At 43.7% G+C, this 72,089-nt stretch overlaps 2 protein-coding genes across 2 annotated transcripts; both read right to left on the bottom strand.

Moving 5' to 3' along the window:
- Positions 1 to 27,648: 27,648 nt before the first annotated feature.
- Positions 27,649 to 29,140, bottom strand: ACKR1 (atypical chemokine receptor 1 (Duffy blood group)). Its single transcript, XM_007947779.2, is given in 4 exon segments — positions 27,649 to 28,182; positions 28,184 to 28,233; positions 28,236 to 28,641; positions 29,120 to 29,140. Coding segments are annotated over 4 exon segments (1,011 nt in total).
- A 3,978-nt stretch (positions 29,141 to 33,118) lies between these two features.
- On the bottom strand, positions 33,119 to 66,658 carry CADM3 (cell adhesion molecule 3). The gene is made up of 10 exons (XM_007947684.2): positions 66,571 to 66,658; positions 45,219 to 45,320; positions 43,035 to 43,175; positions 42,374 to 42,526; positions 41,557 to 41,694; positions 41,054 to 41,224; positions 37,892 to 37,982; positions 37,271 to 37,440; positions 34,266 to 34,391; positions 33,119 to 33,237 (listed from the first exon to the last, which is right to left on the bottom strand). Exons 1-10 carry the CDS (start codon positions 66,656 to 66,658, stop codon positions 33,119 to 33,121), a joined length of 1,299 nt encoding a protein of 432 aa, XP_007945875.1.
- Positions 66,659 to 72,089: the final 5,431 nt, after the last annotated feature.

Raw genomic sequence — 72,089 nt, 5'->3', positions numbered from 1 at the left:
GGAGAGTGGAAAAGGGGGAATATTATTTAGGAAGCATTAAGTTTCTGTTTATGGCAATGGATATTGGTGATGGTTGTGCAACATGATTGATATAATTGGTGTCATTGAACTGTACATAAAAAATGTTAAAATGACAAATGGTGCATTATATATATTTTTACTTCAATAAAAAATTACTAAAAATTAATATAAAATGTTTTATTTTGTTTCCGATGTCTTGGATCTAATTGTCTCTTAGTTACCTCTCTCTTCGTGGTTTCATGATTCTATAAACCTAACATTTCTCAAAGTGATCATTGATTTTTCCAAGTATATGCAGAATCAGTTCAATAATTTAATAATTCTCAGGCTTTGTCTCAGAATTCTTAATGTTTTTTTAAGATTCTCCTTAGTATCCTCAGCACCAAGTACAGCCCCTGGAATGTGGCAAGTTCTCTAGGACATGAGTCTGTGGAAAAATATTGGGGAATTCCATGGGCCACTGCCTACATCCTGCTCCATAAGATAACTTCAGCATATCAAAGTAACTACCGTGTTTTCCTTGAGTCTTCTTTTTTTCTAAAGCAAACTTCCTTAGTCCTAGCAGTTCTTCCTGATAAATATATACAGATGAGGAGGGTTTAGGCTATCACAGTCTAATGAGGATGAGGATCCAGTTCTTTGGGAGGTTTAGTTACTTTGATGTTCATTTACAGGTTGGGAGCTCTGGTGGTGTAGTGCCTAAGACATTTGAACTGCTAACCAGCTGGCTGATGGTTCAAACCCACCAGCCACTCCTCAGAAGGAAGGTTGGGCAATCTACTTCAGTAGAGATATTGGTTTGGAAACCCAAGGAGGGGTCACTATGAGTCGAATCTGACTCTACAGCAGTGAGTTTGTTTTTTTTTTTTTTGGTTTTACAGGATAGCTAAGAGGGGAAAGAGGCAGGAAGCAAGATCAGACATGTTCTAGCACAGGAACCAATCATGAGTTTATGAAGGCCCTTATCATAATGTGTGACAATTATTCATTTGTTTATCTGTGCCATTAGACTGTGAACCCCAAAAGAGCAGAGACTCAATTGTTTCTTTTTTTGAATCTCCAGAACAAAGCACATAACATAAGCACAAAGTCTCTATAGTCATATGACTTGAGTTCAAACCCAGTCTCAGTTGCATACAGGGTCTACGACCTTGGCAAGCCATGTAATTTCCATAACTCTTGCTTTCTTTGTCTTTAAATGGGGATAAAGTTATTTCTATTTCATAAAGTCATTGTGAATATTAAATTTGATAATCCATGCAAAGTGTCTAGCATTATGATGGATATTAAGTGCTCAAAAATGCTTGTTGTTGTTGCTAAAGAGGTCTTTAATGCATATTTTTAAGTGATTTGATTATGTGGATCCAGATCCTCACTAATCCTGACTCTAACCACTCCATATATACATGCCAGTTTGATAATGTTCCCAGAATTTAACAAATGTTTCAGATGGGATGTGACCAATAAAATGCCATGAAGACTGGCTATCTCTCTTTTGCATAGTTATCTTTTTCATCTAACCAGGCAGTTGACTCATACTGCTCTTGCCAGACCCCTAAAGCTTTCTCAAACATGTTCCTCTTATCAACTTGTCCAGGGAAATCTAAAGATAACAATCATGGAATCACCACATTGAAATCGAGCAGTTAGAGTGATAGCTTTTGCTTCAAAATGAGGTGTGGACTTGAGGGCAAGATAGAACACTGTCTCTTCAGTGACCTGGGGAAGCAAGGAAAATAACTCTAGAATTATTGTTGGGTCAGGGGAGAACAAAAGTTAAAACGGAGAAGCAGGATGGAGATGATAATAAAGGCTTACTTTATGTGTTGGTAAATGCCAAGCCAAAGTAATAAAATTGTACTTATATTTGTTCACCCAGATATAGTTTGTATCCTGAGAGTGTTGCATATTGCTATAAAGTTTCTTTGTACTCCGAAACAGCTGTGGGGGAGGGGTAAAGCTGGAGAAGTAAATGGGAAAGGATGTGGGTCCTGGGGTGTGATCTTTGGAGGAGTTATTCCCCTTGCCCTTTGTGGGGTGGCAGTGGAAATTTACTCAGAAGCAATAATGGTTGCAGAGCCTGCTGTTTGGGGGCTGCTCTGAGTGCCTGCTTTATCACATGTTCAAGGAAGATCATGTGCTTTCACCAGCCCAGATGGACATCACCTGTTTCTGTGCCAACATCCTGAGCTTGTGGGCACTGAGGGTTATGTTCTGACTAAATGGTAGCTGTGGGCCTGAGCCCTGTCATTGAACTAAAAGCATTTCTCTATGCCCTTGATTCTGTTCTCTGAGGAGACAGGGGTCCATAGTTCAGGTGCTCATGGGCAGAAACCAAAATCAGTGTCTTCCAACTCTAAGGCACACATGGGACTGAGCCGTAATAGCTTCTAGTTCAGAAAAGGACTCAGTCTTGTTTTGGACAAACCTTTCTCATTGCCTGGTACCTTGAAAATGCATAATAAATATTTGATTATTAAAGAGCTGCTTCATTGCTGAGTTAACTAACTAAAGAGTTGCTCTGATCCTAGATTTTGGCTTGTGTAAAAAAGATTTGTTGCTGTTGTTGCTAGTTGCCCTCGAGTCAGCTCCGATTCATGGCTAGAGTTAATTCTCACCCACCAAAAGATAAGGCTACCCTTTCCTCAAACTCAAAATCTCCTTGAGAATATAATGTAATATATCTATATCCTGAAGCTCGATGCCGTCCAGTCTTGTCTCCAGGTTGCATTTAAAGACACTATTAAAACAGAAAGCAGTTAATGTCAGTCTGATCTTTATGTGATTCACAAAGAATATTTAAGGAGATCCTATTCAGAACCCACATTTCTGGCAGAGATCAAGCATTTCATAAGCAACAGTTTTGCTTATGTTGTTATTATTACTTTTTGTCCATTATTGTTTTATTTTACTACCCCCTCTCCAAGTCCCCCTCTCTATAGGGGATCCTTCCAGGGACCTTAAATTCCTTTTGTAAATGCTCCTGCTGAAGCACACATCTTATCTGAATCACACAGAAAGCCATTATCAACCAGGGACAGAGCTTAAATTAGTTTATCAGATTGGCTTCAGTCACTTAAAAGAGACCAAAGTAACAGAACATTGGAACTCAGTAAACAGAAGTTTCCTGGCCCCAAAAGTGAAGAATACTCAAAGGGGGCATGGTAAGAGGCTCAAATTTCCAAGTCTAACAGGGATCAATGCCTCTAACGCCCATACAGAAAAACAACAATCCACCTACAGTGGGTAAAGTTTCATCTTACACACTTGGAGGAAGTAGCCAGTTTTAAACGCTGTGAATGCAAAATAAGATAAATTATAAGACTTTCTATGTCATAAGGCAATTGATGTAACACAAATAGATTCATGATGGTCTACTTTAAACTATCTCCTCCAAGAAGCATTATACATGGTATGTGTCTCTAGCATTAACATAGAGAAGCCATTCAATTATTGGAAAATCTACCTTGAAAAGAAAAGCTAAATTCATCGACCATTGGAAACTTGGCAATGTTAACTTTGAAGAACATCCTACTCATTTAGTCCTGAACTCTACAATGCCCCAAATCTATCTACTAAATCTACTTTGCCAACTGTGTGACCTTAGTCAAGTCACTTAAACTTCTGGGGCTCTCTTCAGCTATAAAATTAAAAGTCTGGGCTATATGATTACTAATTGTCATTCAAGTTCTAAGAATTTGGGTAAATTGTATCTCTTGTAATGTTGTGTTCTCTTCTGAGCAGAACAGCTTACCAAGACACTAGTGTTAAGATGATTGTTCCCAACACTTAACATAATTTTCATCTTGTCCCGCTCAACTCTATTGCTGTCTCTTTTTTTTTTTTCTTGACTTTGCACTGAATGGTATACTTCACTAAAATAATATTATCATTACCATTGAATAAATATTACAACTTACAATAATTCGGTCATGATACAATGAGCAATAGCACACAATGATTAAAATTACTGGACTCTGGAGCCCAGTTGCCTATATTTGATACCTTCTCCACTACTACCTAGCCCCATGACTTTGGGCAAATTCCTGGTGCCTCAGTATCATCAACTATATAAATGGGATATAAGAATACTGACTTCATAGGCTTACTGAGAAAATTAAATGAATTAATACATTAAAGTGCTTCAGACAGTTGCATAGTCCATTGAATGTACTCTGTGGTCATTAACAACATTAATTATTATCATCCTCTCTATTGATCTTCACAAGGCTGAAAAGCCATTTCCAGTGGGCCTCCAGATCCAACTAGGGGATAAGGCAAGTTAGGCTGATTATCAAAGGACATCCAGTTCAGAAGGTCAAATGTTGAGAGTAAACCCCAGGCTTTCTAATTTCAAATCTAGTGATCTTTCCATACACTGAGCTTGCCTTGTGAAACCAAGGGCTGGAGTTTAACCATAGGCTCGATTTGATGAGCAACACTCCAGCAGAACTCTGCCCCAGGTCAGAGCACATTGCTGAACCCAGTCGTTCTTCTCCAAGTCCTCCTTTTAAGGGCCTGCAAACATAGTTACAGAATTCTCTGATGAGGCACAAACCAGTATAGTTTCCCAAGGACAGCTGCCTTTTCTCTCCATTCTCTAGAAGTAATTACTCTCTTCTTTTAACAGCCATGGTGCTTTATCTGTGTCTCTCCCACAGCATCACTCCCTTCCGAGCACACATTATAGCTTCCTGCACACGTATCTTATCTGCTGTGCTACACTGTTCACTCCTGTGGTAAACAGTTGATATCTTCTTGTTCATTCTGATTTTGTACTCTACAAGTATTTGTTGACTGAATGAATGCATGCATGCATACTTGAAGTATTTGGGATCAGAATCAAGCCCCTGCAGAGAAATACAACTCAGTTTACCTCAAGCGAATTTTGAGTGGCTAAAATGTACGTGGTCCTTTGCCAGATATTATAGGTAATCCAAAAATATGTCATGGTCTCTTAAAATTTTTGAATAGGCCAGGCTTGTATCCATGAAGAAATTATACCTGAGGAGGATAAAAGGATATAATATAAGAGAGTACTGGCAGTCCTCAATTTAGAGGATTTAGAATGCTGCTCTGAAAATCATTTTAATTGAGTTGCTTGAAATTGGAAGCACATTTGCCTATAGACTCATAAGTAAATTATGATCTTTTTCCAATATTGGTCCAAAATAAAAGACTGCAGTATTTTGCCAGAAAATTCAAAGATGGAAAGGAATTTAGAATTTATCTGTTCAAACCCTCCCATTTTGTAGAAGACACAGACAGTACAACATTCCCAGGATCACACAGATTATTAAATAGTCTCTGAACCTCTTGACTTTGTACTAAATGCTCATGTTAGTAACACTCAGTACTGACGACAGAAAAAGCAATCATGATGACAGTGAACTGTATTTATATAAATATTTGTCAAACACCCATTGTGTGACAGATACTGTGCAAATGCCTTTTCACCCAAGCTACAAACCCAGGTGTTACCCTTGCCTGCTCTATTTCTTTCCTCTGCCTCCCTTCCCATCATGAGTTGCTGATTTTAGTACCTAGATACTCCTCAGCTTCAACCTCTTCTCTCCCTCCCTACTACCACTTTCCTAAGTTGAAGTCACGCTCATCTCTTACCCAGCTCATCACCGCAGCTTCCTAGTTTTCTTCCTCAGACTCTGCCTCTACAACCTCTAAAGCGATTTACCTAAAACATCTAACAAAAACAAACCTGATCATCTCATTCCTGGGCTAAAGCCTTTCAATGAGTTCACATTGCCTACTGGATCAAAACCATGTCCCTAGCTTGTTTTATTTAAAAAAAAAAAAAAAAGTTTAAAAGAAATGAATGCTATTGAGTCAATTCTTTTGATTAGTAGTCAAGCACTTGGCCATTTGTACCATACAGGAACTCACAGTTCTCAAACGCTTCCTGTGATCTGACTCCTCCCCACATTTCCTGCCCTGCTTCCCATTTTGGTTATTACAATAGCCTGCTTGCTCTTCTTCATTCAGATCAAGATGGCTTGCTTCCTTGTACTGGCTCCAGATTACCCAAGCTGCCTCCCTTCTCCCCTTACTGACTAGTTCCTATTCATCAGTAGCCATTCCTTCCCTCCCCATCTCCTGAATGTAGGTTCTTGACCCCCTTACTCACTGAAAGTTGATAGAAGAAAATTCAAAATGAGGTTTTTAAGGCTTTGGAGTGTCTAGGAATATTTCCTAAGTGAGTCATGCTAAAGAATCCACCACTTTGGTAGACCCATTGTATTGACTTAGCGAATTGCTTGCTGATGAGGTCTCTGAGGTGGAGACCAAACTGCATGCAGTGACTTTGAGTTCCCAGAGAATATGAATAGGATGGTCAGAGTTCCATGTGGGTACTGGCCAATTGCCCTTTGGGAGAACTGTCCCCAGCATGCCTTCTAGGATGATGCATTAGTGTAGACACTGCTTGTGGTCACTCCCTTGCTGCCTTCTGCAGCAGCCTGTTGTCTTTCTCCATAACTGTTGCTTTACCTGGCCCAGTGTCCTGCCTGATTCTGTTAATGGCTTGCTCAGGGACTTGGGATCCTGACACTTTTTTTCTTTCCTGCTTTCCTCAGATCTTCCCACTTCTTCTCTCAGACTTTCCCCATCAAGGGCTGATTCCACCCTCCTTTCATAATAGTGTGTTGGCTATTGGGATCTAGATATTTGGTCAAAGTCCTATTAACAGAGATGACCACAGCTACCTGAGCATTTCCCCTTTTCTTTTCTTTTCAACCCAGAAAATGATCTTTTTTTTTTTTTTTTTTTCCAGCAAGGGAAAGAAATGGTTCATTTTGTGCCACAATCATATCTCTGTAATAAAAAAGAAACTGGATAACATTTATTCACAGCAGGGTATTTGCTAAGCTTTAAGACTTAATTCAGCATCACCACTGACCAGAAGCCTCTCTGAGAAGCAACATTTCCCCATCCCCTCCAGTGGGCTGAGTGCCTTTCCTTTGTGCCCTGTGATAGGCAAAGCATTATCTCCATCACTTCACTCACCACACTGTGTTGCAATGATCTGTTTCTTTCCTATCTACTATGAGTTTTTTGAAGGTGCTGGTTGTGTCATAATAATCTTTGTATTCTTTATCCCAACAACAATGTCTGACCTATAGTAGATGCTCAAAAATGTTTGTTTCTGTTTTACTGACTTTCACCAACTTCCTTTAATATCTGGAGTAAATCAGAGAATTGACCCCTGCCTTCAAGGAACTTACAGCCGATTTAACCTACATTATCGCTACTGCTGACAGTAATCCCTTTCTGACACCAGGGTTAGATGAGACACCATGAATTACTGTGCAGCTGTAAGACACTTAGAAATATATGTAACAAACTAACAATGAACAGGTTAGATCAACTGAGTGATCAGCTAGAGATGTGATGATTCAGCATCAGTCAGAAGCCTAAGCTAAGAAGTCTACCAGGAGCCCAGGTATTTTACTTTCTTCCCAGGATTCCAGATGAAGGATACACTTTATAGAGATATAGCAGATACATGGACTCACAAAACACAGGGTCAGATACTAAAGAGGTCTTTAATAGATGCTTTTTCCAAGACATCTCCATATCAAGGAATATTTCTGAAATCTAGAAACAGTTGACTGAAAAAAAAATCCAGCAGTTTTAGGCATTTGAGAAGAGCGTTTGGAGTAGGGGAGACTTTCGGGAACTTTCATTCTTACTGAAGAGATGTGGTGGACACATGTATGATTGGTACATAGATATCTCATTAATCTCTTTTCTCTGAATTGCAAAAATTGGCAGAGAGGCGAGATCTAGTGGTGATGAGGGACTTCAACTAGCAGGACATCTGCTGGAAGTCTCATGCAGAACATCTGACTAATTCTTGCCTTGCCTTGCTGACAACTTCATCTCTCAGTAGGTAGAAAAAGCAATGAGGGGAAACTGCTACTCAGGACTTAATTGTGATCAGTAAGGAAGATGTGGATTTGTTGTTGTTGTTGTTATGTGCCGTCGAGTCGGATCCGACTCATAGCGACCCCTCCTTGGGTTTCTGAGGCAGTATCACTACGGAAGTAGGATTGCCCAACCTTCCTTCCGAGGAGTGGCTGGAAGATGTGGATAGTGATAGGAAATTGAGAAGAAAGTGACTACGGCATTTATGAAACCATAATAATACACGATAAGGTGGACCCCTTTCATGGTCAATATAAGACCATCTCCATTTCCTTTGGGCAATGGTTAGTGTATGAATATATTAGTTAATATATTCAGACCAGTGTACATCAGACACTAGAAGAGAAGATTCCTACAAGTTCAGAGCACAGGATTATGTTCTTGTGAACCATGATGCAAAATAGTAATGGGGCTCCACTCCCTAATGGGATGGGCACTTCTAAGAAATGTAATTCAAATAAAATAATCATAAATTACCCTGATGAAAAAAAGGAAAAGGCAGCTAACAAAACCCATGGGGCCGCCTAAAGACCTCTTTGATGAGCTTAGATTGTATAAAGACTTGTTCAAAAGATATCAGGAGGAGAGAGAAAAATTTAGAACAAATTCAAAGGTTCACATGTTCCTAGAAGGACAGTAATATGAATGTCCAATATGTAGTGAGTATTTACTGTATGCCCAGTGCTATGTTATGAAGTGGGCATAATATTTATCTTACTTTTACAGATGAAGAATCTACAAAACAAAGTGGTTAAGGTCTGTCCCAGGGTCAAACAGTAAGTAGCAGAGTTGAGATTTGAATCCAAACAAGCTGCCTCTAAAGTTGACACTCTTAAACTCCATGCTGTACTTCTATATACGTCACTGAATGTCTTAGGACATTATGAGCAGGATAAAGAGCAGAATGCATAGGTCTTTGACAAAATAATAATCTCAAATGGCTTTTAAAGGGATATCTCATGTAAGAGAAAGAAGAAAATAATGCGTTTAATGCAGATGGTAAAATGGTAACAGATATCAAAGAAAAAGAAAGCTCTATCAAAAGCTTATTTTGTTGCTATTTTCTCCAAAGAGAAGATTTTTAAGTTGGGAAAGTAGATAACATTGCTGAGGTTAGGAAGTCAAAATAGATAAGAGAAAAGCTTTTAGTTGCTCTAAAATATTAGCTTTATACTGGGTTTTGGAGGATGTAGCTGGCCAGAAAGGAGACAAGACCCATCTTCTGCAATTGCAGTGGCAAAGCAATGTTCAGGTGGGGAAGCATGATAGTCATAGAGCCCAAGATCCTAGAGACCACGTAGTCCAACTGTTAGTTCCATTTTACTCCATATAATTGACTAGATCTAAAGACTGTGTCCAGTTCTAGGCATCATATGTTATGGGGAATATTGATGAACCACTCTAAATCCAGAGGAGAAAGACCTGAGGGTAAAGAGTAGATGTTGCATTGTACAGAGATCTTATGACAGAAATGAAGCTGTCCTATAACAGTATATCATAATAGAGGCAGCATTTGCATGGTATGTCACCATTTACACAGCACTTTCACACTCATTATCTTCCTCGATCCTTTCAACGCTCTTCAGTGTTAGAGGCTCTTAGTCTAGTTCACAGAAGTTTAGAGGACCAACTCGCATGCTAACACAAGTGGAATTTATTTTAAACCAAAGACTATTTCCACTATACCAGGCTCCCTCATGGTTTCTGTCTTAAAATTTTGAAAGGAACTTGTGTGGAGTAGAGCTTCAATTTGTTCTGTTATCTCTTCCTGGGATCTAAGGGAAAAGACATTTCTGAGCAATAACAACCACCAAAAAGACGACATGTTGTAGGTTACTCTGTTGGTTGCCACCTAGAGCAGTGGTTTTCAGAATCTCAACTTTCATAAACAAAACAACAACAACAATAATAACAAGTGGGGGACTGACATACGGTTATTAATCCTATCTTATGCCTTTTATCAACTCATTAGAAAAGGAAATTTAACAGTCCAATCATATTTGTTTTGTTAACTTATTAAAAAAAGGGGGAACTTAACATCAATAGAGAATAATCTACCACTACATTGCCTTTTTGCTTTTTTTTTAATTTTACCACAGACTGGTGAAAACTTTCTCACAAACTGGCACTGATCCACAGATCATTGTCTGGAAAATATTGGATTAGAGGGTTTTTAAGGTTCTTTCTAATTCTAAAAGTTTTCCAACTGTAAATCACATAATTGGTACTTAATTATGCCTTTCTTATATTTTAGCTAATGTCTTGAAAGCTTACTCAGTGCTAAGCATTGTGTTAAACTCTTTAGATTTCCGTTTAATCCTCCAAATTGTTGTTGTTAGCTGCCATCATGTTGCTTCTGACTCCTGGTGACCCTGCGAGTTACAGAATAGAATGGCTCCATAGGGTTTTCTTGGCTATCATCTTAATGAAGCAGATTGCCAGGCCTTTTCTTCTGTAGTACTGCTGGGTAGGCTAGTGGTAGAGAGCAAACAGTTTGTGCCAGCTAGAGATCTAATCTCAAAAATAGCCCACGTATGCAATGTTGAGGCTGAGACTTAGAGAAATTTTGTGACTTATCCCAGGTCCCACAGCTGGTAACTGAACTTGACTCTCTTACTTCAGTGCTTTTACTTTCACTAATAAAATATGTTGAAGATTTTTACAGACTGAGTTCCTAGATGGCAGGACCTGTCCATCTTCAATTTCTGAATTCCACAATAGCAGTTAGCATAGTATCTCTACTATATTCAACACAATTAGCAAGGATTCATTGCATTCCTACTAGGTTTGAAACTGTACCAAGCTCAGGGCTTACTGAGATATGCAGAAGACATTTGTTGATTAGCTGATCAGCAAATTCATATAAGAAAATGTTGAATCTTTAAGATTGGTAACACAATACTCTCGTTTAACATATATGTTACCTGAGTATTCAACTCACCAGAACCATCAGCCAAGAGAGTCTTTTCTTTGAATTAATGATCCAAAGAAGAAAAACGTTAGTGTCCCATTGCTTCTGAGACCCTCCTCAGTGCCAGGGAGCACAGTGAGAACTGTGTCTGTCCTTTGTTCCCTGTATTCTCCAGGCACCCAGCCATCCTGCTGACTGTCTAACAGTCTGAAAGACCAAATAGGCTCCCCTCTGGGTATTTTTGAGCTTCTGCACCATTAAAAAGCTGTTGGGAAGAGCCACTGTGAGCCAAATAGTAGGAAATGCTGGGGTTCTTTGAGAAAAGGTGAGAGGAGCTGGAGAAATGCAGTCATAAAGAAAAGATTCTAAAGGGACTGGGAGCCTAGTGTTTCACTTCACAGCTTATATTCATATAATGTTCATCATCTGCCCACTGTCCTGGATGCCAGAGGGGTTTTTTTGTATGGCACTGCCACCTTAACACTGAAGGTATAGAACTTGCCGAGAACTTCCAGTCCACGTGGTGTTGTCTCAACATGGGCACAGCAGATGTGACTGAGCAGCTGCCACTGGAGTGTTTTGAGGATTGGGGGCTGGAGGTGCCCTTGCTGCTCGCTCTCCTTGCCCCCTGGCAGAGCAGGGTGTTACTGTACTTCTGTAAGAGTTGTCCTTCCCTCAACACTCACACATTCGTCCATCCAGTACCAAGCTCAGGGGCTGTGGGTGGATGAGAAGAAAAGTGAGAAGAGCGAAATCTATCCCTGACAACCTGAAGGTGACAATAATCACATTTAACTTGAAAATTGCCTGAGAATGAACTACATATCTTTGTGTAGATTTGCAAGACAGATGCAAATACAAGTAAATGTGTTTGACCTTCTTAGCTATTTTCTCCATCTTGAGTGGCCCCTTGGGGTGAGTGAGGCCAGAGGAAAGCTCTAAGTGATGGGTTCTATAGTTCTCGCTTGAGGCTGAAGCCTCTGCTGGAGAAACATGCCCTATGTTCTCCTGTCATAATTCTCCTATAGCTGGAGGCTTGGGAGGGGGAGAGCACCTGCGTAGATTTATGATTAAACAACAACAACAAAAAAATCTGGTCCAACTGATTCTGACTAATAGTGACCCCATGTGTTATTTGTAGAACTTCTCCACAGAGTTTTCTTGGCTATAATCTTTACCGAAGCAGATTGCCAGGCCTTTGTTCCATGTGCTGCTGGAGTTAGGTGTCAAAATGCAAACCATTTCACCATCCAGAGACATAGATTCATGAGTAAAGATATATAGTGCTTTGATTCAGTTTGATCTGGTCAAACTGAAGATAGGCTGAGGACTTTCTTATCCCTGTCCCCTTCCTCATTGCCCAGCCCCTTTAGTTCCAGTCTAGGCCAGATCATGATGTGACAGTGTGACAGCATTACTGTACCACTCTGGACATAGCAGTGAGTGGGAATCTGTCACATCTCTAAGTCTCAGCTTCGTCATATGTAAAATGAGAAGGCTGGACCTGATTCTTTTTGAAATCCTTCTCAGAAGGTTGTATCTGAATATGTGGAATCTATCATGGAAAATATAGCAACAGAGCTGTGTGGCTTTTACTCACCACCAGCTAGGCATAAGTAAAGGGACGAGGGGTCAGGATTTTGAAGCCATTTTAGAACAAAAACCTGAGTTCAAATCCTAGATTTTCTGACTCCTAACATTTTACTCTTGAACAAGTTTTATAAGTTTTCTGAACTGCCTTTTCCCTTTCTGTCAAAAGAGTACATTAAAGCCTGGAAATGTTTTTGTGCTTAGCTTCTGTCCTCAGTGCCTGCATTAATATACACACAAGTGTTTAAAGTATATACTATGTGGTCAGCACTAGGCTAGATTTTAGAAATCAAAACATTAGGAAGCCATAGATTCTGCCCTCAAGAAGCCTTCTCTAAGGCACAATACCAAAGGAAAAAGATTAAATAGCATAGGCTGTTAAGTCTTATGTCCAAGATGTTTGAGGAACACAGAGTTTGGGCACAAACTCACTAACCTAGCCTACGGGGAGAATGGTTGCAGATCAAGGGACACCTTGTAAGTGAGTCTTACAAGGCCAACAGACATTGTCCAGTCAAAAGGGAGGCACTAAGAGCTTTCCAAGCTAAAGGAGCAACCTGTGCAAAAGCACAGAGGCCTGCGAGAAGGTGGCTTTCTTTTGAGGAGTTATTTGCTATTCATTGTGTCTGGAACTTAAAGTCATGCCGTGATTGGTGAGGCTGGAGAGGCAGGCCTGGGACAGGTAGGGGGGACGTTGGGTGCCATGCTAAGACTAGCTTTACCCTAGGGTGGTGGAAAGCCAATGATGCTCCCAGGAGAGATGTGTTTGATTGGTATGATTTATATATCACTCTGGCTACAGGTGGAGTTGTTTTTTGATGGGCAGGGCTGAGGCCCATCAGAAGCCAGCAGGAGGCTGGAAATGCTAGTTGCCTTCCTCCACTTGCCACAGAAGAGCTGGATCTGTGTGATTCATCTGACACTTACAGACCTGCTCCTGGGCACAAAAGGGAAGCGGGTAAAGTCTGGCTTTGTGCCCCCACATTTATTCTCCCTTGCATTTTGCTCCTTGCTCTTCTTCAGCTGCTCAGTTTTCTCCTGCTGCCCTCAACCCTCTTTGTGACAACATTTCTACTCACTTAGTATGTAGATGAGGATGGTGATACATACATACATACGTATATAGTTGCCTTTGAGCTGACTCTGACTCATGGCCATTCGCATTCCCAGTGTCCAAGCCTTGTCAGTGTTGGGTGGCATAAATGTTTGCTGGCTTTCTCATACACTGGCCTGTTCAGGAGAGCAGGAGTCAACCTTAACTGTGATCTGAGAAGGGGAGAGTGGAGGACAACATCATAGCCTCATCCTCACTGCACACATACACACACACAAACGCATACTCCACTGACTCTTGAAACACTGATAAAAGATCACTCTGTCATTAGTAAACATTGTCCTTAGCCTGTAGAAATTCATTTACAAGAAGTGATTCATTAAACAACGAACATGATGCATAAGTTGGGCTAGCAAGAGTGAGGGAGACCCTTGGTGAGAAGGATTGACACAATAGCTGCAATGATGGACTTAAAGGTGCTGGCACCCTTTTGGGAGTAAAACCAAACCAAACTCACTGCTGTTGAGTCGGAGGGGTTCTGAGGCAGTATCACTACAGAAGTAGATTGCCCAACCTTCCTTCTGAGGAGTGGCTGGTGGGTGGGACTTTGCAAATAAGGTGTCTGGAACCCTAATGAGGGGATTAGTTAGTTTTGCCATCTTGCTAGGCTTAAAATGAGCCAACCCAGGGGTGGAGAGCAGGGACTTCATGACCACCAAGAAAAAAGAGCCAGGAGTACAAGATGCCCTTTGGAAGCTAGATTCCTTTGCTGGGAGCCTCTGTGACCCAGGAGACAGAGGGAGAGCTGTAACAACTTGCTGAGATGACAAGAGCCAGTGAGAAGCAGCGGCAGAAAAACAGCAACAGCAGAGGCAGCAGAATCAAAGATGGCACCTGACATCACATGAGCTTCTGGACCCACAGAGCAAGAAAGCTGAGTGTGCTCGGGCAGGAGGCTTACTGTCTGACTGGAGTGCCTCTAGGCTCTTGGTGAACATAGGTTTGTCAACCCATAGAACAAGAGCTGAGAGACTTTGGGCCAAGGCTTACTAGTGGAGTGGGATGACTCTGAGCACTTATTGGCACAGCTAACAGAACTTTTTAACACTTGCCCAAGTAGGGCAAAGGCCAAGAGGCCATGGAGCTGAGAGGCTGATGGCCAAAGAGAAGTGTGCCTACAGGCACTGCTGAGAAGAGGGTGTCCTAATCTAATAACTATATTCTGAGTCATTTCTGATCCTGAACCTGTTACTTCCCTAATAAACCCCATTATTATAAATATTGTCTGTGAGTTCCATGTAGCCATTACAATGAATTATTGAACTCAGCAGAGAAGTACAGAGTACTGTGGGAGGGACAGGTGGTGTCAGAATTGGTAAAACGTTGGAGGCTGGAGACATGGCTGACTTCTGCCTTATAGGAATCAGCCTTGGGCTGTTATATTGATTCTTCTCCCCACTTGTGAAGTCAGAGGAGGTCAGATGCCTCTGCCACACCATTTTTTCATCCCCACTACTCCATCCACCCACAATAAAGAGCCTCCAAAGACTTTAGAGTCCAGGAAGCAGATATGGTGGGAGAAGATGTGCGAGAAGAGCTGGAATCTGGTTATTGTGGGTCTATGGAGCAAGTCTAGTATGCTGAATGGCATTGTGGAGGTACCAGTGCTTTTTGGCAATCCAAGAGCACTTGATGCTCTGCTGTAAATAGTACCATAATGCAAAAAATGCTTGCCAAATGCCTGACAGTCTCCATCACCACCACTACCTTCTATCCAACCATGTGTGCTTCTCTTTCTCTGTGTGTGTGTGTGTGTGTTATTGTGATGGATATGTATCTAACAAAACAATTTCTATTTCAACATTCTTGATTCCATTTAGTAGCATTCATTGTATTCATCATACTGTGTAACTATCACTATCATCTGTTTCCAACTTTTTCCATCATCTTTAACAGAAGCTCAGTGACTCTTTAATGAAATGCTTTGTAAGAGCTTTCTATTAAACATTGGTTCCTGGCAGATTTTGTTAGCCATGTGATCATAGGGACTAAGGGGAGTCACAGGGACAGGGGGAGGGGTAACTCCCAGCAGTCCAGCCCTGAGTACTGCTGCCTTTCTATGAACTATGCTTAGGTGGAATGGCCCCAGAGGGAAATGGACATTTCCAGTTACCTGTGGTGCAAACTCTTCTTTAGTACTAATTGCAGACTATTCCCTCACAGCTGTAACTTGTTACATAGCTTCCACATCTGTCAACTCATTTAATCTTTACATCAGGTCTGTGAGTTAGGCAGGGCAGGTATCATTACTTGCGTTTTTTCAAGTAAAGAAAGGAAAGCTCAGAAAGCCAGTAAGTGACACAGAACCAAGTCTGTGCCAAGAATGCCAAGAGCCATCCCAATTCACCTCGATGCTCGATTCTGCCTCCAATCTGATACATGCATTTTCCTGGAGAATGGAAATGGCCCTTGGGATTCCAAACTGATGGCCTTGTATCTTTGGAAGCTGTCTGCATTGATTTGTGAAAGTTGTATCTCCCTCAACCATTCTCTAAATTTAGATTATCCAAAACATGGCAGTGAAGGGCAGGGAAGATTTGGTAAGTAGTTCCTGAGTTTTGCAACCTCTATTTCTTAATATTAATTGTAGAGAATATCTTTCTATATTATGCATTTAGCCTTCTTAGCCCCCCACCCCTTACCCCTCCCCACCCCAGACCTCAAGGCCTTTCATCGTTTTTTAGAATTTTATTAGCAAATAAGTGTGTCTGAACCTGGGTCTGGAAGAGAAGTGAGAGCGGAAGTGACAGTTTCTGACCACTAGAGGGACCCCAGGCACCAGCAATTTTTCCACAGCAATCGGTGCCGGAATGGTATCCATCTGTTGGAAGAATTCAGGTCAGGTGCATACCTGGCTTTGTTGTTGTTGTTATTATTTGCCGTCGGGTCTGCCCCGACTCATAGCGACCCCTCTTTGGGTTTCCGAGGCAGTATCACTACGGAAGTAGGATTGCCCAACCTTCCTTCCGATGCATACCTGGCTAGGAATCCCTTTATTGTTCTGCAAACCAGGACCTAAAAAGACTAAAGCATTCATGCTCCATTCCAGAGAAATCTAATTCCAGGATCCAAGCAAAGAGACTGAAATCCTCACAAATAGGACCCAGATACCAGAGTCAAAGAGCATACATTTTAGTCTAGGGCTCTCAGTTGACATATTATCATAGGGCTTTCAGAGTCTCCTAGTTGCAAATATTATGACTCAGAAATCTGGGATTGGATCAAATACTATTAAAAGTCTTGTCCCCAGTGATTCTGATGCATGGCCTCTTTGGGAGAAAGCCACTAGATTGATTTCAACTCTCTCTCAATGCAGGAATCCTCCTACCACATTTGATCATTTGTTACTGTCCAGCCTCAGCTTGAAACCTTTCTGGAACTGTACATTTATTCATCATCTCCTCTTATTCTCTTTATGGCACTTTTTCTTTTCTCTCATAACTGTATTTATAATTACATACTTATCTGTGCCCTTCACATTAGTCCCTAAACTCCTGAAAGTCCAAGCCAACCCACATTCAATATGTTCACCAACATAAAGCAAAATTGTAGAGGACATAACCCTGTGAAACCTGTTGCCATTGAGTCGATTGTGACCCATAGCAAGCCTGTAGGACAGAATAGAACTGCCCCACAGGGTTTCCAAGTCTGTAAATCTTCATGGAAGCAGACTGCCTCATCTTTTCCCAGTGGAGCAACTGGTGAGTTTGACAGCATTGGAACCTTTGCCTTTTAGGTTAGCAACTGAGTGCTTAAGCACGGCGGTGCAGTAGTAGGGCAGTTGCCAGGCACCTCATTGGATCTGGTTCCTTGATTTGGAGGTTCAAGGTCGTGGTTTCATGGCACATCTCAAGGTAATTGGCCTAATAATGTGTTTAGTGCTTCTCTTTTTCTTCCTCCTAGTTCATTGTGTAGTCTTCAAATCTTGTGAGCAGTCATGCTAGGCGCAACAGTTGGTCTCTATTCATCTGGATTGGATCAAAGACTATTAAAAGTCTTGTCCCCAGAGATTCTGATGCACCGGCCCTTTGTGAGAAGGCCACTAGACTGATTTCAACTCTCACTCAATGCAGGAAGAAGGAGAATAAGGAATAGGAGGAAGAAATGGAATGCGTGCCCAATTACCTCCCTTTGCCAGAAGACCTGAACTGGATGGTTCCTGGCTACAATTACTGAACATTTTGATCAAAGAGTCTACAGAATAACCTTTTATCAAAAAGGGGAACCTGTAGAACAGACTTTAACATTCTTACGGAATCCAGATTTCTGGAGCCATGAAGGCTGGAGGAACCACTGAAACTATTGTTCTGAGATAATCTTTAAACCTTAAACCAAATATATCCCCTGAAGTTTCCTTAAAACCAAACAGTAGCTCAGCTTCACTAGTAAAGAATGTCTGCCTTGAATATGGTGCTCTTTTAAGATCTATCTATATGGGATCCAATTGACAGAAACAATTAGAGAGATTAGATAAGAAACTTAGAAGGCAGTGAATTTATGTTAATGGGGAAAAACGGGCTGAAAAAGGAGGCTGAGAATGGTTGCACAACATGAGGAATGTCACTGAATTATACATGTAGAAGTGGTTGAATTGCTGTATGTTCTCAACAACAACAAAAAAGAAATAAATTATAAAAAAGAAAAAAGAAGTTACAATCAAGTTGACTTCAACTCGTGGCAAACTCATATGTGGAACAGAACTATATGCCATAAGGTTTTTCATGGCTGATTTTTCAAAAGTAGATTCCCAGACCTTTTTTCTAGGGGTGAACTCAGACCTCCAAGCTTTTGGTTAGCAGCTGAGTGGTTTAACTGTTTATACCCCCTGGGAGAGCTATATCACCCTGGGTGTGTATGTGCGTGTGTATCACTGGGTGTGTGTCAGTGTGTGTGTGTATCCTTGTGTGTGTGTATGAATATATATATATTCATATATTTTAATTTAAAAGACTTCCACAGCCCACTCTTCTTGCACAGCTCCACTTTTGGAACATTAAACCAAACACAGTCTCCCTGTTATTTCTTCCCATCCAGTGTTCCTTGTTCCAAAGCTACACAGATGTGGAATGCTTCTTTCACAGAACTGCTCCTCAGTTATTTAAAGATAGCTATTTGTTTTTCTAAAAGGAGCTCTGGTGGCACAGTGGTTAAAGCATTTGCCTGCTAAGCAAAAAGTCAAAGTTTGAACCCACCAGTTGCTCCATGGGAGAAAGATGAGGCAGTCTGTTTCTGTGAAGATTTACAGTCTTGGAAATCCTGTGGGGTAGGTCTATTTTATCCTATAGAATCTCTGTGAGTTGGAATTGACTCAATGGTAATGAGTTTTTTTCTTTTTTGCTTATATATATATATATATGTTCTCTATGGTCTCTGGTGGCACAATGGTTAATCGCTCCACTGCTAACTGAAAAGTAGTTCAAACCCACTGGCTGCTCCATGAGAAAAAGACCTCATGATGTGCTCCCATAAATATTACAGCCTAGGAAACCCTATGGAGCAGTTTTACTCTGTCACATAAGGTCGATATAGGTTGCAATAGACTCTATGGCTCAAAGCAACAAACTGTGTTTTCTAAGGAGACCTGTTGGCACAAATGGTTAAGCCTACCACTGCTAACTGAAAGATTGACACTTAGAATCCACCCAATTGTACTGCAGGAGAAAGCTGATGATCTGTTTCAGTATAGATGAGCCTAGGAAACCCTATAAAGTAGTTCTACTCATTACAGGTAACTATAGTCAAAAATGGACTTGACAGCCCCTAACAGCAAAAGCAACATATTTTCTACACTTTTCCCGTGTAGCCTCCCCCCTCCCCCCACAGCTCCTTCAGCCCCTCCTCATAGATTTAGCATGGCCACTGCATTGCCATCATTTTGGCCAGAGCTGTAATTTGTTAGTGGCCCTTTCAGCATGGTAGCTGGAGGTAAGCCCTATTTTCCGAATTGGTCTGTCCAGGGCAGGGGAGGGTGGCGTGATGCCCTCCCTTCTCCTGGACGCTGTGTCCTTTAATGCAGCTTGAGTCTGCATTAGCTTTTTGGCCGCCACACACACTATTGAATCATCTTTAGCTTGTGGCCAAGTGAAACCTCTAAGTCCTTTTTTTTTTTCACAAGAACTTCTGTTGAGCCAGGTCTCTTCCATCCTGTTTTATGAAATTGATTTTTGGAAGTGCAGGTTTTGCATTCATCTATATTCAATTTTACTTAATTTCTGCAATTTTTGCTCTCCCGGTGACCTTCCTCCCCTTGTTCCTTTCACACTCCTTCAAGTTTCTATGGATCTCTCTCGGTCAATCAAGCACAAATGTAAAACAGGTGGTCCTATTTGGAGAGAAGATGCCTGATAGTTTTGGGAGCTTCCAGGCGTATTGGAGAGACAGATCACTTCTTCCTCACCTCTTTCTCAGGTCACAGGCAGAAAAGAGCCAGTTAATTTGTGAAAAAGCTCTCTTTTCCAAACCTCCACACCCATTCCCTCTCCTCTGAGTGAAATTGGCCTTCAATGTGTTGACTTCCCAGATCCACCACACCCACCTTGGAAGGGTGTGGAAGGACAAATTCCCTTCACTCTTTTACCTTCCCTATACATCTATATTTAAAGAATATTCCTGACATGATGGTTGGGCAATCTCCTTCCGTAATCATGCTGCCTCGGAAACCCAAGGAGGGGTCGCTATGAGTCAGATCCGACTCAGGGCCAGTGAGTTTGGGTTTTTGGTTTCTTTCTGACATGACAGTGAGGGAGGACCTCCCACTGCCTAGGGACTTTGTGATTGTCCCAGGGTCTTTGGCTGTGAACTCAAGAAGTGAACTGAGAAGTCCAGGTGACTGAGTACTTTGTGAAATTTTTGTGTGTCCTGGGAGCAAGAGGAGCTCTGGTGGCATAGTGCATAAGGCATTTGACTGCTAACCAGAAGGCTGGTGGTTCAAACCCACCAGCCCCTCCTTGGAAGGATGAATAAGCAAATGAGTTGGAACCAACTCAAGGCAGTGAGTTTGTTTTTTAGTTTTTTGGGGTGTGTGTGTGAAAGTATTCAAAGTTGTCTGAGACATCCTAAAGAAAGGGGATGAAGAGACCAAGTAGGTCTAGGGAGACACTGATACCTAGAATTGTGTCTGATTTTGCCATCTGTCAGTAGTTCTCACAGTGTCTTGAACTTAGTAGGTGATCAATAAATGCTTTAAATGAAATGAATCATACATTCCTAAGGGCCTTAAAAGGAGCCCTGATGGCACAGTGGTCAAGGGCTCAGCTTCTAATAAAACGTTTCTCTTGCTCCAAGGGAGAAAGGTGAGGCAGTCTGCTTTTGGAACTATGGGGCAGTTCTACTCTGTCCCACAGAGTCACTATGAGTCAAAATCAATTCAACAATAATAGGTAAGCAAGTGCCTTAAAGGAATCCATGAAGGGTACAAAGGATTATTGTGTTCTACCCAGAGGCACCTTAGAGGAAAGGTCTGGAGATCTATTTCTGGAAAATAAGCCAACAGCCCTATAGAGTACAGTTCTAATCTAACACCCCTGTGGTTACCACAGACAGGGTGGATTGGACAGCAAGCTGGCTTAAGTACCTTACAGGGTTAATTGGTTCAAATACCCAGAACTGCAAAAAGATAAATTGCCACAAGGGGGTGGCAGAAGCCAGAAGGTGAAAGAGAAAGAGCTAGAATGCAGAAGCAGGGAAGGAGCAAAGGATCAGGACCTTTAAAGGCGCTCTGATGCCCTACTGCCTAAGGCATTTGACCGCTAAGCAAAAGGTTGGTGATTCAAACCCACTAGCCACTCCACAGAAGGAAGACTGAGCAATCTACCTTCGGTAAAGATTTACCACCTCAGAAACACAAAGGGGTCACTATGAATTGGAATCAACTCTGATGGCAGTGAGTTTGGTTTTGTGTTTTAAAGAGGAGGTGAGAACACTGAAAATGAATAAAGAAGGAATCGACATGAGATGACTTTTAGATGCCTGAGTGTGATGAAATCTGAGGAGGTGGCCAGACTCCAAATTTGATTCTGAGCCAATGGAAGACTTTGTTTCCTAGAACTGGGGGTGGAGGGGTGAAGGGGTGGAGGGTGTTAATATCCTCCAACTTACTTTTCCTCAAGTAAAACTGGAAAAAAAAAAAAAAAAATGACAGCCCTTTCCAGCTTTCCCCTGCTGTCCAAAACCCAGCAGTATCCCAAAGGGAGAAAAGCAAAAATCCTTGTTCCTCCAACTCAGGAACTGTGGCAAAGTCCCCCAGCTCCAGTCAGCTGTAAATTGACACAAAAAACAGATTCACAGGCCAAAATCTTGTACTAACAGTAATCCAGTCTCCTCAGCCTCCAAATGATTGAATCACATGGAAGGATACCATGGGAGGGTTTAGGAAGAGGACAAAGCCCAGAGGTCAGTGTTCTGGCAGTTTCTCTGCACTAATTATTTGCTTACTTATTCCTCTTCCCCAGTAGACCGTGAACCCTGCAGGATGGGGAGCCACACTGTATTCATAAATTAATTAACTGACTTGTGCATTTAACAAATGTTTACTGAGCTCTGACTATGTGTCATTCACAGAATAGAAACATTTCTTGCATTCTTGGAGCTTATTTTCTGGTGCTAGAAAGAGGGAGTGGACAAACAAAAAGCTGGCAAACCAGTCAATGAACAGACAAGCCAATTTCAGTTGTGTGATAAGCACTACAATGGAGGCATCCCAGGTGAATTGGTAGAGAGTAAATGGTGCATAGGGTGACTAAGGGGCTGCATCCCACTAGAAGATCAATCTTTGGGGAGGTGATATTTGCATATTAAGACCAGAAAGATGAAATTAGATCAGTCACATAAAGAACACAGGAAAGAGCGTTCCAGTGCAGAGGCCCTGGAGTGGGATAAAGAATTATCTTTATTGAAGAACAGAAAAGTTGCCATTGAAGCTATAGCTTAGTGAGCAAGAGAGAGACAGAGCCTGGCCTGACCAAGTAAGTCCAATTAGTCAGTGTGAATGCCTTTGGATTCAGCTCTAAGTTCAACCAGGAGGAACAAAATGCCAAATTTGGGATGTAATATTATGTTGTCCTGAAGAAACACTACATAACTTGTATCACATTTTCCAAGAGGCCTATGAGCCCTCCAAAAGCTGATAGTACCTACTTAGAGGAAGAAGACAAACTCCACATCCTTTTGAAAGATACAGTTTGGAGCTACATACAGTGTATTCTTCCAGGACATGGAGAACTACCCAAGAAAAAGGTATGAGCAATTCTTCATGGAGGCCTGAAGGTGAAACTTGGGGCTTGATTTGGGAACTCTTGAGGGGTAAGCAGTCTTCTGGTTAGTAGTCAAATGCCTTAGGCACTTAAGCCACCAGTCTTCTGGTTAGCAGTCAAATGCCTTAGGCACCTAAGCCACCAGAGCTCCTTTAATGGTCCCTGGGTAGTGCAAATAGTTTGTGCTCAACTACTAACCTAAAGATTGGTTGTTTGAGCCCACCTAACATCTCTACAGGAGCTCTGGTAGCATAGTGGCTAAGGCACTTGACTGCTAACCAGAAGGCTGATGGGTTTGAACCACCAGCCACTCCTCGGAAGGAAGGTTGGGCAATCCTACTTCCGTAGTGATACTGCCTCGGAAACCCAAGGAGGGGTCGCTATGAGTCAGGGCTGACTCGACGGCACATAACAACAACAACAACAACATCTCTACAGAAGAAAATCCTGACAATCTGTTTCTGTAAAGATTACAGCCACCAATACAGTTCTACTCTGTAATCGCAGGTCACCATGAAATGGAATCAATGTGACAGCAGCAGTGGGTTTGATTTTGGTTTTAGGTAACTTGACAGAGACTGCAGTGTCTGAAAACATGGTTGTTGTTGTTGTTGTTGTTATGTACCATTGAGTCAGACCCGACTCATAGCGACCCCTCCTTGGGTTTCCAAGGCAGTATCACTACGGAAGTAGATTGCCCAACCTTCCTTCCAAGTGGCTGGTGAGTTTGAACCACCAGCCTTCTGATTAGCAGTCAAGTGCCTTAGGCACTATGCTACCAGAGCCCTGAAACATGGTAGGAACATATAAAGGAAAGCAGAGAGAATTGGGGAAGTTGGGGTTCTTATGTTGGAAAACAGGTTTGCTAATAACTAGACAATGAATTAGTGGTATTTGAAAATTGCAAGGACCATGTTTGGGAGCTCTGGTGGTACAGTGACTAAGGCATTTGGCTGCTATCCAGAAGGCTGGCAGTTCAAACCCACCAGCCACTCCTCGGAAGGAAGATTGGGCAACCTACTTCTGTAGTGATACTGCCTCAGAAACCCAAGGAGGGGTTGCTGAGTTGGATCTGACTCCAAGACAGTGAGTTTGGTTTGGTTTTTTGTATATCCTTTCATTTTTATAACTATTTTTAAAGTTTTGTAAATCCAACTATGACATAAATATACCTGATATATCCCACTAAAGGAATATTTGTGAATTCCTTGACACCAATTTTCCAGAGGCCTATCTCCTGGAGTTTCCCTCTTCTGTTCACTAGATAGTTACAAAAACGATGAAAGCTAGCATGCGTTTTTGCTGAACTGATTTCTCAACCCTCCCACTTCTCTGCACCTTTCCTGCCCAAATCACCTAGAAGATGTCTAGAAATGATTTGGAGGGACTTGGACTTGTTAATTAACCTAAACATTCACATTCGTCTGCAAGGTGCATTATTGTTAATTAAAACTGCGATTCTCCTTGTGCCCAGACGGCGGGCTGCTGTTGTCAGAATAATTAGATAGCATACGATGGTTTTCATGCAAATCCCTAGCAATTAGAGTTGGCAATGAATTGGGTTTGAAATCCCAGTGAAGTTCTCAATCAGAATTCCTCTGAGGGCGGCTGCAGGAGGAAAGTGATGATGAGGTTAGGAAAAGGGAGACAAGAGGTAGATTAAAGGGTGTGGAGACCAGGCATTTGTTTTCTAAATCCTCTGGGAGGGGCCCCAGCCTAAAGTAAATGGACTATAGGCTTCAATCTAATATTCAAATCTCCCTCCAAAAATAAGTTTCTTTCCTTAAAGATGCAATGCAAATTGACCTTCCCCAGGGCTTCCTGTGCTCCCAAGAGCTTGCTTTCATGGCTCTCGTCTTTCTGAGAGGATTTTTTTCTTTAGCCAGGAGTCCCAATAGCTCATACACCGCTAAAGTCCCTGCCAACCTTAAGATTAAATTCTTAAAGGTTGTAAGGAAACAGGATTTGTATTCCTGAGAGATTGCAGAAAAGACACCAGATTCAGACCAATTTTGGAGTGCTTGGCGTGCAGTGGGTTCAATGGACAAGGGTGAGTGTACCCTGAGGAAGCCTTAAAGAAATGACTGAGGTCAGGGCTAGAAGAAAGGACAATTTATCCAAGTGCAGCACAGATAATGACAGGGAAAGGCAGGCCCTTGAAGGGATGGGGCAAAGTCTGTGGGGGTGGAAATAAGAAGGAGATAACTGGAGGGAGGTTGTCTTCAACCCAACCCAGACTTCTTATCAGCTGTTGGCTTCTGCCCCTTTGTGAGGGAGGTGGTAGCTGTGGAGCTATTACCCAGGAGGGTGGGTTCTCTAAACCCGACTCAGTGGAGAGGGATTTCTATCTGGAAGCACAGGGCAAGGAGTAGATAAGATGACCCCAGTGGCCTTAAATTAAGCCTTGCTTTCATCAGGTTGACGCTGGAAGATTCTGGAAGGAGAAAACAAACCCTCCTCCTTTCAGCTAGGTCAGCTTCTGAGTCCGTACTTTGTAAGGGAGGAGGGCAGCATCTGGTAGGATTGAGTGACCAGAGCCTGAAGGGGGAGTTTTAAGAAGAGGCTGAAGACGGCATAAAAGAAAATACTGAGACTCATTCAGCAACTGTGATCGCAGACTTTAGCATAATTTAAGATTGTAAATTATGCCCTTTTTAAAATTTCCTCTTCTTTCGTTTGCGTTTCAGACAGTCTCCCGAGTCTCAATCTCTAGTTCCGTCTTTCAATTTATGGCGCACCAATCAGCAGCTAACCTGGTTGTTGCTAAGAAACAGGAGGTGGGGGTTTTAGAGGTTTAGTCACAGCACTCACCCAGGAAAATTCTCAGAACCTTTCGCACCCTCCCGCCTAGGATGCCCAAACTCACCTCTGCTTCTGTCCTATTTATCACCAAGGCCAAAGAGTTGAGTGAGACATTTTAGGGGAGAAGCCAGGCATGCCACATCTTTGAAAAATAGACCTCGTCTGGATTCAGGCAGATGATTTGAGGCAGCGTCTCAAGTTTCCCTAGCCTTTAACTGGTTAACATGTGTGTGTGTGTGTGTGTGTGTGTGTGTGTGTGAGAGAGAGAGAGAGAGGGGCATCATGGAGAAAGGTCAGTTTTTTGGTGACAACAGAAGTTGCTCTGTATGCAAAGGGACTTCCTCGTTGCCCTTAACAATCATCACCTAACTTCGCATACATCCACCAAAACCAAACCAAACTCACTGCCATTGAGTCGATTAGACTCATAGTGACCCCTTCTTGGGTTGCTGAGGCTGTTCACTATGGAAGTAAGATTGCCCAGTCTCCAGTCTGAGGAGTGGCTGGTGGATTTGAACATACAGCCATCTGCTTAGCAGTCAAATGCCTTAGGCACTACACCACCAGACCTCCCGACCTCAGCTGCATAGAGGTTGGAAAAAAAAGCATCCAAGGTCATGATTAAGCAGCCAGAGAATCAAGGTGGGATTGGACAAAGGGATGCACAGGATACAGGGGTATATCTTGCAAAGTAGAAGGAAGGATTAGTTCATTTTTCATTCTACATTGGTTCGTTTCAAGAGCTGGAGTTGAAAGAGAAATTTGAGTGATTCCAAGCAGAAAATGAATCAGAGCAGTCCTCCTCCCCCTGTAAGTTTCTCCACCTTTCTCAACTTTTTAATCGCTTCTTCCTTCTACACATCCTACACAGAAAAGACTAGGCAAAGACATCAGGGTAAATAGAACTCATTTGGGTAAGGAGTGAGTCATAAATCTCAATTTCTTATCCTGAGAACAGGGATGGGAGCAGAATTAATTGGAGGGCAGGGTCTGGGAGAGGTCAAGGAACAGACACAGGTATGTGCGGAACAGACACAGGTATGTGCAGTTCAGACACTGACAGAAATGCAAGGACACATGAAGACAGTGTTATTACATGTTCACATATAACATGAATATAGGTTCTAACAGATCAAGATAGACAAATGTGCATGTGCATGCACACACTCTCTCTCTCTCTCACACACACACACACACTCACCCATGGTTATCAGAGCAAAGGAAAGGAATTAACCTTGGGGAGATGAGTCCCAGAAAGTGGCCATTAGTATTATCTTGGTATGCTGTTGTTATTATGTGCCATCAAGTTAGACCTGATTCATAGCGACCCTTCCTTGCATTTTCCGAGGTGGTGTCACTACGGAAGTAGATTGCTCAGTCTTCTTTCCAAGGAGTGGCTGGTGAGTTTCAACTACCAGCCTTCTAGTCAGCAGTCAAATGCCTTAGGCACTACGCTACCAGAGCTCCTATTACCTTGGTATACTCCCTGCCAAAGAAGGTGTCCAGGATGCTTCTATGCAACTTCCCCGCTACCACTGTGATCTCTACACAACAGATGTCAGGGAGGTAAGAGGCAGAGAGGGGAGCTGTACAGACCCACCAAGGGATAGGCAACAGTACTCTGACCTTCATCTTCTTTTCTCTCTTCTCTCTCCAGTTTCTATCCCCATTACACTTGCTCTCTGTAGTTTCTCTTCTTTCTTTACCTGCTAAGTCATTTCCTCTAATTTCTTAGGTTTAGTTGTTACCTCGATGCTCTGGTCCCTCTCACATTCCCCCTTGAGATGGCTGTAACCTCACACCTCAAGAGAACATCTGTGTGTCCTGAAAGCGTTTGTACATCACCCTCTTTCTCCCCCAGCCAGCTAGTGAAACAGACACTGACAGGAAATCTTGTGTAAAATGTGTCCCTTTCCTCATTTTCTTTCCTATCCTCTTCATTCCCAGACAAAATAAAAAGCCATCAGTTTCAAAAAAGCAGCGTACACTTTAATTCAGGTTGACAGGTGGAACAAGAGCTAAGATTTGCCTCCAAGGGTGTCCGTATGAGAAGACCATCTTGTAGGGAGGGATGTGGAGGGCAAGGAAGTATGGGTGGTCTGGTGACAGAACAAAGCCAGGAACAGGGGCATAGCCACACAATGCAAGATGGCCAGGGCTTCTGCCAGATGCAGCAGCAAGTCCAGGACATGCTGAGCTAAACATGTTGATAGGAGCAAGACTCTGGACCTCACCAAGGAGTCCAATCCCAGAACCAACCCATGAGGCCACCAGAAAATGAACCACACCCACAGGATATCAACCCAGGATCCTGGCCCTACACCCAAGGCCCTTTTCAGCCCCCAGGCTCCCACCAAACCCAGTGGCAACAAGAAGAAGATGGCAAAACAGGCTGCAGCATGCATGTAGTACAAAGTCCCCAACCCCTTGCTGGATTTCAGGGTGCAGAATCCTTGGACAGCATCACTGGCCAAGGTGATTGGCAGTACCAACAGGGTAGCCACTCCCCAAACTCCCACAGTGAGCCCCAGAGTGAGGCCTCGGACCTGATATGCACTCAGCTTGGGGCCCAGGCAGGCCCGGCACCCTATCAACAGAGCCTGCGCAAAGGCTGAGACATACCAGACCCAGTGGCCTATGCAACACAGGATGCTGCTATGGGAGCTGCCAATCCCTGGTGCCAGGATGGGTACCACCACACTGAAAAGGGCACTGCCCACAGCCAACTGTACCAAGATAGGTCGGCCAGGACAGAGCTCCCAGTGGAAGAGGGGTTTGAGAAGGGCAAGGAGGACAGCTCCATTAGTTAGGATCCCCAGGACGCTGGTCATGATGAAGAAAGGCAGTGAGGAGTTGTTGAGCAGACTATAGGAGAGGCAAGGGGCGGCTTCTTCCAGGCTGCTGTCATTGTAGTCAAATAGTTCATAATCAGAGTAATTCCAGCCATTCAAAGAGTAGCCTTCCAAGTCCAAGGTACTTGAGTTCTTTTCTTTGGAGAGGAAGGGATCCACCTAAAGGACATACCCAGAAGGGAAATGAGAGTATCCAGGTACCCTGCTTACCCCACTGAAGGATCTCTTGGGATTGCAGAGGAAGGCAGGAGGAGAGGATAGAGGGGAAGCTGGGGTTGGGAGAATAGGGAGCTGGGGAAGTTTGCCACAGTCAAGATGGTGAAAGAATACAAAGCAGGGAAACTTAGGACCAAGAAAACAAAGAGCCATGGAAAAGCCAGGGCAGGGATGGTAGATAGGGCTGATAGAGGAAGGCCAGCAGGGAAGGATAATGTGGGGACTGGGTGGGCATGAATGGAAAGAGCAATGAGGAAAATAATGGAGGACATAGGAGACTGGGGGAAGAAGGAAGAAGGAAAGGGATTCTTACAAGTGAGAGATGAGAGAAAACGGAAAATGTACAAAGACCTGAAGGATAAGCAGGCAGGCAACAGGGAGCAAAGAGGTAAGGCTTTGTTGGGTTATCCCCCACACTCACCGCATACAAGCAGTTCCCCATGGCACTGCTGGGCTCCAGGCAGGCAAAGAGAAGGGCTGGGGAGTACTCTCAGTGACTGTGGTTCCAAGATAAGTGCCAAGGACTAATGAGGACCATCAGGTTATGGGCAGGGCCAAAGGGTGGGTGGGGGGCATTCAGGAAGCCTTTACCCCACACCCACTGCCTGGCTAAGCCTCATTCCTACACAGGGCACTGGCCCCAGGCTTCCTGTTTTGAGATTAGATTCTATTGGTTGGAACCTGCACTCAGGAAAGGAAAAAGGTGGGAATCAGAAAGTGGGTATTTTCCCCGAAGGTGGAGATAGGCGAGAGAGCTGGAAGAGGAGGTTGAAAAGCCAGGGGGCTTTCCAGCAAGAAGGGATCCTTCAAGCAAAAGGAAGGAAGAGGGAGTCAGGGGTGAAGTGTGAGACAGAGATAACAGAGGTGCTGGGAAGCTGGAGTGAAAGGGCAGGTCGATGACTCTCACTTCTCCTCCATCCTCTTGAACTTGATCCAAGGGAAGGCAGAAGGTTCAAAAGCTATATGTTTTGGGGAGGTATCAGTGGGCACTTGTGGTTGGATCCTTGTTATGCTGACAATCCGAGGGGTATATGTGGAGTGTAAGCTCTCTGTGTGTATTAGTTTGGTAATAAAAATATGTGTGTGTGTGTGTGTGTGTGTGTGTTTGCAGCTATGTGGTTATCTCCTTGTGTATCACTGTGCACATATCTGTGTTTGGGGTGGGTATCTGGGTGTGTGTATGGCTATCTCTGTGTCTAGGTGGTTCAATGTGAGAGGAGGGAGGGCTGGGGGTGGCTGTCAGGCTGAGTAATGAAGTTACTTCAGGGAGCAATTGGGCATTTGCCTAGCCACCTATGGGCGCAGTGAACGCATCTTTCCTACCAAACAGAACACATGGTCTGACAACTTAAAGTAGACTCAGGGGGAGCATGGGACAGCATATTTTAAAATGAGACTGTTGCCCATGGGGTAATCTCTAGTCATATTTCTGTTGGGGGACATAAAGTCTCTGGAAACTGTTCCTTTGGCCTGGCATCTTAGTGAAATGTAAAATTTCTTAAGGGGGTGGGGGACAGAGCTTTATTTCTCTCTGGCTGGCAGAGAGGAAAGGCATCTACCCTGCAGATGGACTCATCCAAGCCAATGCTTCTTCTCTTAGTAAGCCCCTTCCCACCCACACTGCTTCCTCACAATTCCATTGACTCTCTCTGCATTTTACTTTCCCAACTGGGGAGACTTAGCCTGGAAATAAAGAGAGGTGAGGAATGGGTGTTCAAGTCCAAATGGTGAGGAAGAGAGGGGCTATACAGGGGAGACTGGTTCAATTAATAAAACACCCCAAGAAAGCATAGAGTGTTTTAACCCCAATTCTGCCAAAGAGCTTCAATCGCATGCTAGGGTGGTGGGGTAGGGAGTGACAAGGGAGCTTGGAAGCACAGTGCCTCAGACCAAGGTGCAAAAAGTTACTTTAGAGATAGGTTTTTCCCTTTTCCCCAGGACATTAACTCAAGTTCCAGGTTCTACATGACAGGGATTAGAAAGTGAGACTGGAGGAGACTGACAGAGCTTTACAGAATGGTTGTCACTTCCATCTCAACCTTCTTCAGCCTTGCCTGGTAGAAGACTGGGGGGGCATCCAAGTGCCCTGGTCCCAATCACTCTCTGGGAAGCAAGGGCTCAGCAAAATGGGGTAGGGGGAGAAGAGGTTGAATATTTATCTCCCTCGGGAGTTATACTGTTTCCCTTATAGAGACACCCTTGGGTAGGTGGCATGACAAAGGATGTCACTCCTTGAGATACCAGGTTCAAGGGATACCAGAGGAATAGCCCTTATACACACATGTCCCAGCAATAGTGAGATCACAAAAAGGAGGCAGCCAGACGACACGGATAATCCAGATATATTGAGGGTGGCCCTCTGAGATTAGCACAGGAGAGTTAGAAAGATTATAAAGATACACGATCCCCTCCCTGCTCCCGTCCCCCCCCCCCCCCCCCAAACAAACACACCACACAGCACAACGGCCCCTCACTCCCGCCCCCCATACAAATATGGCTTCTGTGTAATATGGACAGAGTGGTTCAGCTCGAAGAGGAAAAGTCATTTTCCCAAAAGCGGTTGCTGGGAGATAGGGAGCCTGACAGGCCTGGGTCCCAGGCTCCCTTGTTGCTGTTAGAGGAGGGGGCCCTGGCTTGGGTAAGGGGTTGCCTGTGGTGCCCAGGGCCCTAACCAGTGGCTGGAAGATTCACAGCGATATTACCTGAACTGAGGGGTGGGCAGACCTGCTGTATTGCAGCTGCCCCTATTTGCACGCCCATTGTCAGACCAGGGAGGACATGCTGGAGGAGGGTGAGAGCAGTGCCAAGGGGCATCCTGGGTCTGAGGGGGGCCTTCTGGCTGGGACAGGGAGGGGGAGCAACCTCATCTCCATGGCAACCAGCTCTGGGCCAGGGAAGGAAGACAGAAAATCAAAAGCAGGGGTAGGGGTGGGAAGGAGACAGGGGTTTTCACTCCTAGGTCTCAACTCAGTGGGTACAGAGGAAGGGAAATTCCAGCGTCAGTGCCAAGGAGAGGCCTGGGGGGTGCATAGCAAAGGCTGTGGCACTGACTCTGTGGCTGGGATATGGGAAAATGAGGGAGTGTTTTGGAGAGAGATGGGATAGACAAGTGAGCAAAAACACATCCTGGGACTCCTTTCTCCCAGACAGATGGGCATTGAGAGTGGCAAGGAATATACCAGGATAGAGTAGCATCCCAGGTGAGGTACCTGACTAGGAATCTTCCACTCTGAAAGCCCCTCTTCACCTGTTCCCACAGCCCCAGCCACCTGCCCAGGACCTGGATCCTTGTCCCTCCTCCTCAATCTCTGCCATATACACACATGCACACACACTTTCACACACTCATAGAGTTCACATTATTTCCTTCATTTGGGCAGAAAACAGCTCAGTGCAGTGAAGCTCCTTTTAGCATTTTTTTGTTGTATCTGCCTGGCTGCTGAAGGAGGAAGTGCTAAAGGTTGTAGTGGATAGGAAGGGGCACAGGAAAGCACAGAGAGGGAGGAGGAGTTGCTGAGCAATGCCATGAGAGGAGTCGTTGCCGTGCAACAGTCCAGGGCCCAGGGAAGAGTGAGGGGCCCTGGGCAGGGAAGCAAATGCAGCCCAGGCCCCAGAGCAGCGCCTCTCCCACAGTTGCTATAGAAGGAGTGGCAGCCCTGCTCTGCTCTCCCCCACGAGCAGTTCCTGGGAAAAAGGCCAGTCACCCGTTCATTTTGGGGCAGAGAGTAAGCAGGTCAGTCTCTGCTGTCCTGCTATCCCTCCTTGTAGGGACCTGCGTTCTCTCCATGCCCAAGTTCTGGGTCCCTGCATGGCTACAGACCACATCTCTATTCATCTTCCCCTTTGTGGCATAAGAGGAGTGTCAGGTGGTCCCTGCCTTCCTGTCCATAGCTCACAGTGTGTGGCTAGCAAAAGAAAAGCCATCTCTGGCTCCTGCTCACAACTCCCCAGCTCCTGGGGAAGTCTGGGGAAGCATCCCCCTTACAGAGGATGGAGGGCTGGTGAAAGCCCCCCCACACACACCAAACCAGCCCCACTCCTTCCCCTTTCCTTACCCCTCCACCTTCATTCTCCTCCTAACCCTCAAATTTTTGCTTTCCTCACCCCAGGACCCCAGCCCCTCAAGCCTGGAGACAGATTTGATTTGGGATTGTTACAAAAATAATAATAACCCAAACGCAGAGAAGCCACGGAAAGGGCTGGGGGCAACCCTCCCCTCCCCCCCCCCGCCCCCCCCCCTCCCCATTCCAAACCTAGTACAAAACCGCACCCAAAGCAGACATTCTGTACAGAGGGGTGGGTGGGCTGGGGAGCAAGCGGGAGGGGCGGCCCTGGGGTCGCTCTGTACAAGTCCAGGTTGGTGACGGCCCCAGCAGTCCCCAAGGGGCCCCTGGGGGGCACAGGAAGTGGGCAGGTGCCCCTAGATGAAATATTCCTTCTTGTCATCCCCTCCCGATTGCCCGCCTTCTGCGTTGATGATGGCCGTGTCTGCATCCGGGGCGTCGTCAGAGCCTTTTGCTTCATGTGTCAGGTAGGTTCCTGGATAGAGACAGAGGCTCCTCTTCTCAGGAGCAGCTTCCAAACCTTTGAAGCCCACCCTGCCCATTTTCCTGCTCTCCTTCAGCCCGCACATGCTCCTACATCTTGTCTCTTGCCTGAAGCTTTTTTCCTCCCCACCTTGCCTAATTTGCATTTTGCTTCTCAGGCTTCATCTGACCACACCCCCATGAATTAATGAATCTTGCCCTTAATTAGAATCTCCTCTATAATACAGGCAAAAATAAAAAGAGCATGTGTGTATGTGAGTGTGTAAATGTATTTGGGCAAGTGTTTAAGTGTGTAACTATGTAAGTGTGTCTGTGTAAGAATGTGTGTGTGTGTGTGAGTGTAAGACTGTGTTGTAAGTATATGTGTAAGTTGGTGAGAGCATGTGTGAGTGTAATTGTGTGTGTGTGTGCCAGTGCATATGTGTGAGTGTGTGTGAGGTGAAGAGGAAACTGCTATGTTAGTCTCATAAGCAATGTAGTGAGATCTGGCTAGCCCATGCAGTCAGGCTGCTGGCCAGAAGTAATAACGGGGAAGTCTGAGAGGAAGGAATGTGAGGAGAGGGTACATAGGATACAGACAGGCCAGCAAAAAGACAGGAAAGCGAAGAGATGAATGTGGGAACAGGGGTGAGATCAGAAGATAAGAAAAGGAGGCTAAAGTGATAGAACAGAAGAAAGTGTAGGGAGAAATGGGATGGACAGTTGCAGGGAGCTTTTTCTGCTTACAGCAGGAGACCCTGGAGGCAGAGTGGTGTGGAACAGCAGCTGACTGAGTCAGAAGGTTGATTGCACTTGGATGATCATCAAGTGATTAGGCTTTACTGCAGGGCAGTTGGTTCTCAGTTGTCACAGGGTTAGCAGGGATGGGATCAACTGCATTCTTCCCTCTTTCTAAAACACTCCAAGGAGTTGACCGAAGTCTCCAAAGTCCCTTACTGTACCCTCCTCCTTCCTGCTTGTCTCTTATTGACCTTCCTATCAGCTCCCACGCTCTACTAATTATCTGTTTATGCCTCTGACCTTTGTGCCTGATCAAGTAGTGACCGAGGAAGATGAGCAGGATGAGCAGCAGGAAGACAATGAAAGCCACAATCCCGCCGATGATGGCATGGTAGGTGCTGGAGGATGAGGGCACAGGACTGGGGTCTGCAGAGAGAGGGATGCACACAGTCAGACCAGCATTTGTGACCTGGCCATGGGGAGAGTCAAACACAGCAGAGAAGGTAGACAAACATAAGGGAGATGGAATGGCACCACTCAGCAAAGAGATATGCCTTCTGTTATACACTAATTTCTTAAACAGTGCCTGGAACATAGTAAATGTTAAAAATGTTGATGTATTCCTGGACAAATAAATAAATCTACTCATACCAACTCTCTAAATTGAGTTCTTAGCACCAAAGTTTGACTTTGGTCAACCATCAGTTTAAGCCTATCATGTTTTTCCTTCCTTTTTTTCTTCTTCTTATACTTCTGGATTATCAGAGTATTCCTTCTCTAACAAACCACAAAAACCAAACTAACTCCCATCGAGTCAATTCAACTCATAGTGACCTCTCCTTTGGTTTCCGAGGCAGTAACACTATGGAAGTAGATCTTTCTTCCAAGGAGTGGCTGGTGGGTTTGAACCTCCAGCTTTCTGGTTAGCAGTCAAAAGCCTTAGACAGTAGCCACCAGAGCCCCAGTCATTTCCCTTTAGTCACTTGTCTCTTTGTTATTCTCAACATTCTCTCTAGGGGGTGCTTCTCAGTCTTTTCACCCACTGCCCTGGGATCAAGTAGGGAAGCAGCAGTGAAAAACTGAAGGGGCCAAGAATTAAGCTTTAAGACCTTACAAAAGAAAATACACTATGGCCTCCTGGATAAAGCACAATGTTCTTTCTTGAATGGGGAGCTCAGAGCTCCAGCAAAAACCCAGTCGATTAGCTTGTCTTAACAAGGAGGACTGAGGCTCCATCTTCACTCCCATACCATTAAAAGGTTCATGGGAAGAACAAAGACTGAACTGTTTCCTCCCATGATGCAGATGTCTCAGCCATCAGATACAGAGAATTGGTTCTCCACAGAGACCATGGTCCCATAGCACGGACTGAACAGGTGTGGCAAGGATAGCACCACCAGCTACATTCAGAATCCCAAATATCTGAAGACGTAGTGCATAGGCCCAGGACATAGTTCTGACGCATCCAAAATTATATTAGCCATAGATATAGTCCTCCCACCCATGGGAGAGCTACTGTTTCTCTGTAGACTCATCTTGAGTCTTGATGCCTCATTGACTCCTTATATATTTTGTCTGTCCTACCTTATGTTTCCTCAGGCTTCACTGGGCCAGCTTTTTAGTTCTTTGCCTGTCTATTATGCTTTATGTGAAAGGAAAACACTTATTGTCTAGTTCTTTATGTCTTACTTGGACTGGAGGGAGAGGATGAGGCTGGGGGGTTCTATGACGAGGCAGTGGGTGTGATGGTGTAACTTAGAGGAAAGAGAGTGAGTTTACTCATGATCTCTCTTCCAGGGAGTATGTGAGACAATCCATGTTAAAACATAATCCTGGATAATTATTCAAGAGGCTATGGAAATGGAAATTCTTTAGGAAGATATAGGTTTCCTTTGCCAAAAAGACCTCTGGGGTTATCAATTATAGGTTTTCTCTAGGTAGAACCACAATTCATTTAATTCTGACTGCTAACCAGAAGGCTGGCATTTCAAACCCACCAGCCACTCCTCAGAAGGAAGATTAGGCAATCTACTTCTGTAGTGATACCACCTCAGAAACCCAAGGAGGGGTCTCTATGAGTCAGATCGGACTCAACAGCAGTGAGTTCCATTCAAGGCGACTACTTAGGATATTCCTGGAAGAAGATGCAGCAACTCATTCCACCACCAGGCGTCAGTACAGGAAGCAGATGAAGTCAAACAAGACTCACTGGGCTTTTTTAACCATAAGGCAGAGGAGCCCTCAGCAAGATACCAGCCACAAGGGCAAAAGAACTTTGAGGAGCTGTGGAAATTTCTCTCACAGCAAATCGTTGTCAGAGTTGGTCTGGAGCAATTCAGGAGCAGAAACCAGACTCCAATGCACTGTCCTTGTACCTGGGATCCCACAGGAGCCTTGTTCCTTGTGCTGAGGCAGGCCACACATACTGAGGTTGACCCTCAGAGTTGCAATTACCCATCCTGGTACTCTGTTCCCAAGATCTTCAGGCCTCTTAACTTTGGAAGGCCTGGATGCTATCTCCCCTACAGTATCAATATGTGTTCAGGTAAGGGAATTTCTGATGTACCCTTAGCAATGTGGTTCCCTTACTCTGAGAAGCGGCTTCTAAGACTTTCTGGCAGAATCACACTGCTAATGGGATTTTAAAAACAAAACACAAAAAATAATTGTTTGCTAATTCTCCAAAAAGGAGGCTCTGTGTGAACCTGTCAGTTCCCCTAACGCTGGATTTCGTGGTCTCACTGTGGAAAGAATTTTAGAGCAGGAGCATCATCTGGTCCCTCTAGAAGATACTGCATCTGAGAAAAGAGACTGACTATTTCTTAGCATAGTATAAGCTTATCTTTATTTTCTGCCTGGACCCATTATAGTGTGTCCAAGGTCTGCAGAGAAGGAAATGACAACAGTAGCACACATCCCAAACACTGTCACAGGAGAAGCAACTCTAAGAACAGCTACCTGAATAGGAAAATGCATCTTCACATTCACTTGAGATGCTCTGAGGCCTCTAAACACAGCATTATTATTCTTGCTGTCAGGTAAGTGCAGGAGTTGGGGGATGGTGCTACTTGGGTCACCATCTGAACAAAAGCAGATAGGTGTCCACCCTTCTATTGATTTTTCCTTATTACACATTCCAGAGACCTAGAGCCTAATTGCTCACTGGTGGGCTGCTTCAGATTTTCCTTTACTCCACTCACAGTCATGGTATGGATACTATTAGGAGGTGGACAGGAGAAAGTGTAAGATGGACAGAGAAAGTGAGAAGGGCAGATGCTGGAGGAGGAGAACTGGGAAGGACTCACCGTTAACATTGAGAGTGTAGTAGGCCTTGTGGCTGCCCATGTTGCTGGTAGCTGTGCAGCCGTAGGTACCACTGTCACTCTTATTGAGGAAAGGGAAGATCAAAGCTCTCTCCTGCGTCATCTTCAAGGGGGGCACACTGCCCTCCTTTTCCCATAGGTACTGCTTGGGTCTGTTAAGGCAGAGAAATCAGATATGTTCAGGAAAGAGTAGGTCGGGGAGCTAAAGGAAGAAAAAAAAAAAAAAATAACTGGGAGCAAGGGAAGTCAAGGAATTCTTGATGAGGGCTCAAGAAATTACATGTGTCTCAAGTGTCATAGAGACACTGAGCCACTCAAAGGCAGGAGAAATTGATCTCTTGGTGGTCATTTTGGGGAAGGTGGAGATCCCTAACTTGTATTTTGTAACTTGACTCTTATGGGAATCTCAGGTGCTAAACCAGGGAAGGTTCCCGCCCCACTTCTGTGGCCTTTACAAGAGAAACAATCAGATAGCGAGCATTGTTAGACAGGGTCAGAGAAAGTGGGATGCTTAGACAACATAGAGAAGACAGGAAGATCTAAGTGTAGATAATAATCTGAGAGCATGAGGTGCATCAGAGGCCAGGAAACAGATCTTCTTACACAGGATTGCCATGACCCTCACAGTGGAGCAACAGCTTCTGGCCCTCACGAGGATGTGGAGGGTCTGGCCTAATCATCGCCGTTGGTGTGTCTGTGGAAAAGGAAATGGTGTCAATGCAAAACTTCCCACACGATTTAGGAGGTCACTTGCTCTGGTGTATATTTTGAAATCACCCAAACCAAAACCAAACTCACTGCCATTGAGTCAATTCTGACTCATACTGACCCCCATTGAGTTTTCAAGGTCGTAAATCTTTACAGAAGTAGATTGCCCCATATTCCTTTCACAGAGAAGTTGGTGCATTTGAACCACCAACACTCTGGTTAGCAGTCAAATGCACTAGGCACACTATACCTTCCCAAATGACTCAGAAGCCCAAGAGGCTGTGAATAAAAGAGCCCCTCCCATAACCACTAGTGAGCAAAGATGGCTATTGCTATAAAATGTGTGAGGAACTTCTTGTGTTGCAATTTTGCGGTGATCAGATTCTAGGAGATCTTTCCTGAGTGGGTACCTGAGGGATGTTTTAACAAATATATGAGAAGAGGCAGAAATGGCTCATCTATGCCTAGCACATAACTAGTTGTTGTTGAGTCAATTCTGACTCATGACAACCCCTTGTGTGTCAGAATAGAATTGAGCTCCACAAGGTTTTCAAAGGCTGATTTTTCAGAAGTAGATCCCCAGAGCTTTCTTCTGAGGCAACTCGGTGTGGAATTCAGCCTCCAAACTTTGGGTTTGCAGCCATGCATGTTAATCACTTGCATTACCCAGGGACTCTTCCCAACACATGGATGGTACTTAATACTCATTTTTTGACAAAACAAATAAACCTGAACTTGATCACTTATTGAGCTCAGAACCTCTCAGTCCTCTGTATTTGGCAAAGGAGCTTAGAACTGGAAGCAACCCTTGAACACAAAATATCATTTTTAATGGTCAGTTTAAAAGTGAAGTGAGAGCTTTGAAAGAGTAAAAGATAGGGGTCATATTTTGGCTGCACAAAGCCACTGACACAATATAGATGGGCTCTGTGAAGGAACAATGGCATCTGCTACTCACGCCAAAGGGCTGCTTAGGAGCTAGGTCCAGATGGCCGCTTAGAACAATACAACCAGATGCTGGTTTAGAACAACAGATAAAGAGGCCAAGCTTCCCCTAAGGATAGAGCCAACCTTAACAACCAGTTTAATGAACGTGTTTCAGTCAAATCAAACAGGACAAAGAGAAACAGGTCAGGTGAAAGAATGGGTATTTTGGGGCCCTATGGCCACAGAAACCTCTAGCACCGTGCCTGAATGTAGCATTTATCGACTGTCTTCTGATCACAGTTGGACCAAAAGGAGTCTTTGGAGAGTAATTTCCAGATGGTCTAGTACCTAACAGAAAAGTCTTCAGGGCACAGACAGGGAAAGGCCTTCCCTATCTCTGGCCAGGGACCATGGCCAATGGAAGGGGCCCAAGACAAGGGACTCACACCCAGAACCAAAAGTTAGAGAAACACCACACACAATATAGAACTTTGAAGTTCAAAAAGTTCTTTCTTCTATATTGTCATTTATCTTCACACTATCTTACTGAAGTAAGCAGGAGCCACCAAGAGGTTAAATGTTTTGGTCAAAGTAGCACAGCTAGTAAGTGGTGACTCAGTAGTTAGAATCCAGGTCTTCTGGTTCCTGATTGAGAGTTAACTGAATGGAGAGTGATACCATCCCAAACCTACCTCACGTTAAGGCTTGAGTAGTGGGTTTAGCAACTGATTAAAATGGCATTAAAGTTAGGAAAAGAAATCAGACATGGATCTCCTATAAAAAAAGAGATTCAAGATTCTGTTACTTTAGAAAAATGCCCATGCCTTTAGCTATGTTGGAACAAGAAATGTGTGATTTTACAACTCTTTATCTTCTGCTTTTATTTTGTGTTCTTTGTTCCTTGGATTCCTCTACCCAGATAAGCTCTTTCTTTGAACAATTTCATATTTCTTCAGATGAGGGCAGACGTTTCTTGTCCATACTCAAGGCAGTCTCCATAGAGGGAAGAGGATCCTTGGAAGGTTAGGAGTAGTGACCGTAGTATGGCCATTTCAGGTCAGAATCCTAGAACAATTATGGAGATGGGGAAGATAGGGAAGTACTTAGCTGGGAAAGTTCTGGGAATAATGATGCTAGAAAGACTATGTACTTTTATCATTCATATTTTCCTGAATCACAGAATGCTAATCCAGGAAAGAGATTTAATGACCCTCATGTTTATTGTCTCATTTAGGAAATAAGGAATCAAGCTTTGTGGTAAAAATTAATTTTCTTAATATCACACAGCTAGTACGTGTTGGACTGCAAACTAGAAGCTATAACTTTTAACTCCTGATTTGTTATACTTACTACTATAATTTGCATTCTAGCTGCACAACACTGGCCTACTCAAACCCCTTCACGAGCCAGTCATTTCCAACTCATGGCCTCATCCTGGGGTTGATAATCTTGGTCCATGGGCCAAAGAGTGCTGGCTACATGGTTTTGTAAATAAAGTATTATTGGAACACAGCCATGCTCATTTATTTACACATTGTCTATGGCTGTTTTTGCATAACAAGATCAGAGTTGAGTAGTTGAGACAGAAATCATATGCCCTTGAAAACCTAAAATATTTTCTATTTGGTCCTTTACAAAAGAAATGTTTGCCAATCCTTTGGGGATATTTTCCTGCATCACAGAATGCTAGGGCAGGAAGAAGACTTCCTCATGTTTATTTTCTCATTTAGCAAATAACAAATCAAGCTCTGTGGTATAAATTAATTTTCTTAATATCACATAGCTAGTATGTGGCTAGCTCAAGTTGTTTGCAATCAGCTTGTAACTGAAAGGTTCATGGTTCATAATCTACCCAGAGTTTCTGCAAAGAAGATGTCTGGTGATTTGCTTCTATAAAGATTGCAGCCAAGAAACCCCTATGGAGAAGTTCTACCCTGTCATAGATGGGGTTGCCATAAGTCAAGGGCTGATTCTACAGCAGGTAACAAGTGGTGCCTAGTCCTGTCACCTCTTCACTCCTTTTTTTTTTTACCTATTACATGTTGCCTCACGTATAGTCACCTGAACTTTCCTTATCCTCATTTCCCATCTCAGACCTGATCCCTTTTCAAAGCCAAGCCCATAACATACATAAAACTTCGATGCGTTGAGAGGTGGATCTATCAGCTCCCTGTAGAGATTCATGGTTCACAGAACACACAATGTTCGCCCCATCATCCTCCCGGGTAACCTGGAAGGTCACTGAGCTGCTAACAGTGAAGGTTTTACCATTGGGATCTTCCTGTGCTCGAGTTGGTTCTCCTAGAGTTCAGAAACAGACACACAGACTTACACACGTAGATACAGACTAAGCCCTAAGAAGATACATATATAATGTTAGTCCCACTGTAGATAAACTGATGTTAAGTCTCAACTTAGACAAACTTAGAAAGTTGAGAAATGAATATGTACACCAAGAGAGAATGTAGGCCCTAGCACACATACCCATATACACATACCAATTTCACAAAATATGTCATTCCTCCTTTCTCCTTGTACACCTTGTCTTACATGCCTGCATATAGATACATACTTTTTCTCTGTTCCCTTCATTTCCCATCTCTTCCTGTCATCCCAAGCCAGGAGGTACTCACCATGGAGTTCTTGGTCACCCTTCTTCCAGCTGAGCTTGGCTGCAGGTTTGCTTCCAGAAGACTGACAGTGTAGGGTAGTTTGATCTTTTTCCCGTAATGGTGATTTGTAGCCAGAGATTATGGGCTTCTGTGGGATTCCTGTCATAGATAGGGGATGGCCAGGATAGGAAGAAGAGGCACATAGCATGACATCTCAACTCTTTCTACCGAGATGGCCTGTTTGGAGGTGAGGATACTTAGGTCCTATTTTTGTTTTGGTTGGGTAGGAGAAATCACCTTTCTATCTCCTCCCTGAAGGCCAGGTGGGAAGACTTGGGGAAGGTACACTGCTAGTGGGGAAATATACTATACCTGAGACATGTGACAATGCCCAACACCAAACAGCACAACTGGGTAGTCACAGAACTAGTGTGAGACTCAGGGAAGCAAAAAATGAAACCGAAATATAAGGTGAAGATGAGAGAATGTAAGCAAGTGGATATTAGAATTTCTCATTGCATGCACACCTCATTTTTCCTTCATGACAGTCTTGGGAGGTATGTAGAACAGACATGACCACCCTTCTTTCATAAGTTACAAGATTCAAGCCCTAAGAGAATAAGAGATTTGACCCAGATCAAATAGTAAGTGGAGAAGGAAGAGTTAGAACCCAGCATCCTCTGCATTTTATCCCATTGCAAGGGAAATTAAATACAAGGCTGAATTTATGCAACATGCTTGGATATTTGCCTGGCTCAGTGTGCTTCAGAGGTTAGCCTTGAGAGAGGAAGTATGTAAGGAAGCATGCTGTGGAGACACTGCCATTTGGGAGTCTCACCGAGCACAGTGACGAGGGACTTGGCAGTTCGCACAGGCATGGTGAAGATTGAGCAGGTATACTCTCCCTCATCTGCCAAAGCCACATTGCTGATGCTGATGGTGAGTTCATAGGGAGTAGAGCGAACCAGCTGAATCCGATTATCTCGGAGGGCTGAGGAAAAGTGGGAGAATTAAAAAACTCAGCTTTTATGAGCGCCTTTCATGTTTATCATCCATTTCTAGGACTGCTTCTTTGGGAAAGAGGGTATGGTGTGGTGGATGGGGGTTAGAGGGTGCAAACAAAGTTCTCCTGAGCTGGAACAGTCTTTAGGTTATTCAGTAACTTCCCTTGGCCACACATCACAGTAGCCTAAGAGACATTCAGAAAACTAGGATAGCTTTTCTGAATGTAGGCTTCTTTGTAAGATACCTGGGTAAACACTGACCTCAACTTGGCATGTTAGGGTTCCTTTGGAGTGAAATCACTCTGAGACATTATACAACTATGCATAGCCTGGGTCAAAACTGCAATCTGGTTTCTCTGGACCCAGATGAGGAGCCCAAGGTTTATACACCACTATTTCCAAGCCTCTGGGCTACAAGGACTGCTCCCTCAGGCTATGCAGTTCTCTTCCCCAGCCCATGGCTCCCAAGTAGATAGATAATTCAAAAAACACTACCTCTCTTTTCCCCGAAGTAGAGAGTCTGCTGTGCAGGGTTGGACCACTGCAGAGATGAGTCCTCATGATCTTTCACTTGGCACCGGAGCTGCACGGTGCCACCAGCCACCACTGTTTCATCAGATGTCCAGGGCTGACTATCTGTGGGAGTAGAGTAGGGTCAGTTTCCTGAGAAATCTCTTGACCCTCAACCCACTTCTGGACCACTATCCCCCTCACCTAATGCATGCCCTCTAAGGCACGGGTCTTTGTGTACTCTTAAGGCTTCACAGGGGAAGGGACAGAGGTGGTGGGGAATGGGAGGGAAAACAGACCTTATTTCCTTTGGTTTGAATAAACAGGAAGCAAGATATTCATTAGCTGAATGTTTGTCGAATAAACTGACAGGGTCATAAACACTTAAAGGAAAGGCACCCCAGATATGCATATAACCCTATATATGTATCTTTTCTCATATGGTTCTACCATTAACCTTTGAAGACACACATACACATCTGTCATTCTAAGTCTTCCCTTCCTGCCACCACCTGCATCTAAGAGCAAGAACAGGAGAAATGATTGTGACTAATAATTATGAAGTCAAAGTGGGAAAAAGCCAAGTCCTTGCATTATACATTCATTTAAACAACAGGTAGGTGATAAAACCATAAAACAAATAAACAAATAAATAAATGAAACTGAAACATTTTGACATAGACTTTTCATTTTCTGCAAGAATAAACTTCCCTTTAATCGCCTTCACATATTCCTTTTAGTATGGATGCTATCCACCTCCCAACACACAAACCCAAATCAGCATCTTGGTGTTATTTTAAAGGGCAAAGGATCAAGATTTTTCCCCTCAGTGTGAAGAAAATATACTTTCCAATCTCTGTCTCTGTATTCAAGTAAAGCAAACAAACAAACAAAGGTATAATAAAGGGCTTGATTAATTCCGGACGTGCCTTCTAGTCAGGCTTACCTGTGAGCTCCTCAGACTCTGTAACACTGGTTTCCTCCACCCAATATTATTTGGTGTTCTCTGCTGCATGGGCTCCTGATTCCTAGTCTTATTGATTCCCTAACCTTCAGAACTGACTTGATGTGACACAAAGCGCTGACCTTCACAGAACTAATCTAAAATAAACAACACCTTCCATCTCGGATTCTGAAACATCCACAAATGTTTTCTATTGAGCTAAGTTACTTAACCAGCGGTGTTTATCTCTGAATGGGAAACCAAGGAACTGACTTTCCACATTACCCATGTTGAACATTTTGATACAATCCCCATGATCCTTGCGGCATTGCCCTCACCCCTGTCCTGTTTGCTTATTGCTTTACTTCTTGATCCCTAAACTCTATTTCCAAGAAATATATCATGAGTGCTCTGAGCAGAAAGAAGCCCTGAAAAGTGAAGGTAACATGTCCTCAAGTTGATACCAAGCATCAGTGGCTCAGGGTGGTTGTCATCAGATTAGAATACAAAGCCTGGTCACTAGTTTCAGTGTTTAGAATCATAGAAATTAGAACTGAGGGGAATCTTGTGGCTCATATAAACCAATTCCCCATTTTACAGATGTAAATAATGAGGCAATGGAGGTGAAATGATTGCTTGGACCATTTTACTAGTTAGGATCAGAACTCAATTCTTTTGACTCTCAATGCAGGGCTCTTTACATTGGAATGTATCTCAAGCAGTTATCTAATGTGAGAATGAAAACTAAGTTGTCCAGATTAGTGTGTCAATGACTGAGGTGGCTGAGTAAATTTGGAAATGATATATTCCTCAGCTATCTGAAAGAAAAGTTTGGGAAAGTTTTCATGCCCTGTTAGCCATACTCCAATTTTTGACTCATAATCCCTTTGTCCTTGTTTCTTTTTGAAGAATTCTACCTTGATTGTGTCTTTCTAGAACCTCTTTATCCTGAGTAATATGCTCTCCTACAATAATTTTGTTTTTGGAAGGAGGTGTGGGGAATACAGAGGTCTTTGTACTGGAGTAAGGGAAGAAGGAGTAGGTGCAAGAGAAGTTGGTGGTATAGGACTAAAGTAAAATAGCAAATATCAAAATGGAAAGGGGAAAGAGTTGTGTGGTAATGAGAGGAGTGAGCACATAAGGTGGAGGCAATGTGAACTGGAAATGATTTGAGGAATGGGTGAGGCAACTGAAGGACATTGAGATGAAGGGGCCTGGATTCTCACCTTGACTGGCCAGCATATCAGGACTGCTCCAGATTGAGGAGCTGATGGCTTCGTCGAGTGGAGCCAGAGTTCCCAGCTCCAAATCCTGCTCCTGCCAGTAGCCTGGGGAGAGAATCTCCATCAAGGATGAGCCCTGCATGTATACTGCTACAGTTTGGGGGTCTGTAGTTTCATTGTTGGGGTCAGGGAGAGGCAAGGCCCCTATGAAAAGTAGATTCACCAGGAGCAGGTGGCTTTCTTACAAAGGGCAGAAATTAACTATATCCTGAAAACAGAAAGTGAACTCCTCCTTTGAAGGAGTGAATTAAAGGAGGTGCCAAATTTTGTCAGTGAATCAGTCATATCATGTGAAAGCCAAAAGAGATCTTCGAGATCATCCAGTCCAATTCGCCCACTTCACAGATGAGGAAGATGAAGCCCATAAAGGTTAAAAGACTGATGAAGGTCACTACAGAAAAATGAAAGAGAATCACAGATTTTTCACTCCTCACCCAGGACTCTTTCTGCTATTCCATACTATTCACTAAAATAATGACAGGTTTAATAATTATGAAAATACTTTCACATTTCAGTGGACCTTTTAATAAACCTGTAAAATAAGACTGGCATTATTTCTATTTTGCTGAACGGAAATGGAATTAAGTGACTTGCCCAAGGTCATACAAGTAGAAGAACAAGGACTGGAAATTAAAACGCCTGAATCCAAACCCAAAGCTCTATTTTTTTTAAGAGCAGAACCTCACTCTTGAAGAGAGACCACGGTGAGAGTTGTAAATTGCACTAGGTCTTCCCAGATTGTTACCTTCCATGGAGTACTCAAAATCCTTTTTAGGTTTTGCTACTTAACCCTCAGTCCCATTGCCCCTGTATCACAGAATCTGCTCCCTCCCCTAGTACAAAACAAACCCCTTTTGTCCTCACCCCCATGGCCTGAATCACCACCTTTCTTCTCACTAACTTGCCCCTAAACCCTTTCATAAAGTACTGTAGAGTTAAGGGCCTATTTTCGCAACTCCACCTGAAGAGGCAGAGGGACAAAGAAACCAGCCACGCGAATCTTTTCAGGATCTCCCGCCTGCAGCGCCCAGAAGCAGCCAATCACAAGCGCAAAATTTAGTGAGGTCACCAACTGCTGAGCAGAGCCTGAGGGCTACGCATCTCAAGCGCAGGAGTCCCCAAGAACTCGGGGTGCCCCAGAGAACTGCAGAGCCAGCAGAGGAGGGACAGAGTTTGGGATAGTACAGGGAAGGAGGGGTGCTCGAAAGAGAAGTGGGCATGAGTTTAGGAGGCAGGTGAAGAAAGGGATGAGGGAGAGAATTGCAGGATAAACGGGAAAGCAGGGGAATAGGAGAAGTATGTGTGTGTGTGTGTGTGTGTGCGCGCACGCGCGCGCGCGCGTGTGAAAGAGAGAGTGCGAAAGAGACAGTGAGACAGAGAGAGATCTCTAGAGAAGCAAAGAGGAGAGTCCTAGAACTCCAAGAGAGATCTTCAGATGTTTGCTGACTTCCACCGAGAAGCATCCCATCTCAGAAGTTCCTCATGATAATCTTTCAGAAGATTTTTAAAATTACTGTTCTCAAACAGGAGAAGCCCTAATATCCAAATAAGGAGGGAAAGAAAAACAAAACAAAAACTTTAACAGGTAGAGAGAAGTAGGAACAAAGAAAGGGATCAAGGAAAGTGCTGATGAAGAGAGACAAGAAAGATGAGGAAGAATGGAGAAAAAGGGGTCAGGGAGAGGATCAGGACTCCCAAATCCAGCAACAATACTCTTTCAATGCCACAGCCATTACCCCGCTGCCTTCTGTGGATATCAAGGATGGAGTGGACTGAGGTAGGTGAGTGCTTCATCTAATTTTCCATGTATGTGTGTTTTTTAGGGTTTCCTGAGTGACACAAAAGCTCTGGTGGCGTAGTGCCTAAGACATTTGACTGCTAACCAGAAGGCTGGTGATTCAAACTCATCAGCCACTTCTTGGAAAGAAGGTTGGGCCATCTATTTCCATAGTGATACTGCCTCGGAAGCCCAAGGAGGGGTCGCTATGAATCAGATCCAACTCAATGACAGGGTGTTTGGTCTTGAGTTACTAGCCTAAAAGTTGGAGGTTCAAACCCACCCACCTGAGCAGCTTGGCTACTAACCTTGAGATCTACTGTAAGATTCCAGCTGTTGGAGACTCTGTAGAGTGCATTTGTACTTTGACACACATAGGTTGCGGTGGGTCAGAAGCCACTGGGAGGCAACCTGTTTGGTTTTGTTTGTGTCTGTGGGTGTTCAGCTTCAACATTCAGTACAAAATCAAACTGGGTTGCTCCATTTGTGATCATGGAGGGCCAGTGAGAAACCAAAGATGGGTCAACGCTCTACCCCACCGTGCTGGTATCCAGTACACAAAGCAAGTGCTAAGATAGGTTTTTGCTCAAACGAACAGAGAAAATATCCATCTTATACCTTGATACAGGACTTTGAGTTTACAGAATGCATTTTCAACCATGATTTCACTTAATCTCAAGACAACTTGGAGAGAGAAGCAGCCAGATACAATCGCCTTTTAGAGATGAAACTCAGAAAGGTCCAATGACTTACCTAAAGGCACGACTCTCAAGAATCCTCTTCCTCTCTCCAGTGGGGCTCTCAAAGCTTTTTCAACAGCTCCTGTTTCTTACAGCATTTCAGCACATTGTATGGTAATAATTTGTTCAGTTATCACTCTCCTCATCTAAACTTTGAACCTGTTAAGAGCAGGGGCCTCACCTTATTCCTGTTTGTATTCTTAGTGCTTTGCCCATGTGGGCTCTCAATCCATTTAATTGGGAATGCAGTGTTCTGTAACTCATTCAACCACAATTGGCACTGTTATGTATATTCATAACCAGACAGAGCATGTATTCAGCCCCCACAGGGTGGATTTAGCCTTCACCCTCCTGCTCCTTCTTTCTTCTGTGTCTTTTTCTGCCTCAGTTGCTTTTCTCCTTGCTCCTATGCTTTTCATTCCTCCCCTTCTCCTGCACTCTGCTGGCAATTTGCTTAGGACAAATTAAGTGAAATGGTGATGCAAGATAGTCAAACCAAAGCAACTGTTTAGATAAGGAGACTGATAACCAAACAAATAATCTCCAATAAATGGCCTATAAGGAATATGCATGGTATATTGTCTCAGTAAGTTTATAGGGAACTCCCTGGTGTTTTCAGTACTCACGAAACTGATTAAGAAGTGGCTGTTTATTTTTTTTTCCCTAGGGGGGTGACATTTCTCCCTCTATTTTGGAAAAGTACTCATGATTTCATGTCTCGTCTTGGAAACTGTCTTTTAACTGTTTTTCTAACTGTTTTTAGAAAATGGTAAACCCATAGTGATAAATTTTGAATGGTCACTCCTTTGGGAGCAGATGAGTGATTACAGTACTATCAACAAGAACATGGATACATAATAGAAATGATAACCGGTGTTGTAAAAGACTTCCAACTTTTTTGGATGCAGGTTTTGCCACTCATTTCTGACCTCAGCATATATTCCCTAAATGGATTCACACAGTAATGGGACATTTAGGAGTTCTCTGAAAGGGTGGCCTAGACTTAGAAGTAGAAATAGTAAAAATTTGGCTCAGGGTCATTGGAAGGAGCTGCTGTCATGTAGATCAGACATTGAGACCACACAAACATTAATGAGGGTAGGCCCACGCTGCTCATGTACAGTAAGAGATGAAGGGAGCTCTGGCCTTATCTGTCATCATTTCCCTGCTTAGAGACATTGTCTGCACATAATACCGTGATTTGTTACCTTGGCCTTCAAGGTTCTCTACAGTCTGATATCAACCTTCTTTTACACTTTGTCTTTTCTCTGCTTCATGCCAGGGCTTCAAACTGGTTCTTTCTAGTTCAGTCATGCCAATGAAGCAAAACTGGAATAGAACCAAATTTATAAAATGTGGGTGCCACATTTTTCTCCTGTAGAGCAGATGGTGGGTTTGGACTGCTGACCTTTGGTTAGCAGCCAAGTGCTCTAACCACTGCACCATCAGGGCTCCTTAGAAAGTACTTAATAAATACATATTTAATAAATGAATCAAAGATGCTGAGTATCTTCTAATGTGAGAACTAATCTCAAAATCTGCCAGTACAGAGCAAATAATGAACGAATCTTGATGAAAAAAAATGGTCCAGGGAAAAGGGCAGAGGATGCAGGGACTGAAGCTCTAGAAACCTACCAGAGAGAGAGAATCAATATTTATTGAACACCTTTCGTGAGTCAAGGTTCAAATTGTTTTTGTTTTTCTTAGCTGCCCTTCAGTCAGCTCTGACTCATGGTGACCTTATATATAACAGAACAAAACACTGCCTGGTCATATGCCACTTTCATTATCACTGGTATGTTTGAATCCATTATTGTTGTTGTTGTTAGCTGCCATCAAGTCAATTCTGACTCACAGTGACCCTACGTACAACAGAATGAAACACTGCTCAGTCCTGCACCATCCTCACAATCTTTACTATGATTGAGTCTATCGTTGCAACTACTATGTCAATCTGTCTCATTGAGAGTCTTCCCCTTTTTTTGCTGACCATCTACTTTACCAAGCATGATATCTTTCTCCAGGGATTGGTCCCTTCTGATAACATGACCAAAGTACTAGAGACAAAGTCTGGTCATTCTGCCTTCTAAGAGACTTTCCAGCTGCACTTCTTCCAAGACAGATTTGTTCTTTCTTTTGGCAGTCTATGGTATTTTCAATGCTCTTTGCCAACACTGCAATTCAAATGCATCAATTCTTCTTTAGTCTTCCTTATTCACTGTCCAGCTTTCACATGCATATGAGGCTATTAAAAGTATCATGGCTTGAGTCAAGCCCACCTTAGTCTTCAAAGTGGCATATTTGCACTGTTACACTTTTAAGAGGTCATTTGCAGCAGATTTGTCCAGTGTGATATGTCATTTGATCTCCTGTCTGCTGCTTCCATGGGTGTTGATTGTGGATCTAAGTAAAATGAAATCCTTGACAACTTCAGTCTTTTCTCCATTTATCATGATGTTGCCAGTTGTAAGGATTTTCATTTTCTTTATGTTGAGGTATAATCCAAACTGAAGGCTGTAGTCTTTGATCTTTATCAGTAAGTCATTCAAGTCATCTTTACTTTCAGCAAGCAAGGTCCTGTCATCTGCATATTGCAGGTTGTTAATGAATCTTCCTCCAATCCCGATTCTGCATTCTTCACATATTCCAGTTTCCAGGATGATATGCTCAGCATACAGGTTGAATAAGTATGGTGAAAGGATACACCTTTGACACACATTTTCCCTGATTTGAAACCATGCAGTATCTCCTTGTTGTGTTCAAACAATCATCTCTTGGTCTTAGTCTAGAATTTCCATTCTCTGCAATGTTATCCATAATTTGTATAATCCACAGAGTTGAATGCCATTTTATATTCAATAAAACACAGGTAAACATCTTTCTGGTATTCTTTGCTTTCAGCCAAGATCCAAATGATATTCCTAGTTCCACACTCTCTTTTGAATCCAGCTTGAATTTCTGGCAGTTCCCTGTTGATATACTGCTACAACCATTTTTGAATTATTTTCAGCAGAATTGTACTTGCATGCGATATTAATGACATTGTTTGATAATTTCTGCAGTCTGTTGGATCACCTTTCTTTGGAATGGGCACAAATGTGGATCTCTTCCAGTTGGTTGGCCAGGTAGCTGTCTTCCAAATTTCTTGGCATAAATGAGTAAGCACCTCCAGCACTGCATCCCTTAGTTGAAACATCTCAGTGGGTGTTCCATCAATTACTGTAGCCTTGTTTTTCACCAATTCCTTCAGTGCAGCTTGAACTTCTTCCTTCAATATCATTGATTCATATGCTACCTCCTGTAATGATTGAATGTCAACCAATTCTTTTTGGTACAGTGACTCCATTATTATATGCTTTACACTTATTATTACCCACTGCTATCAACTCAATTGTACTTACAGTGACCTTACAGGACAAAGTGGAAGTCCCTCATAGGGTTTCCAAAGCTGTCAATCTTTATAGAAGTAGACTGCCTCATTTTTCTCCCACAGAGTGGCTGGTGGGTTTGAACTGCCAACCTTTTTGTTAGCAGCCCTATGTTTTAATCACAGCACCCCCTGAGCTCCTTTATCATGCTTGTGAAATAGAAGGTCAGTGAAAAAGAGGCATATTCTCAATGAGATGGGTTGACACAGTGACTACAAGGATGGGCTCAAACATAGCAATGCTTGTGAGGATGGTTCAGGACGGGGTAGTGTTTCATTCTGTTGTACATAGGGTCACTATGAGTCAGAACTGAGTTGACAGCACCTAACAACAACAAGAAGAACATATTAATTATTTTCAGAACAACAGTTTTAATAGATATTATCATGCATATGTTAAAGATGGGTTAACTCAGGCTTAGAGAAGTTAAATAATTCAACCATACAACTAGTAAATGTTGGGATAGGACAGTACTCAAATTCAGGTTGCTCTGACCACAAAGCCCAGGCTTTTACCACCTCTGCACTACACTGCTTTCCTCTGCAGAAGCTGCATTTTATGTGTGTGTGTGGCTTTGGGGGTGTAGGGAAAATTATTTCTTGCATTGCTGGCCACTTTTGAGCTTCTTCTTGCTGACCAGGAGTGGCTTCTCTAAAGATTATTCACAACACTACTGGCGACATGATAAAAATAACTGCAGCAAGTTGGAAATAGGTGTTCGTGATAGTAGAGGTGGTAGTGCTGTGATTTGTATCCACTGAACTGCCTCTTTCATTGGATTCTCCTTTGGGGCTATTCCATGCACCCCTAAGAGCCTTACAAGGAAAGATTCTTCAGTTAACCAAGTGACAAATGTGTCTAGTTCATACAAGCAAACAAAATCCCCTCACATTTCCATAGAACTCTGGACCTAGGCTAAAAACAAAAAGATTATCTTCTTCTTTGCCTTCAATTGTTTTGGGGGTTTCTTAATTTTTGGTTTATTTACTCATGAGTTCTAGGATCTTTAGGATTCCTAGTATTTTAAAGGACAAAGCAGCCCTTTCACCCACTGATTTCTTTCTGATTGACTGTTCAGATTAAGAGTAGCAATGGTGGGAATTAGAGTCACTAATGTACCTCTTTAAAGCATGCAGTGACATCCATGCTTCAGTTTTTTCTTTTTTTTTAATGCCTAGCATAGGACCTTGTACATAGTAAGTGTTCAATAAATATTTTTTGAATAAATAAATGAATGACTCAAGTAAAAAATGTATTATATCTCTAATTTAAGCAACTCTACTAGGGAAGTATGCCAGTATAAACCCTGATTTCTTGGTTTATATATCTACCCCACCTTGTCTGTTTCAGGAACCTACATATGCACAGGCCTTAGGGCCATCAACAAGGTCACAGGTGTACACTTAGGAAGGTGGTACCAGGGAACAGAGTTCTGCTACATAACCACTGCTGATCTTGCCATTGCTTGAGCCCAAAGCTATACTTCTCTGACTGTAGAGAAATCCAGCTCTCTGTGTAGGAGTTGATGATGATGGTGATGGTGATGATGATGATGATGATTCAGCATTTATCTAAGTCCAGAGTTAAAAATACGCTCCATCTCAGCCTACTTGTTATTCCTCACGACTTCCATGACAGGTGGGTGGAAGAGTGTTATCTCCAAGGGGAAAAAAAAAAACAACATTGGGGGCTGTGGCCCAGAATACTGAAGGGACCCACTTTTAGAGTGGTTTACCCACACCAAGTGCTAGGCTCCCTAATCAAATGATCATACCCTACTTCTTCCATGAACTCAACTACTTAGTGAATTCTTGTCCATATCTAAACCAAAAAAGCCAAACTCACTGCTGTCGAGTCGGATCTGACTCATAGAGACCCCTCCTTGGGTTTCTGAGGTGGTATCATTACAGAAGTAGAGTCCCAACCTTCCTTCTGAGGAGTGGCTGGTGGGTTTGAACCACCAGCCTTCTGGTTAGCATTCAAGTGCCTTAGGCATCCATATCGAAACACAACAAAATCAGGATTAGTACTTAGCCCCTGGAGATTTTCCTCAGGTTCAGAGCCACGTGTTTTGTGCCAGTGAAAGGCAGGTTGGAGGGAAACAAACCAATGCCATTTGAGTTGTACTTTAGGGGATAATGCCAAGATTTTCAGGAGTTACTTTGACCTGAGAGATTTTAAAGCACATACTCTAATCAAAAAGGCCTCTTTTTATCCTAAAGTCTGTACAAGTGCTCTTGGTCAAGGAGGAATTCTATCAGTTCTACTGTATTTTCTGGGTAGTTTCCTAGCGTAATAATTTGAGGGACTAGATGGCAAAATATTCTCTTATTTCCTTCCTTTCATCCCTTTCTAACTCTGTGTGTCCTCCCCTAATTTCCCAATTCTCTAATATCTAAGACACTACAATGCAGTCAGATGAAAGCTGAGGCTCTAAGAGGTGAGGGTTATGCAGTCATCTGGGACCTTCTGTCTTTTCAGGTTTATTTCCTTCTCTTTCTGTTGCTCCTCAGGGATAGGTCTCTGTCCCTTCACTGACAGCAGGATGTCCTAAAGGATCTCCCTGCTTTAGCTCAGATGTGCTCCAGCTCACATTCACTCCAGAACTTCAGATTTCAGTCATGCTTCAGCTGCCTGACACCCTGCTCTAGGCTTTCTCACCACCACCCTGCTCCCCCACACTTACCCCACCCTCTTTCTGTCTGGGCTACTGAGATCTTGCTCCTCCTTGTTCCTCCCTCTTTTATTTTCTGTTGCTGTCTGGTTTTCCCTCCTTGAGTCTTGTTTATCTACTTCCCTCTAGCTCCTAGCAGCCTCTTGGGCCTCAACTCAGCTTTGCTTTATTCTCCTAGGAGGCATACAGGCTATAAGTAAAAATACATGGTAGATAAGAGAGGGGAACAATCTTCATTATATGATATTCCTAACATATTGATTAATCCCCTTTCTTGGTAAAGCATGGCCAGGAGCTCAGGATTTATACAGCGAGGGATTCTACACTATTAGATGATCCAAGAGTTTTATGTTTAGAAGAGACCTGTACCCATCTTGGCCTCAAACTGGTTTATTATTGCACATTGGCAAGCATCTTTGGGTTCCACCATAAATAGATGAAAATGGGAGGCTTTTGTATCCTGGACTTGGAAAGGTGTGTGACTTGGCCCTTTCCAGGCTGAGTGAGGAGGAGGAAATTTTTAGTGTGGTTGGCTAGCCTGCCTGTGGTAGGGGTGAAGGTGGGGATTAAAACAAGAAATGTGTCTTGAGGTTAACCCTCTTCTCATTGAAAACACAAAACAAAACAACAAACACTAAAAATGACAAAACCCAGTTATCTTAAATGTTTGTCCACTACCAAGTATTCAAAAAGTAGTGGTAAACTCTAAGATACCATGAATGAATATATTTTCTATATTTCCTAAAGCCCTGAGCTCTGGTAGCATAGTGCCTAAGGCACTTGACTGCTCACCAGAAGGCTGGTGGTTCAAACCCACCAGCCACTCCTCGGCAGGAAGGTTGGGCAATCCTACTTCCGTAGTGATACTGCCTCGGAAACCCAAGGAGGGGTCGCTATGAGTCAGGGCCGACTCGACAGCAAAACAACAACAACAACAACAACAAATGCCCTGCAAGGACCTCTGGTGGTGTAGTGCCTAAGGCACTTGACTGCTAACCAGAAGGCTGGCTGTTCAAACCCACCAGCCACTCCTCAGAAGGAAAGTTGGGCAATCTACTTCTGTAGTGGTACCACCTCAGAAACCCAGGAAGGGGTCGCTATGAGTCGGGTCCAACTCAATGGCACATAACATCAACAACACCCTGCATCATTATGCATAGCTAATCATTTTCTAGGAGCTCTGGTAGCATAGTGCTTAAGTCACTTGACTGCTAACCAGAAGACTGGCAGTTCAAACCCACCAGCCACTCCTTGGAATGAAGATGGAGCAATCTACTTCCATAGTGATGTTGTTGTTGTTATGTGCCGTTGAGTCAGCCCCGACTCATAGCGACCCCTCCTTGGGTAGTGATACTGCCTCAGAAACCCAAGGAGGGGTCGCCATGGGTTGGGTCCCACTCGATGGCACATAACAACAACAATCATTTTCTACTGACCCCTAGTGGCCAGAGGTGGTTTTCCTAAGCTTGTTTTCATTTCACCAGACAGGATGAAACCAAGGTCTTTCTCCCTCCAGGCCAAAGTTTCATAATTTCTCTCCTCTTTTTAAACTGCACATCATTCTGCCCTAAATATTTCTTCATCTCAATGATTATTAGATGCATAGGTTTTCAGATTTGACAAGGATCCTAAATAGCATCTAGTCCAACCCTTCCATTTTAAAAATGAGGAACTAAGGCTTAGAAATTTAAAAATATGAACAGGATCACACTAGTAGTTAGAAGCAGAGCTGTGTTTATAACTCCAGTGTCCCCTACTCAGTGTCATTTTACAGCAGCCCTTGTGCCCCTAACTCAGAGATTAAGTTGCCATTAGTATAATTTCACTTCCAGTGACAGCCTCCATTCCCACTTTCTCTATCCCTGTTTATTATATGTAGTGAAGAACCCCAGTACCACAGACTTCAAGAAAATTAACTCTACTAAATGCTAGCAGGTTGGAAGAGGTCAGAGATGAGGAGGAAATCTCTGAAGGAACAAATAAGGCCACTGGGACCATATGAAATCAAAATATGAAGAAGGGCATCTTCACAAACATCATGACTTCACTAGCAGTTTTTAGTTTCCACAAAAGAGGAGAGCAAAGAGCAGAAGCCATTTTTGTGCTCTTAGAAACTAAAAAGGGTGATTAAGGGATTGGTCATGAGTGTGTGTGTGTGTGTGAGAGAGAGAGAGAGAGAGAGAGAAGAGTATGTGTTCATGCTGGTATCTGTATAGTGGAAAGCTGTATAGATGCTAACTAGATTGTGAAGTGGGAGACAGGGACTAGAAGAGAAAAGATAAAAAAGCAGAGGAGCATGTCCTATTCTTGAGCTAGAGAGAAGAAAAATCTGGAGGCATAAGTGGGTTTGTGGTAGGCTGGGGGTGGGGGGAGGCCTCAGAGACTTAGTTAAGATTCCAAGCAGCAGAGACTGGGAAGTGGGTGGCAGAGAAGGAGGTGGGGACAGCTGTTGCTTTGATTTGCTATTGAGTCAGTGTTCTTGGTGCATTAACACTGGGAGGGAGACCTGGGCTGGCCCCCAAGAAAAACAAGCCCCTCTGTAGCCAATATTGAGTTGTAGTAAGAAGAACTGTGATTGAGAGACAAAAAGAAAGAGGAGCTTATCCCCAAAGAGCCCCTCCTTACCTTAGCTCTTTTCTTTTAGGATGAACTTTGCATTCTAGACAAGCATCTAGTGTTCGCACCAAGTGAGATGAGATAGAACAGTAAGATACCTCAGTAAGACTTCTGGGGGAATGGGTTCCATGCTGGGGTCTGACTGGGGCCAAGGATGAAATCACTCCAACTGATGACAGTCCTGCACCATTTAAAAAACTAACAAATAAACAAACAAAACAAAGCCATTTGCCATTGAGTGGATTCCAACTCATGGCAAACTCATGAATTTCAGAGTAGAACTGCATGTCATAGGGGTTTAAATGTCTGTGGCCTTTTGAAAGCAGATAGCCGGGACTTTCTTCCAAGATTCCTGTGGGTTTGAACTGCCAACCTCTCAGTTGCTAATCAAACACTTAACGGTTTGGACCACCCAGGGACTCCTCAGCCATTTTAGGAGTATCCATTCGCCTTATCTCCTTACCCTCTTCACCATGCTCACATTCTTCAGAAAACAGGATCAAATATAACTTGGGATCTGAAGTGTAATGCACTAGAGTCAGGAGACTTGACTTTGTCTGCACTCTTAGATATTCCAGAACTGAGAGTGGAGGGATTTTATCCTCTTTCCTTGAATTTGTCTTTCTGTTTTCATATGTATATAATGGAACTGGGGGAAACTCCCATCTTAAGAAAGTACTTGGGAAATGAAACATAGCAGAGTCAATGTGGGGTAAAATGAAAGCACATTTCAGTGGAGCTCATTGGAAGTGGATGGGAAAATAAGGCATAGGGATGGACAAGAAAGTCCAGGAAAACCAGGGAGAAGTAAAGGCTTGATGATGAGAAATCTCAGATCTGGTTCCAAAGTCTTGGTCATACTCTTCATTGTATATCCCAGTGCCTCAATAACTGTGTGTGTGCATGGATGAATTCCCTTTCTCCACAGGTTCTATCTTATTCTCCTTTGCTCTTTATATCACATTTTAGATATTTCAGGCTGATGGTTTGGTGTGGTGGGACAACAATGCTGTGAAAAAAAAGTTTAGGTCTTTTAGAAGTCAGGCAAGAAAGCATTCATCTCTGCTGGTTCTGATGTTACTGACTCATTTTAACTGCTTCCCTGCACTGAACGATCAGAGGCAGGGTGTGGATGACAGGTTCAGGGCAATGGTTAGGAGCACTACAAGAAGAAAAATATGTTCTTCTCTACACACCCACGCTACTCTAGTTTTCCCTCTCCCCTCCAGTACTAACTAGGTTTTGCCTCTTTCTTTCATTCTTCTCACTTAAAAAAAAAAAAAAAAAAAAAAAAAATCTGTGTATTTTAAAACAGTGGCACATTGTTCATATTAACCTTATTTTGTGCTTCCTTGAGAATTTAACTCTTCCATGAAACAGATATATTCTCCCAAGTCTGTGTATCTCCCAGTTCATAAAATAATACTGTTCTGACCCAAACACCTCCTCCTTTCTTCTTAAGCCTTCATTGAGTGTCTCTTTCATATAGGTATACACTCATTCTTATTCCCTAAGTTGCATGTATCTTAGGAGAGAACCTCTTTTTCTCCTTCAATGCATGGCCCTCAATGTGCACACTGTTGTTAGGTGCCATCAAGTCAGCTCCGACTCACAGCAACCCTATGTACAACAGAATGAAACACTGCCCAGTCCTTTGCTATCTGCACAATCTTGAGCTTAAACTCATCATTGCAGCCACTGTGTCAATCCCTGTCATTGAGGGTCTTCCCCTTTTTTGCTGACCCTCTCCTTTATAAGCATGGTATCCTTCTCAAGGGACTTCACTACAATTTTCACTATTCATTTCTAAGTTTTTCTTTTTCTTCTGACATAAATACACAGATTTTCTTATGACCCAGATACAGAGCCCTCTTCACATGCCTGCAAATCTAAACCCCTTACTTCCAGAAAACCATATGGCTAAAACTCAGAGCTTCTCCCCAAAGAAGAATTCAGGCTCTCTCTCCTGCTTAAACTCCCCAGGAGAGGACCAGCATCCTCTCCTCCTCAGGGCTGAGGCTCAGTCCATCTGTCACTGCCAGTGGACTCCAGAGCTTGGAAACCAGAAAGGAGTTGGCATTAAGCAGCATTTGAGGATAAATGAGAATATGTGAGGCCTACAGGCTTAGTGATAGCATTTTTATATTTATTTGAGATTATAGGATAGAGATTGGAGGAGGAGGTATACAATATGTGTTTGGAACGATTTCATCCTTAAGAACTAGACTCCACCCAAAGAATGCAATTTTCTCACTGCCATTTTGCATCTTCTAGGTAAATGTGAAACAGTAAAACTGACCCCACATTTTATAATAAGGAAAGAAATGGCCCCCAGGGTCTTCAAAGGCTGATCATTATACTAAGTTCAAAGTTACCTGTCATCAATGTACTTAGAGTTGCTGGGTTTCTGAGAAGAATCCGAGATATTTAAGTCACAGTCACAGATTCAATAAAACAGTTCATTGTCTTCAGATTTTTTTTTTTTAACCCTGTCTGTGGCTTTGGCCAGAATTCTAGAGTCAGAGTTAGAAGCAAAGAGCCAGAGCGTAGAAGAAGAAAATAAACAAGTGAAGCAAGGATCTGCGAATTTCCAAAGAAATCTGTAATTGGAAGTATGTATTCATTCTCATCCTACCTAGCCAATATCTGGTACCATATGAAGGAAGGAGAGAGACAGGGAATAGTTGCCTCAGAGATGAATGGCTGAGGTATCAGTCTCATTTCCTCCCTCCCCCTACTCCCAGGGCAAGGTGATGCCCCTGACCTTCCAGACCCTGGACTGGGAGTAAATGAGACAAAGGTGCTTATAATTACCAATCAATAGACAATTAGTGTAAGTTTAGCTAGAGGAAGGGAAAATAAATACTTCGAGAAGACAATATTTTAGTTTTTTCTTTATCTTATTTAGCTTTCTTATTCTCCTGGAGACCTACAGGAGAAAGATGGAGAGAGATGAAAGGGTTAAGGACTCCCATAAGCAGGAGTTTGCATAAAGGGCTAATGCACATATGGGGGGGGGAGCTGGAATCTCTGCATTCTTTCCAAAATATGCCTGCTCTTGATGAGAATAGGGGGCTCATAGAGATGAGTGGATGGAGATGCTCCAGCTGTTACTGTAACCCTAATCCCATCTTCCTGAAGGCTCGCTCATAGAGATAAATCACTTCCATTACCTGTCCTTGAAGAAAGAGGTTTATCCTTGTTTGCAATGAGGAAACTAAAGACAGGTCTTGGAAAATTATTTGGGAAGTCTGCCTCCCCACTAGACTCTGCTGTAGGTCATTCATAAGTGCTAACTCTGATATGAACTATTATGGAGAAATTGATAGGAGAGAAATTAGCATTTAGGGAAGAGAAGCTTGTGCAATTCTGATGTGAAGAACAGGCTGTCTAGTCTAAGACTGGCAGGGGCTGAGCATTCTCGGCTCCTTGCTGCACTTGACATCATCGCTTATTGGCAGATACCCCAAAAGAGTAGCAGAGTCCAGTTTAAAGATTCATCTACTGAGATTTGGCTAAGTACCAGGACTCTGGGATAGGATATATTTAAGGCCATTTGGTTGTGCACAAGATGATTGGAAAGGTGGGGGACATGAGTCAGGGTTTTGATATTTGCTTTCTATGCCTTCCACATGTTGGATTCCTCCACTATCTATTCTGATAATCCAATATCATGTATTGTCTTTGCCTTTATTCCTAAGGTTAAAGGAAAAGAGAAAATAAGCACCATGACAAGACAGAGCAGATTGTCAGGCTCAGAGTGGTGTGCACAGGTGCATGCTTATGTACTGAGTAGCACTCATTTTGCATTCCACATTTACTGTTTATGTATGGTTGTCGTATACGAACAGTACAGTCTAAACCTAAAACACAGCTATATGCAGTTGTTTTTAATCTGTGAGGCCAGATATGGCAAAGCACCTAGTTCTTCTGAGGTCACTCGAGGTCATTCTAGGCCTCAATCTCTTGAATATCTCCAACTGTCCTTTTTAACCTGAGAATGACTTACTCTTCTTGTGTCCTTCCTACAGTTGACTAGATGACTGTGAGGACTCTCCAGATCTGTAACACACGGTTCTTTTCCCCTCTCTCTTGTGGAGCAGGTTATGGATCATAACCAAGATTGTGTGTGGGTTCATGGTGGGGGGCAGGAGATTCCAACCCTGTTCTGAGGGTAGCATTGTAGAGAGTGAAGTGATTACAAAGCCTGGACAGAGAGCAGGACCACGGAGAGCAACAAGAAGAGCCTGGAGTGTCACCATCAGGGGTTAGCACCATGGAGAGCTCAAAGCACAGGTAGTTTTACAAAGAACAGGGGAACTGGAATCATGGGTTAAGGCAGCCAGCTTTCGCAGTAAAACTGAAAGAACAGACATCAGGGTTTTCTTTAGGATCATGATACAGCCACCACTTATTATAAAAGGCCTCCTGAAGTACTTTGTTTGAAGCTGCTAGAGATTTTGCTCAAAAATGAGGACCACCCCAGACTGAGTTTGTCAGCATGAAGCTCAGTAATTATGACAAGTGTCTAGATATTAGTGGTGGTGGAGGGGATTTTAATTTGCTAAAACCGAGGATGAGTGATACTAATATTATCTTGTAATGAGAGAGTCCAACAGTCCAACAGAGCCTTTCTTGTCCCTCAGAGACACTATTGTCCAAGGAAGCTAAAATATGTATTACCATCAGGTGGAGTAGAAGATGTATCAGGGCCAGAGTGCCCTAATGCACCCTGAATTGCTGGCTAAACATGGAAATGAAGTATTGGACCACCTCTATTAAGAAAGAAATTGTTCCCGGAACTTAAAACCTCTGGGATAAGTGGTACACTTGGCTTTAAGCTTAGGAAAATTTTTGGTAAAGTGAGAAATGGTTCCCTGTTAGTACTTGCTTCTCCAATAAAAATGAGTACTTTTACTGATACTCCATTCTGCAAAAAACTCAACAGTTTCAGGTATCTAAGACCCTTGGGATCTTGGCTTCTTGGTGCTAGATAGGATGGATCATCTTGTTATAACTGGGGTGGGTTGGGTTTCTACTTGGGTGGTTATAGAATCCTGAGTATCAGCTGGTTCTAACCTTGTCCAGAACCATCATCACTGCTAATCCTAGAAGCAGAGACAGGCCTTTCTCCCCCAGGAGATGCGTTTTTCTCCATTTCACAGTGACATGAAGTGTTTATCCTTACTTTGACTGGGTTTTTTGGAGACCTGAATCTTTTTCTGACGGTTTGCTTCTCCAGGCTCTTTCCTTGATGGCTTGCTTCTATCTATCTCTTTCTTATAATCATTCCAATGGGATTTGATGTTCTCATAACTTAGGGGTTGCTCTCCAGGGCATGACATCCAGGAAACAGGATGTTCCAGTAAATGGTCCTATTGCCAATGGTTAAATAGGAAATAGTAAATTCTAAAAGAAAAGATGAAAGTAAAAGATAAAATTACCAAAACTTTCTAATTCCCTGGATTTTCATTCAGTAGTTAGTGAGGAGCTGGTCCAGTCCACAGCTTATTTGCAGAGACCAGGTACCTAAATTACCATATTATTGAGAACTACATGACAAAAAAAAAAAAAAAAAAAAGATTTGCTGAGCCATATACTACAGATCCACTGGAGTAAGAAACAACAAAGATTTCAACAAGTTAGAGCCCCAGGGGCTTTATTTCTCTGGTGATAACTGTGAAGACTGTTTCTCCTGTCAAGTGGCTTAAGGAAAAACAGCTTTGATACTATTCTACATATTATTGGGGCTGCAAGAAAGTATAACAGCAAGGACTACCAAAATAAAATCCAAGAATTTGCAGAGCAATGGCAGCCTGCTGTTTCAAAGTGACCAGAACACCAAAAAGATGCCATCTGTGGAATTTTATGGCTGCAGAACTATGAGTCACTCTCCAAGTGAATAGTGAATGTCTCCAAAAAGACACTCTTGAAATTAGATTTGGATTTCCTTTCTTCTACAGTTGGAAGAGGAAGGAGAGAAAGAGAGAAGAGAGACAGACAAAGTCTAAGAGTAGTGAGATATTCTTTTTACTGTCAGTGTAGGACACAGGATTTCAGACAGAACCCCAAGTTGTGCCCTAAGGTTTATAGTGTGGGTGGGAACACCAAGAAGGGAGAAACAGCTCTGGGTTTTTCTTCTGTGCTTCAACAAGATAAAATACCCTTTGATTTGCTTTATTTGACAAAATAATTTTGCATTGTAAAAATAGAAAAAGGAAGTGACAAAAACTTTCCATATAAGAAACTACTAGAATCAACAGTGCTGTCCAGTCCAGGGAAAGCTGACCAAAAACCAAATTCACTGCCATCGAGTCAGATCCAACTCATAGCGACCCTCCTTGGGTTTCCAAGGCAGTATCACTATGGAAGTAGATTGCCCAATTTTGGCAAAACTCTTGGCAAGGCAGTTGACACTCCAAAGCTTGGACCCCACATCAGAAAAACCAGTTCTTCATGGAATTAACTATACTATACTGTGTCTTTCTGTTAGTCTTAATTTCTCTATTCCAGGAATGCTTCTCTTTCCATGTCTAAGAGGAGGGCATATCCTTCCCTAGAGTTACAGCAGCAAGTAGGAACAGAAACTGGGTAGAATATCTCTGCCAAGCAGATCCGTGGGCAGAGCTAGAGTGAATGCCTGCTAGACTTTGTTGACACATTGGGCATGTTCTACACACCGGGCAACAGGCCAGGGGGCTGAAGAATGGATGGCAATGGACAGAAAGTTATTGGGAACGGAGACAGATTCATGCTTGGGACAGGGCAGTGCAAGGTGAAATTTCTATGACCCTGCTCTAAAGAAAAGTGAGGCTGTTCACCAATCCACGTCTACCTTAGACCAACTCACAAAGTGCTGGAGATAAGTTGAGATGAGAGAATTCAAGGAAGGCTGGTCACAGTGTTGAATGTTAAGTGCTCATCAGAGAGATGATCACAGAGCAAGTTACATATCTATGTCTTATATCCTCAAAAACCAGGATTCTCAGCTTTTGCCCATACTAATGGAGAAATGTGAGAATGCAGGGACAAGTGGTCAACTGTGAAAATCTTAAAAGTTCCAGAGCTTCTGGCCACAGCACTAATGGCTAGCTTCACCTATTACTTGCTTGCCCTTGTCTGGCCTCTCGATCTCTGTTCAGCCTTATGGAGCTTAAAAAGTTATGCTGTACTCCAGGGGACTATATACTCTAGAAGCACATGAAGTTTGTTTTCCTTATTCTAAATGGAAGCAACCACCTTACCACAATACCTTTGTCCACTCAAGTATCAGTGTTTTAGAGTATCTTGTAAACAGGAAAGTGAGGAGAGGCAGAAAACTATTAAAAATTTTAACTCAGATGTAAGAATGTCTCAAGTTATATTTAAGCCTGTGCCTGGACTGTATTCGTTCAACCTTCACAGCACCTCTCTCCTAGTTTTGGTCAAACATTACCAGTTAAGATAAGTACTGCTAGCTCCTCTGGTATAGGGACCCTGGAGATCCCCTTGCTACAGCTGGCTGGCTGACTCCAGGGTTATTAAACATACCTTCTCCATGATCCTGGAGATTCTGATGGCCTTTAGGATCACTACCCATGAGCACTAAATGTATGCATCTACCTCCTACCTTCAGAGTTGAACTTTTAGATCCAGAAAGTGAGGTATGGGGTTAGTTTAAGACAAACGATCTATGTGGTTGCATCTTTGAGCCCCAGTGCATCCTGAGACATCCTGAGACAACCCCAGGTATTCACTATCTAGACAGATAATGCTCTACCAGAAAATGATGCTGAATTTGACTGTTCCTTGGGGAACAGACCTCCCTCTCCATCCCATAATTCCCCACCCTTCCTCTACACGTCCCCCATTAAAAAGTTACTGACTCTCATTTGTTCCCTCAAGCCACTGCTCTGAGACAATCTCCAAATATGGGAATAGAGTGTTTATCTCCCTCTCAAACTTAAGTCTGAGTAGGGGCCAGGCCTCCAAGTTGAGGACCAAGAAAGAATAGTTAGTCAGTGAAGACAGAGTTGGCTAGTATGCAAATTTGCTCCATTCTCCAGTGTTTACATCTTAGAGAAGAGCCCACATCTTTCTGATAGGGTATCTCCTTTTTAGGATCTAGTCTGGCACCATCAGTTCCCATTGTCAAGCAGGTGCATTTGGGTTCCACTTGCTTCTCTCTAATACAGCCAGCAGGATGGGGAAACTGGGGCTGCACTTGAAAGTCAAGGCTTGGGGAAAAAGTCAATATTGAGACACACAAATCCAGCAGCCTGTCTTCCCCTTACACTTGTCCTGCTCTCCCCCAGGATCCTTCCATCTCAATGAGTAGGGTCATTAGTGCAGCCCTCTGGGGAGGGGATTCCTTGTAGGGTAGCAGAAAGGCTGCTGTCTCTGTGGTGACTTGGGCAGAAACTCCCTTTGGGGAATTTTGATGGGTAGATGGTAGAAGGAGTCAGCCAGTCAGCTGTAGCCAGGGGATCCCTAGGGTCCCTATAAAGGGGAAGCTCCTTTATGTTGATGCAGACGCGGCTGGGGGAGGAGGTCAGGAGAGGTGGAGCAATTACTCCTCTAGCAAGCACCCAGCTCCTCCTCTTCGCCTGTTGTCCTCAGATGAAATTCTCTACATCAAACTCCTCAGTTTCAACCCCTCCCCTTTTCACCCCCGCCCTGCCCTGTGCCCATCCCTGATGGCCACTGGGTCCTTCGCCCAGGAGCCGCCTCCCCTTTCTCCTCCCCTGCGGTTCTTTCTGTTTTTCGTTGGCATGTGGCCGGGCATAGCCACCACCCTCCCCCTCACTCTCCCCACATCTCTCTGCTCCGCAGAGGTCCGGTTCCCTCTTCCCCCTCCCTCTCCCAGGCCCTCCTCTGACAGTGTCGAAGAAAAGAAGAAGATGCATTCCTTTAGTCCCTTCACTGCCTGCCCTCCCTCCTCCAGAGACCTGAGGCTCTGAGCTATGGATCTCTTCCTGGTCTTACAAACTGCCCCCTGCCACCCCATTAACCGTCAGCAGCCTCTGAGAAGGCTGAGGTGCCCCCACAGCGCTGACCTACATAGCCCAGCCCAGGGCGGGAGGGGCTCTTCCCCAAGTCCCCTCGCCCCTGGCCCCGCCTCCTTTCTCCCCCCGCCCCCCAACTCTCCTCCTCATCCTTCTACCATTACTAACCACTGGAGGTTTGAGTTGCAGACTGGGGCAAGCTAGGTGTGCTACCCCACCCTAAATTGGGGAGAATCAATGCTTAGCCCAGAAAAGCTTTACATGTTCCAGGCATCCTCCTCTCCAAATATTTTGATCCTTCATTTTGCCCTCCCCCTGTCTTCCCCCTACACCTCCTCCGCTCCTGTCTGGGTTTCTTCTCCCAGCTTTTGCCATCGCTAGGAATACTGCCATCCCGGGGGGGCCCCCTCCGCCCCGTGTTGTTGTTTTGCTCCAAGGAAAAGGCCCCCTCCTTCCTTGCCCACGCCCCCCTCACCAGCCTCACCCAGACCTCCCTCCCTGCCCACTCGGAACTCCGCCGCGGGTGGGGGGACAGGAAGGGGTGCAAAAATGTTTGCATACAGCAGTTTGGGGTATTGCACTGGCTACCCAACCCCTACAGACATATATACACAAACACCCGACACACGCCCTGACTGAAACAGCGACAAACCTCACTCCGCCCCCAACACACACTGACACAGACATACACACAGATACTGACACAGAAACGCAGAACCAGACACCAACACAGACGCGCACACCCAGACACACACAGACATGCACACACACACGGACATCAACACATCCAGACCCCAGGCTGCTCATAATAGACATAAACCCTAAGATGCAAACGCCAGGGTGCACACGCAGACACACACTCGACGGTGTACACAGGAGGGTGCACAAGCCGGCACACCCCAAGATCCACAGAGACAGGGGTGCTCAGAGACAGACATAAGGGTATCAGCAGAGGCTAGCGACTTTAACCCGGGTTCCTAACAAAGCCAACAGGCTCCCTCCGCCCCCACTCGAATCCAAGCCCCCGCCCCAGGTCACTCCCCAGCTCCCCTGGCGCCGCCCCCTCCCTCACTCACCGTCCTGGGAGAGGTTGGCCCCGCCGGGCGCCCAGCAGCAGGCACAGAGCAGGAGCAGGGGCAGGGGCAGGGCGGAAGGGGCCCGCATCGTGCTTCCCGGCCGGCTCCCTGGCTGGGCGCTGGCGAGCCTGGGTCCCCAGGGGCTGGGGCTGGGGAGGAGGCAGACGACGACGCTGACTGAAAGGGCGCCCCCGAGCCTCTTAGGAGCCCGGGGCCGAGGCGGGGACCGGGAGGGAGCCGGCGCTGCTGCAGTCGCCGGGATTAAATAGGGCGCTCGGAGCAAACCATTTGGTTGGAGGTGGAGGGGGGGGTGACGGGGGGCTGGGCTAGTCGCGGGGGGGCCTGGCTGCCGCATTCCCCACTCCCCCCGCCTCCCTCACCCCCTCCGCGCCGTCGTGGTGCCTTCCACCCTCTCCCCCGGGAGCTCCGCCAGCCCTGCACGGGTGTGGAGCAGAGGGAGGAAGCCGGCTCAGCAGTGGGACCCGGGGCGCACCCCTCTTAGACTTGGGGTGGAGGGAGGGGAATTGGGCAGGGACATGGTCCAGCTGGCGAGAGCGGCCACTGCAGGCCTGGGCAAGGGCGTGCCCACTTGCCCGAGATCCTCCAGTCCAGCTCCCCATCCTTTGGTAACTGGGGATCCCCATAACTCCCGAGGTCCCCTTACCAACAGTGGGCCCTGGGACATCTCCCCAGTGGGTAGTTAGTTACCTTGACCTTTCTCTTGAACACTAACCATCCCTAGTTCTTCTTACCCAAGAGCCTGTAGTGTTTGTACAATTATTTGTGGCCCCAGGCAATCTCCCTTGAAAGGCATCTTTTAGCAAACCCCAAGGCCATGGGAACCAATATTTCCTTCAATCCCTTGTCAGAGACATTACTCACCCTCTAAAAATATGGGGTTATCCCAGATTCTTGCCCAAACAGCCTACAAAACTACTGGAACTTGGTAGTGTTCCCCTTTAACCCTCCCTAATCCATCCCTTTACCATCAGCTTTCACCCCATACCAATTTTTTCCCCCTTCTTTCTTATCTTTCAGAGGCTCTGGCCTTTCTTTCTCAAGATTGCAATCAGTAAGATTCTTGGATGAATGGCCTGATCTACAGATGCTCAGGAGGTTGCCCTGTTAAGGGCCAATGCATCTGTGACAAATGCAGTTCTTGTCCCTGAGGCCAGACAGAAAATGGATAGGAGAGCAGGGTGTTTGTACTTGCTCTTGGCTCAAGAGTTCCAAGTCTCTGGGGTTGGATGTTATTTATGATTGAGTATCTCTGGAAGAGTCTTGCTGCATCCCAGAAAGGGATCCTTCTGAGTCAGTTTGGCTGTAGCTTAGCTTCTGGGAATAAATTTCTCAATTTTAAAATCCTAAAATCAAAAGGGGAGCTCTGGTAGCATAGTGCCTAAGGCACTTGACTGCTAACCAGAAGGCTGGTGGTTCAAACCCACCAGCCACTCCTCGGAAGGAAGGTTGAGCAATCTACTTCTGTAGTGATACTGCCTCAACAACCCAAGGGGGCGTCTATATGAGTCAGTCCGACTCCAAGGCACATAACAGCAACAGTAACAGCAAAATCAAAAAGAATTTTAAATGTATAAGGATCCTTAGAAAACATCTAGTCCAATCTGTTTTTCAAAGGTGCAACTGTGTCCCAAGAGGGTTAAGTAACCTACTCAAGATTCCACTGACAGTTAATAGTAGAAAAACACAAGTGCTGGCTGAGACGTGGAACAAATGCACTTTTAAAGTGCTTTCCAATCCAGGGAGGCTAATATTTTGACCTTAAATAAGGGATCTGGGTCCATGTCTTCTAATCTGTAGACCAGTCCACTTTCTGTGCCGATGGCTATGCCTCATTGTACCAATGATCAACATTGAGTACTCTCTGTACCTCTAAGACAGGGTTTTTTAAGCCTTCTTCATGTAGTTAACATCTCTGTCACCTACTAACTCAAGGACCAAACCAAACCAAAAACCAAACTCAATACCATCGAGCCAATTCCAACTCATAGTGACCCTCTTTGGGTTTCCTAGGAAGTAAATCTAATTCCCTTTGGTGTGGGGAAGATGTGGGATTAGGTCCCAGGTGCCTGTAACTAATCATCTCTTCCATCTGCTGCTCTGTAGTGATCCCCTTCTGCTTGTCTCCTCCTTAATTCTCTAATGACTCTGCTGATCTGGCTCCACCCTCTACTGTAACTGCCCGGGATGAGCATCAAGGGTGGGAGGGAAGGAGGAAAGCTGTTTTTGGAGGGAGTCATAAGAGCTAGCAAATGAGACTCTGGAATGCTTTTTCCCCACTGGCTTCTCTTCTCTTTTCTGCATCATCAGCATCAGTTTGGCAGCAGCTTAGACCCTGGGAATAGGAAGCAGTCATGGGCTTTTAGAATTATAGAATAAAAGAACATTAGAGTTGTAAGACACCTCCACGATTATCTAATTAATATCCTTGTTGAACAGATCAGGGTAATGAAACTCAGAGAAACTTTTTTATAATCACACGTCTCGCTAGGAAAGGAGATACCAGGCATTTAGATCTTTGCATATATTCCTGAGGGCAGGAAGGAAAGGAGAATAATTCCCAATACTCCTAAAACAGTGTAAAATTTGAGGAATTCCTCACTACCAAATATCTCAGAGTGAAAGAGTTATGTCTCCTTCATTGATATGGATGCCCCACCAATAATCATTCTAAGCCCCTGTTCACAGCACCCCTAGTAGCCTGCTTATTAAGCATCCTGTTCATTAGAAACAGAGATTTAGGAAGACTGGCCTACAAGGATTATCTCCATCATAAAGATATGTAAAATAAAAGTATCCATGTTGCATTGTTATCTCTATGGTTACCTTCCACTCTAAAGTCTTGGCATACAGTATGTGTTTCCCAGAGACTTGAGCAGTCTGGAGTAGGTTGTGGGGTTACAGAGTGGTAGCTACAGGGAAAGCTGGAGGGAGCAGAGAAACTGAGTGGGGAGAAGGCGGGTCTCGGCATTAGATGTCCTGTCCACTCAGCAACAGCCTGGGTAACTGGGGGTGTGGAATGTGGTGCTGGCATCGGTCTTGGGCTAGGCACAGCTGTGTGGGCCCTGGGCATTCCTTTCCCCACGCTGCTTCAGAGGGGAGGGGGCACTCACCAAGAGTGGGAGAGAATTTTACATATTCATCTTGGAATGGGGCACAATATCATCTATGAGAAAAGAACTCAGAAGCCTTGCCTCCACATCCATTCGGATTCTGCTTTGCACTCTAACTCTTCTCGGGATGACCTTTCTTTATCAGTAAATTCTACATAGGCTTCCACATTGGTTTCCTCTTCAATTTTCCACCCAAGTAAACTAGTACTTCTCATTCTACTTCTTGCTTCTATTATCCAGTTTTAATTAACCCCATCCTTAATAATAACCTCTGCATGCATTTTAACTCTAACCTTAATTGAATTCTAATTTCAATCCTAATCTTAATCTATTACAGACTCTAACTACTAATCCTAATACCAATCCCAATTTAATCGCCAAATTTGACCAGCATCTTAATTCTAACCTGTTTTAAGCCAACAACTAGGACAACTTGCATATAATAAAAATGATCATTGGATGGCAGACCTTGTGTGATGTACTTCATTTACACACACTATCTCATTTAAGTCCTTGAAAGTATGGTGCTGTGGTTAGGATTATTAGCTCCCTTACAAACACAGGAAACAAAAGTTTAATGAAATTACTTAACACGTAAATAGTGGATTCAATTCAAGATCTGCTTGGTCTTAAAGCCTGTGCTCATTTCTCTTTCTGCTAGCATATGCTTTTTGAATAACCCTTTCCTAAAAGCCTAACTAATTCAAATTAGAATGACTTCTGAAAAATGGAATTCCTTGAAAACATATTATTATTGTTTTTGTTTTTTTTTTTCTTTTTGTAAACAGTGGTACAAAACAGAAACCAAACCAAAAAGAGAGAGCTCAAATCTCCTGGCTCAGAAACAGAAATACATACACACTTTTTAAAAAATTAATTTGTAAAGTTAAAATATTCCAACTATAGAAAGAAACTGAAAAAAAAAGCTACCTTCTCAGGGTTACCATATTGCACAATTCCAAGGAGAATTATTCTCCCCGGAATTGTATAGAATAGCAGCCCTGCCTCCCCAAGGCTTCTCGGCAAACCAGATAGAATGAAGATAAATATCTACCAAATTAAATCACCCTAGGAGCTCTGGTGGTGTAGTGTCTAAGGCATTTGACAGCTAACCTGAAGGCTGGTGGTTCAAATCCACCAGCCACTCCCTCAGAAGGAAGATTGGGCAATCAATCTACTTTCGTAGTGATACCACCCCGGAAACCCAAGGAGGGGACTTGACAGCAGTGAGTTTGGTTTTTGGTTTGGGATGTATACATATGATATGATGTATGCATGAGAACCACTGGAAAATCTGAATTTACAATTAGTCCAATAGCAATAACTATTAAGGGACAACTAAGTGACTGGTTTCATACTAATTTTTTTACACTTATTATACCAATTAGGAGCTCTGGTAGCATAGTGGCTAAAAGCACTTGACTGCTAACCAGAAGGCTGGCGGTTCAAACCCACCAGCCACTCCTCGGAAGGAAGGTTGGGCAATCCTACTTCCGTAGTGATACTGCCTCAGAAACCCAAGGAGGGGTCGCTATGAATCGGGGCTGACTCAACGGCACATAACAACAACAACACAACATACCAATTAATATTCATAAGCCCTCTATGTGGCATGCATTACTCCTATTTTACAGATGTGGACAGTGGGGTCTGGAGAAGCAAAATGATTGGCACAAGAGGACAAAGAAGGTGAATGATAGACATAGGCATCAAATACAGATTTGTCTTGCTCCAATGCCTGAAACCACAACCATTACACTTATCCAGGGAAGACTTCCGAGAGAAGAGGGCATTTGAGTTTGGTTCTGAAGGAGAGAAGGAGTCACTTGACCTTATAAAGGAGGATGACCTATGAGACTGAAGATAGACTCAGATCAATATGGGGAGGAGAAAATACGAGGGGAAAGTGAGAAAGACAACTAGATCACAGAGGGAAATGAGTAAAAGGTGACAGAGTAATAGGGAAATATAACAAATATGAGCAGAGACGGGGTGAAATTTTTGTGATAAATTCAGGCAAAAATAAAATCATGTAATAAAAATGCATGCTACTATTGCTTCAACTACAGGCTGCTTGAAGTATTATGGGAAGACAATAAACACACATAATTGTCTGCAAATGAAAATACACATTTTCAGTTACATGGCTATCTGTAGCCTCATCAGCGAAATATCTCTGCATCTCTCCCCTTGCCTTCCATGCTCCAGCAATATCAAATGGTTTGTAATTTCCCAAACTCATGATGTTGTTTCATGCCTCAGTGTCTTTGCACATACGTACTGTTCCCTATACTTGGATTGCCCATCTCATTAAGCCTGATGAAACTTGTACTTGTGCTTATCCATCCAAACTTTGATTAGGTGTTGCTGCCTCTATGAAACCCTCTA

This window comes from Orycteropus afer, unplaced genomic scaffold (genome assembly GCF_000298275.1).
Source record: "Orycteropus afer afer isolate SDZICR_OR568_19922 unplaced genomic scaffold, OryAfe1.0 scaffold00193, whole genome shotgun sequence".
Classification (NCBI taxonomy): Eukaryota; Metazoa; Chordata; class Mammalia; order Tubulidentata; family Orycteropodidae; genus Orycteropus; species Orycteropus afer.
The sequence above is the reverse complement of the archived record's forward strand: the minus strand, read 5'-3'. Positions and strand labels throughout refer to the sequence as shown.

Bases quoted from the DNA above. Each gene is read 5' to 3' on its own strand.
- CADM3 (XM_007947684.2), bottom strand. From the start codon at position 66,658: ATGCGGGCCCCTTCCGCCCTGCCCCTGCCCCTGCTCCTGCTCTGTGCC. The intron at 42,527-43,034 runs GTAGTGTTTTTT...ACTTTTCCTCAG, and splicing joins CTACTTCGGGGAAAAGAGAG to CCCTCCGAGATAATCGGATT. The intron at 34,392-37,270 runs GTGAGTCCTTCC...CTCTCTCTGCAG, and splicing joins CTACACTCTCAATGTTAACG to ACCCCAGTCCTGTGCCCTCA.